The sequence below is a fragment of the Pituophis catenifer genome, unplaced genomic scaffold (assembly GCF_029215685.1).
Source record: "Pituophis catenifer annectens isolate HBS135680 unplaced genomic scaffold, rPitCat1.0.hap2 SCAF_2, whole genome shotgun sequence".
NCBI lineage: Eukaryota > Metazoa > Chordata > Lepidosauria > Squamata > Colubridae > Pituophis > Pituophis catenifer.
Window position 1 is genome coordinate 149,025,297 of NW_027256882.1, and position 71,613 is coordinate 149,096,909.

Genomic DNA, 71,613 nt, shown 5'->3' on the forward strand with positions numbered 1-71,613 from the left:
CTGTATTTTCATTGACTGGTTCTAGAATGATAACTGTACACACACATTCCCCCTAGAGGCATCTCTAACATGGGTTGGTTCAGTTATGAGACTATAGCTCTCCTGTTTCTTTCAGTGCAATGCTTTTTTGATGGAATTATGCATGATCAGGCACTGATGTTCTGAATGGGGTGAAATCCAGCAGGTTCTGACAGGTTCTAGAGAATCGGTAGCGGAAATTTTGAGTAGTTCAGAGAACTGGCAAATACCACCTCTGGCTGGTCCCAGAGTGGGGTGGGAATGGAGATTTTGCAATATCCTTCCCTTAGAGTGGGGTGGGAATGGAGATTTTGCAGTATCTTCCCCTGGAGTGGGGTGGGAATGGAGATTTTGCAATATCCTTCCCCTGGAGTGGGGTGGGAATGGAGATTTTGCAGTATCTTCCCCTGGAGTGGGGTGGGAATGGAGATTTTGCAATATCCTTCCCCTGGAGTGGGGTGGGAATGGAGATTTTGCAATATCCTTCCCCTGGTGTGGGGTGGGAATGGAGATTTTGTAGTATCCTTCCCTTGCCACGCCCACCAAGCCACATCATGCCCACCAAGCCACTCCCACAGAACCGGTAGTAAAAAAATTTGGATTTCACCATTGGACTGAACCCTTGCAAAATAGAGTGGCTCTGGGTTTTTGAGCCTTCTGGGTCTGGTATCATCTTTGACTTTTGCAAAGACAAGCTTGGTGTGCAATTTGAGGGTCCTCCTAACTTGTGGCTTCTGCTGAAGGAGCAGGTGGCAGCCGTGATGATGGGGACATTTGACAAGACTGTTGTGTACCAGTTGCACCCATTTCTGGACTGAGAGGCCTTATTCACTGTCACCCACATCCTAGTCACTTCCTGGTTAGATTACCACAATGTGCTGGTACATGAGGCTGCCCATGAAGACTCACCAGAAATTAACAGCTAGTCCAGAAATCAGATGCCCTAAGAGAGGAAAGATATTGATATTTTCTGCTCTGATTGTCATTGTGTAGGGTTGAATCTGACTTCTGGCCAATATGCAATTTCACTTCTCATATTCCGCCAGTGCTGCCTTGGGCGTTTCCTCTTGCTTCATCTTCAAGCAGATTCCCTAGACTGACAAACAGGGAGAAGCTACTCCAGAGCATACCCTTAAGGCCGCCTCTCCACGTTCCAGGAGATAACCAAGGACTCGGCAGCACTGCCGTTCTTGACCTCAAGCAAAATACTAAATGGATCCATTAGGCACCTGAAGCAGACTGACTGAACAGCTCCTTCTTCCCTGCAGAGGTTAATGGCCCTAGTCAACTCCAGAGACACAAAGGATAACGTTAACATTTCCCACCTCCAGATCGTACTCCATCTGCTCAGATCTAATATGTGGCTATCCACATGAGTCAGGCCCAAATGATGAAGGACAAGAGGAGGGACAGGGCTGCCGTGATGGCTATGAATTCCTCAGCCACCTTTTACTCTCCTTCCCAAATGTGGCAAGTTGAAGACCCCCCCCCCCACAGAACCAGAATTAAAATCACAAGAAAAGGAACTTGATGTGCAGCAATGAAAAGGCCTGTCCCTTCCCATGAGAGATTGAGCACAAAACCCTTCGTGCATAATCATTTCCATTCAGAATGTTCATTTTTCCTTATTAGTATTTTTTGGCAGGAATAACTTGATATAGGGCCAGTGGAGGGATTCAAAATGTTTTATTACCGGTTCTGTGGGTGTGGCTTGGTGGGCATGACATGGCTTGGTGGGCGTGGCAGGGGAAGAATACTGTAAAATCTCCATTCCCTCCCCACTCCAAGGGAAGGTTACTGCAAAATCCCCATTTCCTCCCGATCAGCTGGGACTCAGGAGGCAGAGAATGGATGGGGGAGGGACCAGTCAGAGGTGGTATTTACCGGTTCTCCGAACTACTCAAAATTTCCGCTACCGGTTCCGCTACGGCTATATTCAATATACCTGTTGAATACCACCTCTGGGCAGGACGCGGGTGAGCAGGAAAGCCAAAAAGAGATAAAGGAATTAGTGCATGAGTTAGAGTAATGCTGTAAAATTTGGCATAGTCTAGAAATGTTGGTCACAACTCTGTGAAAGCTGAGGAAGGTTGGAAACAGAACCAGTATTTGCTGACAAGGATCAGGGTATCATTTGAAGAGCCTGAGACAAATGGGGAATATCTCTGTGTCGGGGAAAGCCGCAGTACAAGCTGTGAAAAACCACTTGTTTAAGCTGTAACCTTAAGTGAATTGTCACAGGGAGCATGTTTTCTCCTTGCACCACCACTCAGCACGTTATTTTATGTCATCATCCATCCGATAATCTTCATAGTGCCATAAGGTCCTTCCATGTTGTGTATATAGGCAGAATGTATTGCTGATGGTTGTGTGCAAACTCACAAGAAAAAAAAGCAAACCAAAAGCAAAAAAAGCAAAATAAAGATTTTCTAGACTTTCTTGTATGTGGATGGAGAAAATTATTTTTAGATGGAAAAAGACATCAAAATGGGAGCTGCAAGGGATTTCTAAAATGCTGTCTAAATGCTTGGTGGATGATTTGTGTGTCAAGCACATTTTTCTTCAGCCTTTTCCCTTTCTTAACCTCATGGTCCTTTAGAACTATGGTATATTTTTAGCTATTAAAGCAAATGCCACTTTTTTTCCCACCACTGATAAAAAGTGATCATCTGAGTACGTGTGTTTGTGCCATTTAAATTCATTTTAGCCATGAAGTGAATTCAAAATAGAATGACATTTCTGCTGGCCAAATGCTAAACTTACTTACTTGGCAGTAAGAATGCTTTGTTGTAGAAAATGACTATAGTTAAGTGAACTGAATCGAACAGAACGAAGTGAAATATTTTCTGCCCAGCCATTCCTGATCTAGAAAGATGTTTTTAAAAATACAAAGGAAGAAAGCTGTGGGGAATAACACTGGCCAGGGCAGATCCCAGCATGCTTATGAAAACCATAAGCATTGGTTCTGGTAAACTTGGACTGCCCGTGAGAATTGGGAATTGAAGGACCATTTTACTCTTCTTTCCAAGTTGATGTTGGGGAAGATGTCAAGTCCTTGGGACTTCAATTTGGGATGCCCCAGGACTTGACCCTCTCTCCCATTTTATTGAGATCTAACATTAAAACTCTGGGAAAGACCCTCCACATCTTTGTGGAATCATGAATTGGTTGATAATACAGGTAGTCCTCAACTCATAACTGTAATGGATCCTGCCCATTATAAGTCATGACAGTTGTAAAGCAAGTCACCATGTGACTGGACCCATTTTTATGACCTTTTTGTGGCTGTGATTAAGTGAAGGTTGTTAAGCGAGCCATTTTTGTCCAAAACTGGAAGAAAATGCTTTGGGCAAAAATATTGTAAATCACATTTGTGTGACTGTGGGATGCTGCAAACCACCATAAATGCAGGCCAGCTGCTAAGCACCCGAAAAGCGGTCATGTGACTTGGCAGGGAGTAGCTATTAGAACTTTGGGGCCAGGTTGTAAATTTGACGGGTCATAGGTCAAGGACTACCTGTATCCAGCTTTACACATCAACATCAAAGTAAACAGGAGATATACAAAAGTCCTGAGGGTCTTCATCTGGAGGCTGAATCAGGAATCAGATAGGGGGGTATATTCTAGCAAATACAGAGTTGTTGGTGATTCAGAAATCTTTTGGTACCATAGATATTCCATCTATAATGATAGGATGGTGTGATGACACTTGAAGGAGCCAGAGGTTCTTCTGGATTCATAGCTTCTGTTGGAACAGCAGATGAAATATATGGCCAAGAGAGCCTTTGGCCAAAGTTGGGGGTGTATCTATGCACTATGCCCTGGACCAGAAGGCACCATAAACATATTTCTGCTAGATTGCTACACTTTGCTTTATGTGGAGCTGCTCTTGATGATGACTCAGAACCTGCAGCATTAGCTAGTTTAGCAGAATAACATTCTGCAGAAATTGCATGGGCTGTTGATGGGATTCCAGGCCCAATTCAAAGTGCTGCCAATTACTTATGAAGCCCTTATGTACTGGACCCCTGTTATGTTCGGTAGCATCTTCTTCACATACAACCCCCCACTCTACACAACAAAGTAAAGAGGATACTCCAGGTACTTGTCCTCAGAGTGCAAGGGAGCTGGGACCTGGACAACAATATTCTCTGCAGTAGAACCCTCTCTCTGGATCAGCTTGTCCCCACAAAGTCAGATATGTCCCTATTCATGGTGGTGTTTCTCATAACAGCAAAACAGTTTCTCTTCAGGAGAGCTTCAGATTTGCTGGATCATAGCAACAGTTTATGTTAACAGTATTTCCTAAGAAGATTTAGTGCTTTTAATAATTTGTTTTTATTACTATTTTATTGTGTTTGCTGGAAGATGCCCAGAATTATGAGCCTATCTCCTGAGAAGTAAACAAATAAATCGGTCCTGGGGTTTGGCTATAAGGCCCAGCCTCAGTTTCATCATCGCATCAAGGCTCCTGACAAGAAATGAGCAGCAATTGCACAGGGAGAGGAAAACAAGAACAAGTTCCCGTAGAAGAGAATATTTGCAGCTCAGGGGTTCTTCAGTGCTCTCTGAGCTTGCTTGTGTTCTTGTTGCCCCTTTTATATAAACAAAGAGCAACCCCGTTCCCTTCAAGCACTGATGATGTTACTTAATTGTATTTATTTGTCATATTTAAGAACCACCCAGCTCTTTCACAGAGAGTGTCTGAGCAATGTACAGTAAAACAATTGGGTAATGAAATGTCTGCAGAAAACAACTAGCCTCAGAGAGCACCAACGACCTCACACAAGAACAAGTATTTAAAGGTGTGGGATGATAGTATATCTAGCAATTATGTGTGTCCATCCATATCTATTTATACACAGAGATAGAAAAAAAATTATCTAGGTTGGGACAATGTGCCAAGTTCTCCATGTTTTTAACCATCTCAATTTTTTGCAATTTCTTTCCGCAGCCACCAGGGGGAGTAGAAAAGCTTTTAGACCTGATCTCTACATCAGTATCTTATGGTCTCCGGTAAAGTGGGTGTGTGCCGTAGAAGTTCAGTTGTCTGCATTGCCCATGACTTGCATCTTTTGTGCGCACCGAATGCATGTCCGGAGTTTCATGCAGTGCCGATGAGCAAACCCCTTTCTCAAAGCGACGGGGCCCAGCTTCTCTTCTGCACCTCTCCTGACTTGAGTGTGAATCCGTTTCTGCCATAACTCCTGGGAAGCTATTTGATGGCAGGCAGAAGGCAGAAAACACAATGTGCGAAGAAGATAAAATCACCATTGGCAAAAAGAAGCGGCCGTGAAAGACGGGATTTCTAATAATTTCTAATAATTTTATTTCTATACCGCCCTTCTCCCGAAGGACTCAGGGCGGTGTACAGCCAATTTAAAAACACAAGACACAACAATAATTAAAAATTAAAATAATTAAATAGATTTGGCCGATTTAAAACCCCCAAAATTAAAATACCCCAATTTAAAATTATTATACTGACAGCCCTGCCTGGTGGAACAACAGGGTCTTCAGTGGGCAGCGGAACACCCGGAGGATTGGTGGAGTCTTTCCTTGTTTCAAGGATTAGCCCAGCCTTTCACTCTCCGCTGTGCCTTTTCTGGAGCGTAATAGACTATTTTCCAGTCCCATATCAAAAAGGATACCATGCGGAATGATTATGGGCGATCCGAATGCTACCGATGACGCCTTTTCTTTTTAAAAGTAAACCCCAGCTTTAGGGATACATGAAAAGCTCCCCCGCCTGCGCTTCCCTGCTAAGATACAGGTTCATTAATATGAATGCGATCTTATTTCGGCCCTGCTCTTCTGCCTCAAACGCCGGTTTCATTCATTCAGCTGCTGCGTCTGGTTTCCAACTCCAGAACCGGGAAGAGAGGTCAGGTGCTCTCTTCCTCCTGCCACGGTTGGGGGCAAGAAGACCCTCACCCGCGCCCAATAACCGCATAACTCCCCCCCCCCCACTCACACACACTTCCCTTTTCCAGAAAAGAAAAAATCCCGTCCCGCGAATCGGAGGGGGTGTCCCAGAGGCAACCGAGCGGACACTTACTCACAAGTAAGCGCCGCGCCGTCGCGGACTTTTAGCACGGGGCGCTTCTGGCAGGCGGCACCGGGCACCCAGATGCCGTCCGGCCACAGGATGGGCGGGTCGCCTGGATGGGAGATGGAGCTGGGGTGATCGCCCTCCTCCTCCTCTTCTCCTCCTCCTCTTCCCCCGCCCGGAGCGAGCAGCCTTTGGCAGGACGCGGCGGCTGGGTGGCTCCCTCCCCCCCCCTCCAAGTCGACGGGCTGCAGTGCGGAGTTCTGGGCTGCATGCAAGGGAGAGGAGGAGCGGGGAGGAGCTTGCCGCTCTCCCCCTACCCCCACCCCCCCGCTCCCCAATCCCCGACCGATCGTTTATAAAGCAGCATCTCCGGACTCATCGCCTTTTGCTCCTAGCCACCCACCGCTCGGACCTGCTCGGAGCCCAGCCCAGATTACCAGCCATGAGCCATTCCGGCAGCATCCGCGCCACTTCCTACCGCCGCACTTTCGGGCCGTCGGCCATGCTGTCGCCGATGCCCTACTCCTCCTCGTCCCGTCTGGCCTCGGCTTCGTCCGCCACGCGGTTTCTGAGCACGCCTTCCGCCGGAGCCTCCCTGCGCTCCTACCGCGGGAGCGGCGGCGGGGGCAGCGCCCTGTTCCTGCGCACCGGCGCGCCGGGGATGGTGGCTGCGCCGCCGCACCGCTACGCCTACAGCTCCGAGAAGCTGGACTTCTCGGTGGCCGATGCCCTGAACCAGGAGTTCCTGGCCACCCGCAGCAACGAGAAGCAGGAGCTGCAGGAGCTCAACGACCGCTTCGCCAGCTTCATCGAGAAGGTGCGCTACTTGGAGACGCAGAACGCCGCCCTGCTGACCGAGCTGGGCCAGTCCCGCTCTAAGGAGCCCACCCGCGCCTCCGACCTCTTCCAGGACGAGCTCCGCGATCTGCGCCGGCAGGTGGACTCGCTGGGCAAGGACCGAGACCGCCTGCAAGTCGAGAGGGACAACCTGGCCGAGGACTTGGCCGCCCTCAAGCAGAGGTGAGTCCCCCAAAACTGGATAACTCGGGGGTGCGGTGGGGGGTCCCGCCCGGATCCGGGGAATGAAACGAAAGTTTGAGTTCCCTGTCCGGTTTTAGAACAGAGGTGGGGCAGATGGAGCGAATGGGTTAATTAAACGTATAGAAAATTCGCTCTCTTACATTGGAATAGTAAGGGGGCGTCCAATAGAGAGGGAACGTCGGCTTTTTAAATTGGGCTGAATCTGTCCAGTTTGCTTTAAAAAATCATGTCTCTGCAGCGCTAAAAGAGAATGCCTTAAACATATGCAGAGTGCTTTTCCTAGACCCAAATTCAGAAGACTCAGGTAACTCCCTGCCTTTGAAAAAAAAAAAAAGGAAGGGTTTCTTGCCAATGATGGGGTGGTTAGCTGAGGAGTTGGGATGGACTTCCAAAGAGAAGGGTAATTGATTACAGGAGAGATCAGCTGGCCCCAAGGAGGGCACAGGGGAAAATAAAAAGCGAACTGTAAAAACGGATGGCTCTCTGCACTTTGTAACGTGATGAATAAATTAGTAGGAGCCAAATAATGTATGACTGCTGAATAATGGATGTATAATAATGGATTCTTGTTCTTTGCTACCTACCGGTATATAGAAAGCAAAGGTGTATAGTTTGAATAAAAGAATAACTGCATAAGAGTCAGAAGACCGGTGTCTTTGCATTGTAGCCTTTTATCCTCTGTGATGATAAAGGAATTCTAATGATTTGGATCTCCTGGGTCAGGAATCCGGTTTATCTTCTGCCTTAAGAAAAAAAAAAGTTGGGCTGTGTTCCTTAGCAAGAGTAAGCTGCTCTGAACGCTGTAGTAGTGAGACTTTCCTCCTTTTTGGGCAGCTGTGTCCCAGACTCATTCTGGGTCTCTCAAAGTGTTGCATTTAGGAAGAAGCAGAAGAAGAGATAGCTGTCAGGCAGACCCTGTGTCACCATAATGAAGAGTTTTAGTATATCAGAGGTTGGAGGGGAAGGAAGCTGCTCAGCCTTGGACTGGGGTGCAGAAGAGAAGATGCAGATGGGGTGGGCGTGCTGTGCATAGAAAAGAGGTCCTTGAGATGAGCTTGTGGGGGGGGGAAGTGAAGGGGGAGAAGGGTGTGGTGGGGATGAGTCTGGCAGACATGACGTGATGGGGAGGAGGGAGGGGGAGGCTGTTGAAGGGCAGCAAGGCAAGAAAACCAGGCATTTGGAAAAGAGGAGGCTGGGCTAAATATGGGGTGGGGCAGGAGAAATGGGTGGGGAGTGGGAAGAGGGAGGAACCTTCTGGCCCAGATGGAACTCTACCACTTGTTTGGCTTGGTGGCAATCTCTTCTGTGACACCTGGGAAGCCCAGGGAAGGGATGTAACAGAGGACACCCTTAGGAGACCCTCTCTGGTTGGAGAGCTTTCTGAATGGCGGTCAGAGGACATGGAAGAATCAATGCAAATTGGCAAAGGAAAGAGCAATGGTTTGCAGCTAGGGTTGCAAACTCCAGGGACAAACGACAACGACGATGGGGACCCAGTGGCCTTGCAGGACCCTGCTTCTTTTCAGGAGAAATGTTTTTTTCTGCTTTTTCATTTATTTTTCATACATATTTATATTCAAGTGGAAGAGAAGTGTGACTGTGTTCCCTTGGGCATTGTGAAATGTGGTTGGTTCTCCTCCAAGCTGGCAGGGCTCCTGCTGTGGCAGATGGGGAGGTGGGAAGAAGGGAAGAAGAGATGAACATTAGATGCCAAATCTTGGAAGAGAGGCAGCTAGACTCATTTAGACATGCAAAATATTATGGAGCACCTTCTTTTCTAATATATTCTCCTCCTTCTTCCCCATCTTACATGTCCCCTTGGGACAGGGAAAAAAAAATAGAAGTTATCCTCCAATATCCACTTTTTTCAGATGCTTCGGTATTTACCCAAAATAGTCTTATAAATTATTAATTTTGCAAGAAGCATGGAATGAAAATGGTTTCTAAAAATCAATTTTCAAGCTACTTAACTTCATTCCAGCTGCATCTCTACTCTTTCCCATTTCTAGTGCTTTCTTCTTTTTACTTTAGAGGTCAGAGAAACTGTGAACAGGGATGTTACTTATTTATTTTTAATGGTGCCTACGGTACAGTGCAATTATTTTAGGTTGCAGAGAGGTTTATGTAATCTTTTAATATCACATGCATAGGTTAAGAATTAGGTGTGATCAATGTCTAGAAGCAAGAATAAGGCCTGAATCTTAACTCGTATAGCACATTTGCCAAGCTGTTCTGTTTTGCTTGGTTGCCTGAAAATAGAGGTGAAAAAGAGAAGAGATGGAATATTATTTCTGGTATCAACGCGTGTTTAATTATGTGGGCTAGGGCTGAGTTTGCTTAAAAGTTGTGGACCGCATCGGCGAGATGATAGCAACCAATTCTGTAGCATTCTCTCCCAATTTCTGCTTTGGGGCTGCTCTCTGCCCTCTACAGGATGGATGAGGAAATGCACAAGCGAGAAGATGCTGAAAACAACCTGGTTCTCTTTCGCAAGGTGAGCCAAGCCTCTTCTGGACGGGAGAGCACTAGAGGAGGGAATGGCATGCTTGGCTCCCACACCCCCTTATACGCCCCTCCCTGCACGGGTCCTTTCAGATTCATGATCACCCTGCCACGTGCAGACAGCCGTGCTTTTTTGTTTTCTTGTTTACATGGCAACGCATGCATGCGTCCATGTTTGTTTCTGTGGGTTCATATGCTTTAAGCTGCAAGCCTTGTTTTCGAAATCTCTGTTTGGCAGCTGCGTAAGCTTCTGATTGTGCTGGAAGCACGCTCTGTCCCTGGAATCCCAGGCCAGCAGCAGGCCACCCGATGAACCCTCTTCCCATTCTCTGCGCTGTCCATTTTACTCCTTAAATTAACATGAAAAGTGGTAGGCAACTTGCTGGGGTTCTGATCAGCCTTCCTTTCCCTCCCCCCAACCCCGCCCCCTCCTGTCCACCCCTGATAGGATGTGGACGATGCCACCCTTTCACGCCTGGAACTGGAGCGCAAGATCGAGTCCCTCATGGATGAAATTGAATTCCTCAAGAAACTGCACGAGGAGGTAAGGAGTAGTAATGGGCTGGCATCAGGGGTGAAATTCAGCAGGTTCTGGAGAAGCGGTAACAGAAATTTTGAGTAGTTCGGAGAACTGGCAAATACCAGCTCTGACTGGCCCCAGAGTGGGGTGGGAATGGAGATTTTGCAGTATCCTTCCCCTGCCACGCCCACTAAGCCACACCACGCCCACCAAGCCACACTCACAGAATCGGTAGTAAAACAAAATGGATTTCACCACTGGATGGTGTGCAACTGATGCCCCATTCACTGGCTAATAGATTTGGCTTTTTTGAACAACTGTAGATCTATGTGAAACAGGACCATTTGGGGGCTGCTGTAGGAAATCATCCTATCCCATACTAGTGTATCTTCCCAAAGGTAATGGTATCTCAGTCATGGAAGGAGGTAGGTGGTGCCACAATGAGCAGAGCAGATGCCTCAAGAAGGATGATGGGAGACTAATGTAGCCAGGATAGGAAATCCCATGGCTTCTAGATCCTCCAATCCCATCTATTACGCTTGAGAGTTAGAGATGCTGGGAGCTGGAAGTTCAACAGCATCTGGAAGGTGACAGGTTCCCTGCCCTTGGATTTGCAATTATTATTTTTTTAAGGCAACCCTGCAGCAAAGATGTTGCTTCTGGGCCATCTAGTGGTGTCTGGCAGGAAAACATCTGCATCTCCAGCCCCACCCTTGGATGCGTGGGCTGGATGACTGGTCTGCACTGTAGTTTTGCAGGGCAGATCTACTTGAGGAAGTAATACAAGTGGACGGTGGCTGCTTTTGCATTTTATGATCAGTGGGAATATATCTTTTGGGTGTCTCTCTTCCATGTGATGTTATTTCTGAGCAGTTCTCTGTCAAGATTGTCTTCTCTGTGCTGTGCTTTTCGCTACTGAATTATGGTCCCTAATCTCACCTACCTGTTTACGTAGTATGGTGGCGTATGTGATGCTTACCCTATAAGGATCTATCTTGGTGTGTCTGATAACCTCTTCCCACACCCCACACCCCACACCTGATGCATACAGGAGCTGAATGACATGCAAGTGAGCATACATAGCCAGCAGCAGGTGCAAGTGGAGGCGGAGCAGACTAAGCCGGATCTGACCGCCGCCCTGAGAGAGATCCGCACTCAGTATGAAAGCATTGCGGTCAAGAACCTGCAGGAGTCCGAGGAGTGGTACAAATCCAAGGTGCCTAAACTAGGGGGGGATAAGGAGGAGGCGGTGGGGTTACCGCGCGATTAACAGGATGCCTTTGCGAAACGTTGTAGAGAGTAAGGAAGATGACCTTAATGGGAATATGCAGGATGCATATTCCCGTTGAGGACTCAAACTATTGGGGGCAATATGCTGACTCTGTAAACCGCTTAGAGAGGGCTGTAAAAGGACTATGAAGCGGTATATAAGTCTAAGTGCTATTGCTATTGCTATTGCTATGCATTATTGATTTTATTAGATTTTTATGCCGCCCTATCTCACTGTCCCATGACAAAAGAGGCTGGAACGTTTTTTTAACTCCAGGACAAAGAGATTACATTTGGAAATGGCTCGAGTAGGCACTTCTGTAATTCATCGGAGCAGTGTTTTTCTCAAGCTTAACCATTCAAGATGAGTGGATTTCAACTCTCAGAACTCCCCAGCCAGTAGGGGGAGCCCTAACATGGAATAAATGCTGTCTTTTTTGATGCATCAAGAAAATAGCTGCTTAGTGGAAAAGGAATTTTTTTATTACCAAAAAACGTATTGATATAGCAAAATAATAAACCACTTAGGGTGCAGGTTGACTCCCTCCTACTTCTGGGTTTACTTGACATGTGGCACAACGCCTCTTTGTCGCTCTTTAGATGCATGCGCTGATGTAAGGCTTGGTTGGAGGAAATTATTGAACAAAAAATTCATATGAAGCCAGTGTTATTCCTTTTGGGTATAGTAGAAGGAAATATAAGTAAAGAAATTCAGTACATCATGCGCCATATAATCACTGCAGCCATAATTACATTCGCCCAAAATTGGAAGCAAAAAAACACTCCATCAAATGCAGTGACCATAAAAATGGTGCTAAAATGCGCAGAAATGGACAAATTAACGATGGAATTGAGGGACAGAGAGGAAACAGTGTATTATGAGACATGGAACAGATGGCATAATTGGCTTGAAAAGAAGTCTAAAATCAATGTATAGTGAATGTATAGGGAAGATAATAAAACGAAAAAATATATACAGTACAGTAGACATGTAAATATTGTATATATTATACAATTAAGTAACTATGAAATAAGAATGTATATGTATAAAACAATAGGCCTATGGATAAGTTGAAATTAAGAAAACATTCTGATAACGGAAAGCTGTAATAGTGTAATTGTGATTTTAAAGGTTAAAAATGTCGAATAAAAATATTAAAAACAACAACAAAGAAAGTAGAGGGAGAGCCATAAATCAGACTGATGATGCGTATCAGATTTTCCTCACTGAGGGAAATCCAACCACTGCTGTAGAATATTACAGGTAATCCTTGACTTCTATGACCAGTTGCTTAGCAACCGTTTGAAATTACGTCAGACCCTGAAAAAGCCATTCGTGACTCTGATTTAAAGTTCTGACATTTGCCCCTCTCCCACCATCACATGACTTACAGTTCTGGCGCTTGCAGCCAGCCGGCATTTATTATGGCCATTTGCAGCATCCCACAGTCACATGATTGTGATTTATGATGCATGTGTCAGAAACTGGATCTATTTTTGATTTCCAGCAAAACCAAGCATAGCGAACAATAGGTTTGCTTAACGACCACCATAAAAAAGGTCATAAAATTGGGTCCGGTCACATGGTGACATGCACCGGTCACATGCTTTACAATCATCATGACTTATGACTGCAATTGCGGGCTCAATTACGGTCGTAACTTGAGGATTACCTGTATAAAGAATGGGTCCAATGCTGTGGTCCCTGGCTATTCTGTGAAATTTCCACAGAGGGAAAAGAGGCTCGTGAGAAGAGTTCTATGTGGACCTTGGGCTTGTGTTATCAATTCCCCTCCAGCTAGATAATTGTGAATGAGTTCCAGTAGGGTCTCGTTAGGAGTTATTTTGGGGTTCCTTCTTTCCCTTCTCTTGATGTTCCCAAATTCTTGGGTAGTGACGCAGTGGTTAGAATGCAGTATTGCAGGTTAACTGTGCATTCCACTGCCAGGAGTTTAGTTCTCACTGTCTCAAGGTTGACTCAGCCTTCCATCCTTTTGAGGTTGGTAAAATGAGAACCCAGATTGTTGGGGGCAATATGTTGACTCTTTAAGCCAGTTAGAAAGGTCTGTAAACCACTGCAGAGCCGTATATAAGTCTAAGTGCTATTGCTATTGCTGTTCTTTGCAGTTTGCGGACCTGTCAGATGCAGCCAATCGGAATCACGAGGCCCTTCGCCAGGCCAAACAGGAGATGAATGAATCTCGCCGTCAGATCCAGAGCCTGACCTGTGAGGTGGATGGACTCAAAGGAACAGTGAGTAAAATACTCCTCCTGCTCTCAAGCTGGTTCAGTAGCAGATTGTGGCATAGGTCAAAGAACAAAAGAGAGGGAAAGTCACAGGTCAGCTGACAATGCTGTCTTAGCTTCCCTGTGTCCTGCTCTGCATGGTGAAATCCCAAAGGAAAGATTGATTACAGCAATCAAATTTCTGGCTATGACCAACAAAAATCCTGTATCATATAGGATCAAGGATTTTGAGAAGCCGTCTTCCTTCACCTGAGTCTGCTTGGGTTTTAAGACCTTCAGGTAGTAAGCACCTCGTTTCTGCTTTATCCTCACTGGAGCAAGTTTGACAGGAACACAAAAAGGGCCTTCTTGGTGATAGCTCCTCCCAGGCTCTAGAGCAGTGGTCCCCAACCCCCGGTCCGCGGACCGGTGCCAGGCCGTGGAGTACCTGGCACCGGGCCGCGCAGCGGCCGGGGGACATGAACGCTGCAGCGCAAAGGCTCCTGGGCCGTGCGCAAAAGCTCCTGGGCCGTGCGCAAAAGCTCCTGGGCCATGCGCAAAGGCTCCAGGGAAGAGAGCCCCACGCAGGTACGCACGTGTGGCCCAAAGCCCCCACCCCTGCGCGCGCTCAGCGGGCCACGGTAAAATTATCAAAGGCTGATTGGTCCACGGCGATAAAAAGGTTGGGGACCACTGCTCTAGAGAATCACTACATTGACTCTGTCTTCTTCAACTTCCTGGTAGTGGCAAAGACCTTGTTCAGGCAGTTTTGGGGCCATTAGGATGATTTGTCAGTAACTGAAACAGGTATGGGTAACTAGCTGTTGTTCATTCTTTAATTCAGTTGCATTTTAATCAGTTTTTAAAATTTGGTTGTCAGTAGCCTCAAGCACCATTTATGATGGAAAGGCAGACTGCAAATGAAATAAATACAATAAAATGAAGAGGAGAAGCTGCCTTGAGTGCTATCAAGCTATCGGCACTCAACTGTTTTTAAAGTCTGTTGAGGCCAGAAGTTAGCTCTGCACCCCCAGGATCACCTTAATTGCTTGTGAACGAGTGAGATTTTGGGGGTCAGCGTATCCATTTCATGGATGTCAGTCTTGGTGCGGCTTGCTCTTCCATCTTGCTAGAATGAAGCCCTGCTGAGACAGATGCGAGATCTTGAGGACCAATATGGAGCTGAGGTGGGCTCCTACCAAGAGACAGTGGGGCGGCTGGAGCAGGAGATCCAGCACATGAAGGAAGAGATGGCTCGGCACCTCCGGGAGTATCAGGACCTGCTGAATGTCAAGATGGCTCTTGACATTGAAATTGCCACCTACCGCAAGCTGTTGGAAGGAGAGGAAAGCAGGTAGGTCAACGGCGGTCAGATCCTGCCCTGATCATCTTTTAGGTTCATGGGCACATTTTGAATGTCATGGGTGCCACTGCTGAGTGGCTACTGCAGGCAGCATGGTAAGACACAAAACACCGGAAAATGTAAATTGGTTTTGGGCAGATAAGGACTTACCCAAGACACTGAGCATGAAGCAGACATGAAGGTTGAGCCACAAGAGCTACCGGTATTCATTGGGCTCCACCAATTTCTGCTCCAACAAAACATCCGTGTTGGTGGGTGCGGTCTCTTGCAAGGTCTTCCATCCAGCCTTCCCCCACACGTTGCCCTTCAGAAGCCTTGGGATTTGCAATTTTAAGAGTTCCTAATCAGCACAGACAGGAGCCACATACTGTGTGGGAGGCAGCTCTAACGCACCTAGAGAGCACCAGATTGCAGAAGGCTGACCATCTGAAAATTTCCTGTCCGCACCCAACCCGTTTTCTTTCCCTGAAACTTTAATTCAAACAAATGAGCCTTGCTCCTTGCTCCTAAAAGTCTCCAGTCTTTTCTTTTCCTAACCTTCCTGATAGGTAGAGGCACTTCCCTGTTTCCACCAAACTTGCTCTAATGCTCTTTCCTCCATCTCCTCTCAGCATTTTCATATCTAGGCATGTAACCATCAGACCAGGTGTATGTAGGAAAGTCTCTGGAATAATGTAAGCCAGTCTTGTTTTGTGGGATGCCTGGCATGTATTTTAGATAGTAGGAGGGGTGGGCATCAGAAGGTTTATCTACAGCTGTCTTGGGAAAGATACTCCTTGTTTTTACCTAGTTCTGAACAAAGTTTTATAGGAGTATGTGAGGAGGAAGGTGACCTTCTCCTTTCTAGGAGGGATGCCATTTAAAAGAAAAAGAACTTGGAAATGAACGTGTAGAAGTTTCCGTAATGCTCACTGTAATGGCCTGCTGTATATTCCCTGCAGGATTGCAGTGCCTGTCCAATCCATGGCATCTTTCAGCATCAGAACTGCAGGTGAGCCAATAGCCAGGATGGGTCCTCAATGCACCTGCATGCTTTGTGTTCTTTGACAAAGTTATGGGCTTCTGAAAGAGATGGTAGCAGTGGCATAGATGTCAGCAATATTCTGGTTGGACCCAAACATCCCTTTGGCCATATTCTGCACACGCTTTGTTTCTACTGAGCAATAACTTGAGGGGAGCATTTTGGCTCGATGGGAACAAGCCTGGTTTTTGGAGGTTCTCTTATCTCAAGTTGCACTGGCAATCATGCCTTAGCCTCAGTTGCTTTTTCTTGGAAAGAAACCCCAAGGCTCCTTCATTCCCCCCCATCCACTTTCCTTTCTTCCTAATTTCTCCCAGCTGGTAGCCAGAGGTCTTTCATGACGGGAGTTATGAGTGAAAGAAGATAACTGAGCTGCTGGGTGTTTGGGAGTTGTAGTTCTCAGTCCCCTGCATGACCCTGGATGGGGAAGAGTGAGGGGCCTTGAATGCTGAGCCTTTTCTCTCTCAAACCTCCTTCCTCCTTAGTTTCAGAGCCGGATCCAAGCGTAGAGAGCCATACCCGGAAGACGGTGCTGATCAAAACCATTGAAACCCAGGATGGAGAGGCAAGTCAATGATCTGTTCATACTGGACATTTGTGTGAAAGAAGAACACGGGGCAGAGGTGTGATTTTTAAGTTGTGGGGGTTGGACCTAATCCTAGGGCATAGCAAAAAAAAACAAAACAGAACTCCAGAGGCCTAATTAAAGTTTTGTTGTTATTTCAGTCAACCAAAAGAAATCTAATTTCATAAAATTCCCGAGGGGCGCCAGATTGGAGAAAGATTGCCCTGTGCTGCTCTCACCGCCTTTTCTCTCCCTGCAGGTGGTGACCGAATCAAGGAAGGAGCAGAGAGCCGAGATAGAGAAGTGAGGCTGGCCACGCTGGCAAGGTCCCCCGGGGCCACTGAGAGAGGCACTAAGCTCACCTCTTTGCAAAAGTCCCAGTCGCAGATCCCCTCTTCCCTCACTAAGCCACACTGGCCTTATTTACGATGGTGATGTTGATGATACCTCTTACCACTGGCAGCCTTCCCACATTGTTCCGGGCTTCCTGAGCCAGCCCTCTGCCCTTCGGACCATACCCTGTTCGAAGCCTGGTGGTAGTCCCAGCAATAACCACCAATGGTCTTGGGAGTGGAGATGGCTTCCCCCTGCTCTTTTCTTCCACCGCCTCCTACCTCTTCGTATCACATTCCTTCTCATCTCTCCCTGCAAAGAGCCCTTCTCCAACCAGTACCCCCAAAACCAAGCTGCCTTCCTGTAAAGTACCACTCACAAAGCCAGCCCACCCTAGGAACGAATTTGCCATGTATGTTTAGACTGAATCTAAAGGCTGTGGCCTTCCAGCTGTTGTGGAATTAAAACTCCCAGCCTCCTAAGTCATACAGAGTGTTGCTGGGACTTGTAGTTTAGCAGTAACCGGAAGGCCCCAGGGTTCCCTAACCACTGCCAAACACTTAGATGGCTGCAGATTGGCAAGCTCTGACAACTTGCAAGGCCCACTAAGCACACCAACTTGGAAGCACCAAAGAAGGCCAGGAGCTTGCTCACAATCTTGCTTTACTCTCTTGTTGAATCTAAACAGTCCTACGTGCTGGCCACAGACACCTCTCATGGCTTACAAAGTTTTCCAAGAGAATCATGATAGGAACTTGCTTTATCCCAGGTGTGATAGGCTTGGCTTCCCTATCAGTTCTCACTTCTGTGAACTTACTTTGAGAAGGTGCATAGTTAGCTTCAGGTCATCGGTACTGAAAGGGAGAATAGCACTGACCAACTTTATAGGGCTATTGTAAGGTTGACAAGGTAATGCAACTAAAGCATTTTAAACATTAAATGGTAACCAGTGTTAATTTCCTCAGTTGTCAAGCCCCAATCTGGTGGTCTCCAGATGTGTTGACTCCAATTCTCATAATTCCTAAGCAGCACGATGCTGGCTGGGGTTGTGAGAGTTAATTAAATGCATCAAAGGAGTGTAAGTGGAGAAATACTACTTCAGATCTTCTCAAACAAGCTCCCAAATTAAGTCATATAAAACAGGTGATTCATTGCCTGTTATTGTTTAAAGCAAATTTTGTAAGGGAATCTTAAAAAAACAAATCTCCAAAATAAGCCTTTTTGACAATTAGTGCGTTGTTTCCCACTACTGAAGGGTGCTAGTGGTAATTTTAAGAAACTGATCCAGTAGGTGTTTACTCAGAAGCCTCAAGCCTTTCTTAACTGTTTGACTTCCTTCCATTCAAATATGATGTTTACTTCACTTTTAAAAGTGATGTCAACTTTGCTTTCTAAGACAGAAGTGAAGCTAGAAAGCTACCTTGACGCTTGAAATTGTGAGTCATGGGGAAAAGAACATTTTCCTGTTCAGCTCTTCAATGCTCCTCTATCTGATAAGCAACTTTTTTCTGCTCCCTTTCTGGGAAAAAGGACCAGGACAGGTTGAGATCACCATGGAATTCCCCTTCATCTGCACGGCATATAATTAAGGTTTGTGCAGGCAAAGAAAGCAGATGAGCAGCTCTAGAAATCTGAAAAACATCAAACAATTGCCTTTAATTCACAGGGTCAAACAAACTGCAGAACAAAAAAAGTAAAAAAAAAAAGCCTACTTCCAGTGGTGCTGACTCATGGCCTTAATAAGCAGCGATCCCATCATGTGTGAAAGGCATCCAAGGCTCCCGTTTAGCAGAAGTGGTCACCAAGAACTCAATGCAGCTCCTGAATCCCTTGTCTATGGTCTTGAGAACCCCAGGGACTGTGTGAATGCAATCTCAGTTGGATTCCAAATGGCCAAAATGGGAGTGGTATATCTTCCATTTGATTTAATATAATCCCAAATGACAAAAACACCTTAAAAGGCTATAGTCCTACTTTACCTTCTGATCCTATTGTCATAGGATCAGAAAAAAGACTGGACAGTATCTCTTCTTAAGAAGAACCTGGACAGTCACTTTTCTGAAATAGCATAGGATCTCCTGTTTGATCAGGGGGCTGGACTAGAAGACCTCCAAGGTCCCTTCCAGCTCTGTTCTGATTCTGATTCTGATTCTGATCACATCATGTCCTTGTCTACTTATTGCTCTCAGACTACTGCCTATCTTTCCTTCATGGCATCTGTGGCTTCTCATAAGACAGGGGTGTCCCAACCTTTTCTATATCCCGCACCCCTAGAATGCTTCTGATATATTCTCGCACCCTTTACAAAAATAAATAATTATATGCATATAATTATGCATATACACTATAATTTTGAAACTTCTAAACCCAAATTTTCGCACCCCCTGGGATATCATCTCATGCACCCCACCCTGGTTGGGAACCCTTGTCATAAGAGGTAGCACCAAATCCATCTTTCTTTTCTCAAATCGACATCTTCTTTCACACGTTGTCTTTTCTTTCCAACAATCTGAGGGCTCATCTTTTCTTTCCTTTTATCCTGCCTTGATATTCCAGATGTCATCTTTTCCGATAAGAGTATGGTAACCATTGCATTTCTGCTACTAACTCCATTCTTGTTGTCCCTGAAGGTAGGCCAGGGCAGGAAGCAGAGCCCACCAAGACTACAGGAATTACTGTTGAAGTTATATTAATAGATTCTTGAAAGACTGACAGATTTTTTAACTCTGCTTCTCTTGTCCCAAAGAGAATCTACATGGGCCTAGATTTTTCCCCCTCACCTTTCATCTTTAAGTAAACAAGTTGATCTTTACTCAACTATTTTTGCTTTTCTTTTTCAAATTTTATTTTCATATTTCTGTACATTCTGTATCTTACTGGAAGAAAAAAAGCTACCATGGAGGCTTTCTACCTTAAGGTACAGTCAGGAGTCATCTTGATAAGGAAGAAGTCTTTGTCTTCTCATTTCTCCAGATTTATTCCAGAAAGAAGGAAACTTCAGGGAAATGCTTCTCTGTGGACATTTGGTTCATCCCTCCAGTTCTCTCAGACCAAGAACCAGCCAACTTTTTAATAGGTGGGGCTGATACTTATTTTTATTTTAACTAAAGAACACAGAATGGAGGGCAATTATAGAATAGAGGAAGCTAATTTTTGAAGGCGTTCTTTTGAAGTGCCATCTTTGCTTGTTTTGAATTGCTACGGTACCAAATCATTCGGTACTGAGGGAGTCATAAAATGGTACTTGAGCTCCTTATAATCTACACATGGACCGTAGGATGGAGTGATTATATTTGTCTTTGGAGATAGGAATTTCTGAAACCGAAAGTCTCACTTAACCTTGATGACTTCTTCAGTGAGTTAGCAGCTGAAGTAGTCTCTATGATTATACTTTCTCCTGTGATTCCCCCCTCTCCCATCACTGTTATTTATTCTTGATTTCTTAAACCTCATTAATGGTCCAGTAGGGATGTTAATTCTTTCCTTGAAAATCAGTAAATGCTAGAGCTACGGAAATTCTTGAAATCTGGCTCTATTAGAAGTTACTTTAATATCAGCTTTAATTGCTTAGTTGAGGTTAGGTAACCTCTTCCACATAGAAGCATTTCAGATCATGATTGCTTACAGTGGACAGCCCAGTTTCCCACCATTTTGTTATATAAAAAGACCAGGAAAATTATCAGAATAGGCATATTGGGGAAAGAAAAAAAAAGAATCCTCCCCTTTGCACCCATGATACAAAGGAGCATTGAGTGCTGCCCCTTGGTGGCCAAAGGCGTAACTCACTTCTGATAAGAACTAATTTATCTGATTCAAGACAGATTTGAAACGCAGAGGAGTAGCACTATCAGTATTTAAGCTATTTTCCACTTCTATCTATTGTCTTTGCTTGTGGTCCATGTGCCTTGGTCTATGTGTAGCTCTATATTCTGGGTAAAGAACTCTTTACACCTGGTTGCAGGTGCTATTTTGCATGTCAATATCTTGACTGGTTATTCCAGATTACTTCAGACCAGATCCCAATCCACACCGCCTCCTCCTCTATTTTCCCTTTCAACCAGAGCCAAAAGGTGACTCTTATACTAGATCAGCTGGGCATCCTTTCCCTGTTGCTTGTTGAGTTCTTTTGTTTTGCTGCTTCCTTCGGTGTCTTGATATCTTTGGAGTTGCCAGATTTCCTTACAGATGAATATACTGGTTTCTTAAAATATTGCTAAAACAACTGGGACCTGGCCCTCTTAAGGAGGGGAACAAGCAGAAGGTCAGAGCAGGGGAACACTTGCCTGGAATCTCTTCTCTACTAGCTTTTTGAACCCTTGAATGAGTTCTCAGTACTTATGCACACGATGAAAGCAGAATACATTATGTTAAATGGAAGTCAATATGGTACGAATAAGGTTTTCAAATACAACATTTCTCATCTCTTAAATCATACTTCCGAATCCACACAGTAATTCTTACAATAATTCATATGAAAGATAATTTGCAAAAGGACTTGGAGCTTGTTAGAGAGAGTGTTGTATAGCAGACCAAGTACCAAAAACTTAAATGAGGACATCAGTAATGTAAGGTGGCCCAGAAGAGACATTGTGAGGAAATCCATTTCCAGTTAGTTTCTTCTATAAACTTGAACATAGAAGTTCATCTAAAGAAAGAGATGCTTGTAGTTTTCAGTTGAGGTTCCTTAACCTGTGGCTCATACATACTATGAGTGACATTAGCCCAAAGGATGTTTGTTAATGCATTTAAGGTTGTAGCTTTCCTATTAATTTCACCATGACTGAGGCATCAAATGGATAGTGATAGCTCCATCTTAGGGTTGCTAACTTCTATTGATCTTCAGTGGGTGCTTCTTACTATTGTTTAATATGCAAAAATTAAACTGCAGAAAGCTTAACTGGCAGCAGCTATGTCTTAGAGTCAGCCAATCATATTGAATCAGACAACCTTAATTTAATTGCAAAAAATACTGAGATAGGTTATTCACAATTGAAAGGGGAAGCAAGCAGCTGGGAATTAAGCATCTTTCTTCCTGAAAAGAATGTCCAGTTGAGCACCAAAATTGTACATATGGAAATAAGATCATAGCTTTTATCCTCAGTCCGGTGATTCCAATTTTAATACCTCTATTATTGTCTCATTTTGTTTACATTGCTTTGGGAACTTTTTCTGGCACAATAATCTCATTATTATTTATAACTTGATTAGAATATTGTGATAGTACTTTAAACCATTTTACTTCATCTTATCCTGTCCTTTCTATCACCCCAAATCATGGCTAATCCTCTTATAAACATCTATATTATTGATGGTAATTATATGTATTTTCATACATCTTGCTCCTCCTCATTTTTGAGCTACAGGCAATAAAGTATGTAGCTTTGTAAAAACAGAAGCTCACAAGTCTTCAAAATATTTGCCCAGTAATAGGCTATCGAGATAGCTTTTCCTGTCTTCCTCTGTATTACTCAAAAGGCTTTTATTTCCAGTCTTTAAGATCTTTTGTAACTTTTTTCTCTCTCAGAAGGACAAAGAAAATTTGTAATTTCTCTGTCCTTCTGTTGTTAAAATCAGAAATTGAACTGACACCCTATTACGGTATTATTCAAGTTTACTTGTACGAATTAAAGGAAACTTTCAAGATTGTTTCCCTGATACCATTTTGCAACAAGTTCAGTAACAGCTTGCTTCAAATATGCTACCTGCTGCACCTTCAGGATCAGTAATTTCTAGCTGACTTAAGGCACAGACGTCTCTGGTCATAGATCTGCCCACTGCCAAATCCAGTTTAATGATTCTGCGGGAAACTAGGACACTGCCTTTCTGGCTATTTTATCTTTTTACTTATATTTCTCCTTCCCTGTTGAGGAACAGTTTTAAAGTCTCAGTAGCTACATTACTTCAAAGCAGGAAAAGAACAAGTTGATGACACAGGAAGTACACAATGTCATGCTATCTAATGGACCCTTCCACCACCACCACAAGTCTGGATCATCAGCCTATGTCCAGGCAGAACCTCTCTTTCATTTCGCCCTTCCAACTTTTGCTTCTTGGTGTTTTATTTTTTGTGAGTATGTAATTGAAACAACTTTATTATATGCTATCTACACGAAATTAAATTTTAGACCATTATTGAAGTTGGCTTTCGTTGTAAAATACAAGAAATTTTTCCCCATGAGGACCACAGCATTTCCCCCTTTTCCTAGCCAAACCAATCTTACAAATTAACTAAGAAAATAAAGCATCATTTGATAGTAAGCAAGATGGCTTAAAACATTGAGAAAACAGCAGCATTGTTTCCGTGCACAGATGCATAAATCTTGCCAGCTTTAAAACACTTAAGCTTGAAAGTGGCTATTCCATGGCTCAGGATGGATTCCAAGCCTGAGATTTCTGGCAAGGCAGGAATGGCATTGAAACAGCTTCAACACACTTTGATGTTGCCATGTTTTACACAGCTTTACTTCTTGGCCTCCCAGTGTGCATTTCCTTGTAGAGAGCAGCATACAATACTCATTTCGGTACAGGGTGTAGGGGCCTAAATAATATTTCCTGTGATCGGTTCCTTATAAATGGCTCTGGCACATTACAGAACTCCAGTTTGGATTCTAATAACTTTGCACCTTCTCCCCTTTATCCCAAAAATAAATGATAGGTTTTTGAAAAACTCCGGGCTTATCCTTTATGGGCTTTGGTACCGATTTCCTGCTTTTGATAGCTGTCAATTTCCATGTTCCTTGCAGAGCTAGACAGTAGAGATTCCTGGTGCTAACTCTTCCCATGCCAATGGATCTCTGCACCGCTCCTGCTATGCTATGCTATGCTAATCCAGTCGATCCCAGTTCCTGCCCTTGGATATCCACATCAACTGGCTCTCCAGCACACCTTTCCTTGCAATTAGGCTTGCTTTATTAAATATCTAGCTTGGGGAAAGATGATGTAGTTTGCCCAGGTAACAACTCAACCCATTACAGTACATATTCTGGTGAAGAAGCAGGATACATGGAGAAGCAGGATACATGGAGGGGTGGCAGTCATTCTGTTCCTGGTGCTTCCTGATCTCTCCTGAATAATGTTGGCTTTGTGATGCCCATGGTCAGTGTGTGGAATAGGCCACGTATGCTTTGAACCAGCCAATAAATTTAATGTGAAGAGTGCCTTGCTGCCTGTTTTTTTGGGTGGGTGTATGTGTGTTTTCAATGTCAACAGACTCTTCCCCGCAGAACTCCAAGCACTGGTGCTGTTTGATTTTGTTAAAGCCAAGAGGATGCTGAAAACCTCTAAGAACTTTGCCTAGATTTGTCAAGCAACCCAAAAAGGACATTAATTTTCTCTACCATTTAAAAACTTTTCTGTGATCTGATTCATGCATTGCACTACGCCCCAGCTTCTAATGGTTGCACATGTGAACCCAACCTACTGAATATTAGGTAATAAACCATAATTAAAAAACCATGGCTTGACATAATAGTGAAGAACTGTCTCTTTCAGTTGAATAGTTCAAAAGTTGCACAGAAAAGACCTTGAGCAGCACATATGGTCCCAAAGCAGCCAATCCAATAAGTTGGCTTAACCCCATGATTAAATACTAGCTAAACTATTTTCTGTAAATACTGACTTAACAAAAGATGTATGTGGCTTATAAAGCTCCAAAAGCATTAAAAGTGTAACGGTTAAAAATCAAACATATGAATTATGCAAAAACAGTGAAGGTATAAAAGCTTTGGCTTTATGCTGTGCTTTAGAGAAGATACCAGAATGTCATCCTCATCTAATGGGCAATCTGAAAAAAAGGTCAACATGCATCTGATTCAAAGCCTGCAGAGAAATTGAAGCACACCTGAAAAAAATGTGATGTCATTTTAAAAACAGTTTAGCATGAAGCAAGGGTTGGGTTCAGTGGTCCAGCTGCTTGGATTATAGGCTATTGTTACTTTTGCTTGGCAAAAACTTTTAAAAACACATTTGATAAGCAGCCAAAACCTAATGAAAAGTGATCATTAGTATGATTTGGTCTTCAGGTATAACCTCTTGGAAGCCCTGGTTTTATTCTCACTTATTAACAATAAGGTGCATCTGAAAGAAAATGTTCTGATTCAAGTCACATGCACAGCAATAGGTGTAAGTGGAGTATGTCTATTGCACAACTCTACTTGTTATAGCAATATCCCCCAAAATCACCCAGGTCACAAACTCCCCTCCCAAGCAGTTTAGTGAGTAAATCCAAGCACACACACAGGAAATTAAAGCAATAAGTTGTCAGGCAAATGCCACCCTCTCCAAAGAAAACTCCCTGAGGCAAGGCCAAATCTAGATGCACATCCAAGTCCCCCAAAAAAGCTAACAAGATAAACACAAGGATCACAGCACAAAATTAGGATACAGGAGTCAAAGAAAACACTCAGGAAAAACAAATGATTGTCTTCATCAACCACTCCTTCCTGCATGCTACTAATCATCTCAGCTCTGCGGATTGGCAGGATCCGATGGAGGGGGGGGCAGCAACTGTTGATGATGACCCTCACTCTGTCAAGGATCTTGGAGTACTCATATCTAATGATCTAAGTGCCAAAGCCCATTGTAACAACATCGCCAAAAAGGCATTAAGAGTTGTAAACCTAATTTTGCGTAGCTTCTTCTCCGGTAATATCACACTACTAACCAGAGCATACAAAACATTTGCTAGACCAATTCTTGAATACAGCTCATCTGTCTGGAACCCGCACTGCATATCGGACATTAATACAATTGAATGTGTCCAGAAATATTTCACAAGAAGAGTCCTCCACTCCTCTGCTCACAACAAAATACCTTATGCCACCAGACTTGAAATTCTGGGCTTAGAAAATTTAGAACTACGCCGCCTTCGGTATGACCTAAGTGTAGCTCATAAAATCATCTGCTACAATGTCCTACCTGTCAATGACTACTTCAGCTTCAACCACAACAATACACGAGCACACAATAGATACAAACTTATGGTAAACCGCACCAAACTCAATTGCAGAAAATACGACTTCAGCAACAGAGTGGTCAATGCCTGGAATGCACTACCTGACTCTGTGGTTTCATCCCAACCCCCCAAAAATTTTAACCTAAGACTGTCTACTGTTGACCTCACCCCATTCCTAAGAGGTCTGTAAGGGGTGAGCATAAGAGCACCAGTGTGCCTACCGTCCCTGTCCTAATGTTTCCTCTATTTGTATCTATTTTATGTATCCAATCCATGCTTATACTTATTACCAAATATGTTCTTGACAAAAATAAATAAATAAATGATGAGAGTCCGCCTGTTACAGCCATATGGCAGCCATGCCTCTTCTTCCTCTCCAGCGTGTAGCTGTCCCCAGTGGTGGGATTCAGCCAGTTCGCACCACTTCGGGAGAACCGGTTGTTAACTTTCTGAGCAGTTTGGCACACTGGTTGTTGGAAGAAATCATTAGGGTAGAGAACTGGTTGTTATTTGAATCCCACCACTGGCTGTCCCATCCTATTGATCATGCACCCTCCCTCCGCCTCATGCCTGATGGATCTTAGAGCAGGGGGTCTCCAACCTTGGCAACTTTAAACCTGGAGGACTTCAACTCCCAGAATTCCCCAGCAAAGCAAAGCTGACTGGAGAATTCTGGGAGTTGAAGTCCTCCAGGCTTAAAGCGGCCAAGGTTGGAGACCCCTGTCTTAAGAGTGCATCCTCCTCCACCCCCCCCCCAGGCTCTCTGAGTTGCTTCTGGGTGGGAGGGGGGAAAAGCAACTTTGGCCTCAACTCCAGTACTCGCGAGCATCGCCCCACCCCCTTTTTCCCGTGGCTTAATTCTACGCCATTCAACGCCTCCCTTTGTCCTCTTCCGGTCTTGGCCCGCTCCCCCCTCCCCCCGCCACTAGAACTCCCCTCAGCATTCTAGCCTCGCCTCCTGGCAGACCACGTGATCTCCCAGAAAGACCAATCGGCGCCTTCTGCTTCTTTATGAACTGAGCCGGCGGCTGCGCCGCTCTCGCTTTGCTAGCAGAGGGGATGATTCGGAGCAGGTGAGAGCAACGGGAAAGAAGGGTGACACCCCCCCCCACCACTCTGGCCGGGGTGATAGAGAAGCATAAGCAGAGTTTACTTGAGAAGCCCCCCCTCCTCCCCCCCCTCTCTCTCTCGGGAAAGAGGGTAGAGCAGACGGCGGGGCTGTAGCGAGACCGTTACGCCGTTGTCAGACTTTACGCTGACACCTTTCGCTGCAAACTTCTGTTTCCCCCTCGTTGCTAGGGGGGAAATGGGGCGAGAAGGTGCATTTATTTGTCGGGGTAACTAGGATGATGACTTGTCATATATAAACTCCACAAGGCGGGTTTTGTGGGTTATTCCCACCAAGCATTAACTGAGTTAACCCAGTTCCTCCTTATTCTCGAAGTTATTAAGTTATTAAGTTCTCCTTATTCTCGAAGTTACTGTAACATGGAGCTCTAAGCCAGGGGTTTCCAACCGTGGCAACTTTTAAGCCTGGCGGATTTCAACTCCCAGAATTCCTCAGCCAGCTTTGCTTTGCTGGCTTTGCTGGCTGGGGAATTCTGGAAGTTGAAGTCCGCCAGGCTTAAAAGTCCACCAGGCTTAAAAACTGCCAAGGTTAGAGACCCCTGCTCTAAGCAAATCAGGATCTTTTAGTATATTAGTCTGTTCTACGGACTTGGCATAAAACTGCTGGGATTAGGGGAGGTGTACTTGACTGTCAAGTGCTAATGACAGTGGATGTAAACCAAAATGCACAGCGAATAAACGAGAAACTACAAGGGGGGGTGGGGAGGCATATTGGACTACTCGCATTGTATTCCACCTTGGTAATTGCTGCAGTGCTTGCTTGCTTGCTTGCTTTTGATGTAGGTGCAAACCCAGGCAGACAGGATCCTAAATGGCTCCAGTAGGAAAGGAAAACCAACAAGTGTTGTTGCCCTTTCCGAAGACCCCTGACAAACCAAGTTGGAAGGAAAACACTTTGCTGGCTGCAGGCACTTTGAGCAGCAGCAAGATCCCGCTGCTTTCCAAAAGCAGACATCCTCCAGAGTGGAGACAATCCCAGCCACAGGTGTGAACATGATGGACTCGCTTTTGATTTAGGCTTGTGTGGTTTTAAGTTTCTGCTTCTGTTTGTTTTGGTACTTAGCTGTATGTTTCCTTATGAATCAATTCTACAAGGCTGCCCTGTTCAAAATAGTTCTGGTAAGTGTATGTACTATAAACTGGCCCAGTCCAAAAAACCCAAAAAGTGATAACCAAAAACTAATATACAATAAAGGAGAATATTTGTAACTCAGGGTTGAAATGAAGAATTCTTGATGCTCACTGAGCTTGAAAGTTTTCTTGTGGACATTTCATTACCCAAACCATTAGCTTCATACATGCTTCCCTTTGGGGAGCCACATTGAAAGCTCAGTTGAAGGAAGGCACCTCTTCATAGCTTCACATCAATTCTGACAGGGAGATAATATGCTGGGAATCTGGGTCAGGCTATTCATAGGGAAGGTTGAGCCGTTGTTTGAAACCAATCCTGCCTGGACCCAGAATTCAAATTGGTAGATAATGAAGGGATTGGATTGCTTCTATTTGACCTCTCATGGGGCTCCCTGGACTTCTAAGAAGCTCCAGGGAATGAAATGGCAAGATGCACCTAGAGAACCACTGAAGAAAGATGAAGTAAAAACATGGGTAGGAGCCCATATTAGGACTCCATGCAAACTAATTAAGGCACCATTCTGTCCTGTTACCTGGGATGTTTCACCCAGAAATTAACAGGATTTTTAAGACTGTTAACTCATCTACCTGGCATTTAGGTCAATGCCTCTCCTGGTAGTTAAGGGTGTCTGGAAGGTGGTGTGTGCAATCAGATCTATGATATAGTCAATGAACCTTTGAGTGAGATGGTAATTACACTGCTAGTTCCTCAAGAAGCCATCTCTGACTCAATGATGGTAGACGTGTGTCCAAATCTGTTTCTAGAGAAGGCTGTTGGGAAGGCAGATTGCTATTTCCAAGTGCCATTTGAGGTCGTCCATGCAGAGTGCTTTTCTTTCAATGTCATGGTGCTGTTTCTGTCCAACATTTGGAGCAGGGTGATTGTATTAAGTAAAAATGCTGCTTTGTACATCTTTAGCCATTATTAATAACAGTGTTACTGTACATTGCTAATTGTGGATATGATTTTTTTTCCAGATGAGAAATTTATACAAAATAATAATTTAATTTGTGTGTGTATAGATACATATAAACACACATTTGCTCTATAGTTATAGATGAATGAGAGTCTGCTGGGAATGGGGTGGGCTATCAATGTAATTAAATAAATGGTGCTTGGGACACTCCTTTTGGGGTTTTGTTTCAGGCCTCAGTTGTTCACTGAAGGATACTGTGCTTGGAGTAGAAGGGCCACCTATATGGGAGCGGGGAACCTGGCTTCACACTGATTCTGCTCTTCTCTAACTAGGTTACCACTAGGGAATGTTTTTGTAGGAAGACAGTAGCAGCCTGAGTTTAATCCTCTTGTTTTCTCTGCAGCCATGTTCTTCCAAAGCAAGGACTTGCGAACTGGCTCATTCCAATCCAGTCCTGGAATTGGCAGCTGGGTTACCTCCCAAGACCCCAACAAGAGAACCCTTATCAGACATGCAGTTAACCACCTCTGGTTGTAGGAATAAAGGTGATGTGTCTCATGGCAAAGGTATAAAGATTATTGTTCTGCACTCATCCTCCTGAGCTTCCATAAGGGGCTAAAGGCCTGGCTCTGCCAGTTGGCCTGAGCCCCAATGGGAGCGCATCACACTGGAGGTGGCTAATGGATTAAGACAAGATTCCGCCTCACTGTCGTGTGCATCCTGCTCCCTTCCTCCCCATCTTTTAATTGTAAATTATCACTGTACTATTTATTGCTGCAATGTTTTATTGGCTTTAATGTTTGTAAGCCAATTAGAGTTGGCTCTAGATGAGATGGGTGGCAAGCAAGTCTATTTATTTATTGAGATGGATCAGTTTTTGTACATCATTTTTTAACTTGATTGAATGAGCCATCACTTGATAGAATTTTGGCTCTGCTTAGGCATTGTAGGCAGCTAACTTTGGATGTGATGGACTAGTAACTTTAAGTTAGGGAATGGTATTGTTAAATTTCAACTCCCACTGACACAGGCACAGGGAATTATGGAAGTTATATCTTCAGCAAAGTTTTGTGAGTCACAAACGTCCTTTTGCAGTGCCAAATGATACCTGCATATTTCAAGAAGAGCCTGGCCTCAGGATCTGTGTTCCTGTACTTGATAATCCATGGCTTGTTGGGCTGTGTGGAATTGTGGTTAATCATAACAATGATTGGTGATAGTAGTTTGAAACAACAGCATATAATGCAGTACTAGGATATTTTTTTAAAAATGAGGACTGGTTTGTAACTAACACTAAGTGATAATGGTAGCTTCACATATGGCTTGGTGTTATGGATGAATCCATAGGTGGGATTCAATTTTTTTTACTACCAGTTCTGTGGGTGTGTGGCTTGGTAGGCATGGCAGGGGAAGGATACTGCAAAATCCCCATTTCCTCCTGATCAGCTGGGACTCAGGAGGCAGAGAATAGATGGGGGCGGGGCCAGTCAGAGGTGGTATTTACCTGTTCTCCGAACTACTCAAAATTTCCACTACCGGTTCTCCAGAATTGGTCAGAACCTGCTAAATACCACCTCCGAATCCACTGCTGCTGTGTGTCAACTGCTTTAAATTATCCAGATCAGTCTTGAAATTAGATTTTTTGCATGGATAAATTATCTCACTTTCTGCTGCTCTTTAACCATAATAGATTTGATTTGATCCCCTTCGGTTTTCAATTGGAGATGAAAGATTTTTTAAAAACCTAGTTCTAACCCTGTGTTTGAGTCCAGCTTGGGAAAAATGGTGCAGATTTTAGGGACTCTTTTCTTGGTATTTGGTATAATTAATTGCTTGAGGCCTTTTCCTCCCGAACACAATTATTTAACTGTGTGGCTAATGCAAATCCCCATTTTTTTTTTGCAGAAGTGAACTCAGACGAGTTTGTGTCTGACCCAGAAGCTCTTGCCAGCATACTATCTAACACGGGGCTGACTCACCAGATGGTGAGTGTAGCTCACAAGCCCAGCCTAGCCCAGCGAGTTCCTCTGAAAGGGAAGAGAGCATGCTTAACCAGCGCTGGGGTAAGTCTCCATCATGGGCAAGAATTCTGCTGGGCTCACTTGTTTTGCGTGTTCTGGTTTACTGAGTTAAAATGGGGCAGTGCAGATATCCAGTCAGGCACTTATTTCTTTATGCAGTAGTTCAAAACTAATGATGACCCTTAATTGTTGTTATGGTTCAACAGAGAAAATATGATAATCATCATCTGGAGATGTCTATGGAGATTCTCAGTCATCCAGGTCATGGTTGTCCCAAAGGTGCTTTTTCAAAAGGCAACTGGACCTTGTTTTTCAATGAAGACATTTCACTTCACATTCAAGAAGCTTCTTCAGTTCTGACTTCAGAAGACTTCAGAACTGAAGAAACTTCTTGGATGAGAAGCAAAACGTCTTCAAGGAAAAACAAAAGTTCAGTTGCATTTTGAAAAAGCACCTTTGGGATGATCATCTGGTGATATATTACCTTAACCTTACCCTTTTTCTCCCCTTTGGGTATGGGATGTTTGTAAAAGTTCTAGTTCCAGCACAATATCATTTGGGAATGATGTACAAATGCAATAATTCCTAATTTGGTTCATACATTGTCATGATTATTGATTAACCATCAGCTTGGTTTTCATAACATGTAATGCTAAAGCCAAACAATTTTTCTTTTAATATAGCATGATGTGTGAACCCAGTTATAGTGTGCATGCATAATTCTAGAATTAGCACACACACACACACACACACACACACTTATATTTTTCCACCCTGGATTGCACAAGTGAAGCTGTTGATGTTCTGCCTGGAGGTTGTTTGGCTCTGGATGGAGAATTGACTTTAGCTCAATTCTGAAAAAGATAGAATGGCTGTGACTCATACCTAACACTCTTTCCTCATCCTATTTTCCCCACAATAACCCTGTGAGGTGGGTTCAGCTGGTCACCCAGCAGGCTTTACTTGCTTAATGCGGAACTAGAATTCATTGTCTCCTGGTTTCTAGCTCAGTATGTTCACCAATACAGTAGCTTTGCTCGTTTTAGGATTGAACTATTCCAGTGAATTCTGCTCAGGGCTATTCTTCAAGACCATCTTTGCTGGTTCAAAATGCAACGATATGAGCAGTAACAGTCTTTTCACTATGCTTGGTAATTGACTTTTAGGAGCAATTCAAGGCATTGTTTATTACCTATAAAGCCCTTCATGGCATCAGGCCTGGCTATCTGAGGGACTGCCTATCTCCAATTGTCTGTCTGGTATTTTGCCTGCCTAGTATTTTTCACACAGAGTGGGTACACTTCAAGTCCCCTTTATTAAACATTGTCTCTTTATGGGACCAAAGAAATATGCCTTCTCTGCCGCAGCCCCTGCCCTCTGGAACAACATCCCACAGTGATGTGAATGGAGCCACTCTACCAGGCTTCCGGATGGCCTTTAAAACCTGGCTTTGTTCCCAGGCTGGTTTTATTTTCATTTTATTTATTAAATTGATTTATGTAGCTGCCCATCTCACAAAATGCTATTATGTTTGTGGGGGCCTTGTCAGATTTCTATTGTATTGCTTTTAGTCTGGGCTGTCTTGTTTTATGTTTTTGATGCTTTTAAATATTTCAGCTGTGTAATTGGATTTAGTAAGCCTCCCAGAGTCTACTGGAGTGAGTGGACATAACAAATGAAATTAATAGATAAGTATTCTGTTTACTGGGAAAGGATTCAGCCCATCCAAACTGCATGCATGTTTTGTTTTCTTTGTGGATTCTGCTTTCCGTTTTCATAAACCTAGAAAAAAAATATCTTTGTGGCTGGAACAGGGGAAAAGGTAGGCTTAGCTACATAAAGAAAGTCCTCAGTCCTCAGAACCATGGCCTTTTCAGAGGTGGCTCCCTTCCTGTGAAATATTCCCTGGAGATAAGTTTGGCCCCCTCCTTTTATTTTTCCAAAAGAGCCTGAACATGAGATTATTCAGGACCCCATGTTGACATGGAGCCAATCAAGTGGCTGATTTGATTGTGTTTGTTGCCACTGTGAGGGAGTGTGTTAATGGGTTTCTGTACTATGGACTTTTAATTTTGTAAGCTTTTCAGAGTCACCTTGTTTATAAAGGCAATCTTTTCCTTATGATCACAGTTGAGACCAGGGTTAAGCAAGCAAGGTGGTTAAGTGAGTCACATCCAATTTTGCTATCTTCTTTTTCCCAGGGTTGTTAAATGAGCCATGGCAGCTGTTAAGTGAATCACGCAGTTGTTAAGTGAGTCTGGCTTTCCCCATTGACTTTGCTTGTCAAAAGCCATCTGGGAAAGTTGCAAATGGCAATCACATAATCCCGGGATGCCGCATCTGTCCTAAACACATGCTGATTGCCAAGTGCCCAAATTTTGATCATATGACCTTGCAATGGTTGTAAGTGTGAGGACTGGTTGCAAGTCAATGTTTTCAGTGTTGTAACTTTGAACGGTCACTAAATGAATCGTTGTACATTGAGAACTATCTGTATAAATTTGTTTAATAAATAAATACTAGAAGTACCCAGCATCCAAGCATTGTATTTTAAAAATTGAATGTGGATATGTGTTCTCTCTCTGTAGAATGCCTATAGCTCCCTGGGTACAGAGACTCCTACGATGAACCCTTTTCGCATGTCCCATATCTCTACGTCTGCTTCAACAGGTATGACTTAATCTGGATTTCCCTTTTTGGGAAAACAGGCTTCAGTCACTGTCTTAAGATTTATTCACAACGTTCTCATGATACAATTAACTGGGGTTTTGAAATATTTGAAGACCATGCTTTACGGGTGTTGGAAAATTGTTCTGAAACCACTGGTGCTGTATCATCCATTTGATTTTTTTTTCTTGTCCCTTCCCAGATATGGACCGCCCACAGTCTTTGAGCCTTGGCTTAAATACTCAACAACTTAAAACATTGTCAACCACACTCAAGAATTGGAAGCCCGGGGTAGGTAGTTGATTTTCTTTTGCATGTGGAAACACCAGCAAAAAAACACCAAAAAACCACCACCCTTTAAAGTAAGGATGTTGAATGGTCAGCATCAGGCTCTGTAGTACAACTAACAGAGCTTTCATTTAGTAAGAGTAAACGAAAATCCCAGTCAGTGTTAGGACACAGTATTATAAAGTTCTTTACTTTCTCTGCACCTGTAAATCTCTGGCCCTTGATATCAGAAATGGGCCAGTTCAGGCAGTTTTCAAAAACAGTATTACCATAATTTAGTTGCAAACTCTGGAGAAACCGAGGTATAATCAGAGGTAAGCCTTTCCATTAAGAAGAATGAAAAATGGTGTATAGGTAGTCCTTGACTTATTATCACAACTGAGCTCAGAACTTTGGTTGTAAGGCATTGTGACCAGACTTGTGATTGGGTGACGGATTTCTATTTCATGACTGCTTTTATGAGGGTCATTAAGCAAGTTGCTATAGTTGTTACGTGACTAATTTGGTTGTTAAGCAAATCAAGTAATTCTGAATCCAGCTTAGGCATTTTTTTTTTTTTTTTTGAAAAACAAAAAAATTCACAAAACTTGAACACATGATTGTGGGTTGTTGCAAAGGATTGTAAATGCAAGCCGGTTACCAAGTGCCCAAAATACAATCACATGACTGTGGAGGTGGTATCGCATCTCGTAATTTCAAGGATGGGCCGTAAGTAACTTTTTTTTGAGGTCTGTTGTAACTTTGAAGAGTCATTAAGAGACTGGTCATAAGTCAAGGACTATCTGTAGAAGCCTTAATTTGGTTTTAAAGTGTTACTTACAATTTTGTTTTGGTTTTTTTTTAATTTTTTAATTTATTTTTTATTTTATTATTTAATTTAATTTAATTTAATTTAATAATTTAATTTAATTTAATTTAATTTAATTTAATTTAATTTAATTTAATTTAATTTAATTTAATTTAATTTAATTTAATTTAATTTAATTTAATTTAATTTAATTTAATTTAATTTAATTTAATTTAATTATTTTAGTTGCCCACTCCCTCTCAGCAACTCTGGCCAGCTTACAAACTAAAAGCTTTCTATATAACTTCCTCCCAGCTCTTCAAACTTCAGTGATGCCATAGTGTCCCTCTATAGGGAATGCTTGGGAACTATGTGTATGTGTATATATATCTATCCATCTGTACGTATACATGTACACACATAACCTATATATACAGTATATGTTAAGGATATTCTTGGCTCGTAACTGATGTTATTGAGCAGAGTACCCCTTGAGTATGCACATGAAAGTGGCTGAGAGTGAATAACCACAGTTAATATACTGACACACTGAGTTGTGGTAGTCTTTTACTTTTAGAAAAAAGTAAAGCAAAGTCCAGTAACAATCCAAGTCATACACAGATAAGGCGATAGTTAAAAATACCAATTCAGGGATATTCCAAGTACAAAGTCTTCTTACCAGTTGTTGTCATTTCACAATAAAACAGTTCTTCTTGAGTTTCAAACAGGAACAAGTTCAGTATTAAAACATTCAATAAATAGTAGAAAGCAACAAGTAGCAATGATCAAACAGTGATCATGCAGAGAGAACAGGTAGAGAGTAACAGCAAATAAGCAGATAAAATGGTGTAGTGTTCACAAGCCCTGATTCAGGCTTCCCCTTAAGTACATTGGCTACAGAGCTTAGCCAATCAGGATACAGGATGATGCAATACAGTCTTAAAGCAATTTAATACCTTTTGACAAACATGTATTGATAGTTTATATATTGCCTGACCAACTAGTTAGACAATAGCCATCTCCTAACAGTATATATATCCTATATACCCACTGTCCTTTAGGTTTCAGCCTCGGGCTGAAATGACCAGTTTTGTTTTCAGGCAACAGAGCTAGCAATGTAGCCAGGAATGTCAAAAGAGGCAAAGCCTTGCCTTGCAAAGCGTGTTTTCAAAGAGGAACATACAGAAGAGCTGCCCAAAGTTGGTCCAAGGTTGAAGAGCTGGCTGAAGGTTGTCAGCCAGCCCAGGAGTCTATAAAGTTCAAGCATTAAATTCATACACAAGGGACCACACACCAGCCAGACATTGTTTCCAGCAAAGAGAACATAGGTGACCGAGTCTCTGCAGCCAACTATTGCTAATCAGAATGTTTACCCTGTTGCCTGGCAAATAACCTCACAGATTTCCTCTGCCGTGATCTCCTTTCTGCTCACCTGGTGCACTTATGGCATCCTCTGGTAAAGCCAGCTGTTCAGAAGGTATTTCTGGTTGAGCTGCCTCTGATGATACTTGGCTTTGTTAAGGGAGGCATCACATGACTGCACCCAGTTTTACGACCTTTTTCTGCCACAGTTAAGCAGGCCACCCACAATTGCTAAGCCAGACATCATGCGACTGAATTGCAACCTCCTACCGGCTTCCCCAGTGGCTTTGCTACCCGAACCAGCTGGAAGATCGCAAATAGGGATAACATGACTGGCAAGCCAACTACCAAATGCCCAGATCGCAATCACAAAATGGTGGGGAAGCTGCATTGGTCATAAATGTGAGGACTACTTATAAGTCACTTTTTTCGCAGAGCTGTCGTGATTTCAAAAGTTCACTAAACAAATAGTCCTTAAGCAAGGACTACCTGTATGTATGCACCATCACATGCACATATTCCTATTCATACTTTGTATGTGTTTGTGTCAACCCTGTGTTGCCACACACAAATATGCTACCTGTTTGTTCTGGACATTATTATGGGGACTGCCATTTTTATATCTAGGGTTTCTTTTTCCTTAGTCCTGTCTGTCTGCCATGTGTGGTCTTGATCTACTTGTCCCAAAAGTGCTTTTTTTCCCAAGAAGCAACTGGACTTTCTGGTTTTTCTTTGAAGACGTTTCGCTTCTCATCCAAGAAGCTTCTAGAAGCGAAACGTCTTCAAAGAAAAACCAGAAAGTCCAGTTGCTTCTTGGGAAAAAAAGCACCTTTGGGATAACCATGACCTGGATGACTGAGAATGTTCATAAACATCACAATCTACTTACTTATTTACTTACTTACTTACTTACTTACTTACTTACTTACTTACTTACTTACTTATTTATTTATTGGACTTATAAGCTGCCCTTTCTCCACAAGGACTCAGGGCGGCTCACAGCAATAAGCAACAAGTCCAAATTAAAATTCAAACAATAAAAGAATCTAAAATTCCCATTAAAACACCTTCAGTCCAGGCCAACCTGGTGAAACAACCATGTTTTAAGGTCACGGCGGAAAGAGCGAAGGTCAGGGGCCACCTGGAGCTCCAAGGGGAGCTGATTCCAGAGGGTAGGTGCGCCTACAGAGAAGGCTCACTCTCTGGGGGCCGTCAGCCGACATTGCTTGGCCGACGGAACCCCAAGTAGGCCCTCTCTGTGTGAGTGCACCGGGCAATGGGGAGCTGTTGCTGGCTGCAGGTGATCCGCCAGATACCCCGGGCCTAAGCCATGTAGGGCTTTATAGGTAATCATCTTCATTTTCTTCCCTACCTTGGGTTTCCTGCTGCCTAATGGAGTTGCGCTGAGGAGTTGCTGCCCTGTGGCTCTAGCATTTGTCATTTGTGTCAGGTGGAGATGGCAAAGGCCAACCAGCCCACGGGGACCGTGGAAGAGGACAGTTCAGCGTCCAGTCTGGAGGCAAAACAGCCGAGCAACGTTGCTGGGGGCAAGCTGTCAACACAAAGGTGAGAAAATGGCCAAATTTTCCCTTGTGATTTGTTCGGGTTTGGGTGGGTGGATTATGATTTGTAGTAAATAAAAGCCTTGGTGGCTCCGTTTGCTACAGGTAGTCCTCAACTTATGACCGTTCGCTTAATAACCATTTGCAGTTACTGTGGCCTCAGCCATTGTACTTTACAGCTTGCAAAACACTTCTGGCCATCTTAAAATGACACGCTGCGTAACCCTCCCACAGTCACATGACCCTATTTCGAGTACTTGGCAACCAGCTTACATTCTGGAGCGGTTGTAATGTCCAGTGGTCATGTGATCACAACTTGTGATATTTTTTGCCAGTTTCCAGCAAAAAAAAAATAATACCCATTTTGGAGAATGGATTCAGACTTACTGAGTGATCCGTTTAACAGTTGCTATAAAAATAGTTGTAAAATCAGGTCTGGTCATGTGCATGCCTTGACTTATTACTGTCTAGTCCCAATTGTGATCGCAAATCGAGGACTACCTGTATGGTTTTTTGGTGACTGAGTTACCACACTGGGCTCAGCGTGGCTTAATCTAATTATGAATGTTGAGTAATTTATTCTGAATTACATAGTTTTTCATTGCAGGTTTTTAAATGAGTGTTTTTTGCACCTCAGAGAGGAGGAAGGTATTTTCACCTTTTCAGTAATAAGGAAAAAAGAGTTTTTAAACTCCCATCTTTGCCCTCCCTTTCCTTGCATTAGGAATTGCCACATAAATCCACACTAGTTCTGATGATTGTTAACTTTCTGTTGCTTTTGCTCCTGAACAGCTCAGTTGGCAGGAAGGAAATCACAGGAACCTCTGGGAAAGGTGAGCGACTGCTTTCTTCTCTATGATTGAGTCTAGAGCAGCCTTGTCAAACTGGCGGCCCACGGGCCGGATACGGCCTGCACAGGCCACGCCCATCCCAGCTCCTCAAAGGCAAAAAACATTGCGATATGTCACGATATGGCCCACAATGCAAGCATGGTTGACACAGTGATGAAATCCCGCCCCCCTGGTTCTATCCAGTTTGCCGAACTGGTAGCACCAGTGGCGGGAGGCTCAGCCCACCCGCCGGGACGTCACTACATCCCTTTTTTTATCATCTGTGCATGTGCAGAAGAGGCATGCGCGTACATAGCAGGCACACATTCCTGCACGCTCCTGTTCCCGAACTGGTAGTGAAGGTAAGTAGATTTCATCGCTGGTTTGACACCCCTGATCTAGAGCCATGTGGAAGATTCTATTCTCTTTTTTTATTTTGTAGTATAGCTAAACTTGCCCTCCTTATGTCTATCAATATTGGTGAGAGAGAGCAAATCAATCAGATAGTGTAGATCAGGGGTGTCAAACTCAATTTCATTGAGGGCCGCATCCAGGTTGTATTTGACCTTGGGGGCGTGGGCAGGGGGCATGGCCAGCTTGACGTCACTCATATTGGTGATGGCCCAAGAACTCTTCCAGAAAAAATGGGCTCCCAAACTCCGTTTTCAGCTGTGATGGCCCCCTGCAACCCTCTGCCAGCAAAAACGGAGTGGCCTCCTGAGCTCCATTTTTGGTGGCAAAGGCACTGTGGGCTGGTCCTTTGCTGTTTCCAGGGCGGCCCCGCGGGCCAGATCTAAACATCTTGCAGGCCAGATGTGGCCCACAGGCCTTGAGTTTGACACCCCTGGTGTAGGTCAAACAGTATAGTTTGTTTATCTTTCAGTAACATTTCAACCCAGTTCTTGCCTTCATCGGACACTTGTTTTGTAGCCCATTTTGTCACCATATAAAAAAACCTGACCTGCTCAGCACCTAGAGCATTCATATGGAATAACATTCCTCAAAATTATCTCAAGATGGTATAGCATAGTTCATTTAGTGACCATTCGAAGTTACAATGGCACTGAGAAAAGTAACGTATGACGGTTTTTCACACTTACCACCTTGCAGCGTCCCATGGTCATGTGATCAAAATTCAGACACCTGGCAACGGATTCATATTTATGACGGTTGCAGTGTCCCATGGTCATGTGATCACCTTTTGCGACCTTCTGACAAGCAAAGTCAGTGAGGAAGTCGGATTCAGTTAACTCCTGGGGGAAGGATATTGCAAAATCTCTATTCCCACCCTCCTCTGGGGTCAGCCAGAGGTGGTATTTGCCGGTTCTCTGAACTACTCAAAATTTCCACTACCGGTTCTCCAGAACCTGTCAGAACCTGCTGAATGGCACCCCTGAGCCACATGCTGTTTTACTTAATGGCCATTTTGCTTAGAAAGTGGTACAAATTAGGTCACTCGGAGGCTCCAACTGGTGCAGAGTGCGGCCGCGCGGGTAGTTATGGGAGCAACGTGGAGCTCCCATGTAACACCTCTCCTGCGCGAGCTGCACTGGCTCCCGGTGGTCTTCCGAGTGCGCTTCAAGGTTCTGGTTACCACCTTTAAAGCGCTCCATGGCTTAGGACCTGATTAGCTACGGGACCACCTGCTACCACCAATAGCCTCCCACCGGCCAGTACGCTTCCATAGAGAGGGACTCCTCCGGGTGCCGTCGGCCAAACAATGTCGACTGGCGGCCCCTAGGGGGAGAGCCTTCTCTGTGGGGGCACCTACGATCTGGAACGAGCTCCCCCCGGAGATACAGAGGATCCCGGATCTGCGCACCTTCCGTCGCACGCTTAAAACGTTTTTATTTCATCAAGCTGGCCTGGCCTAAATCTTCTCCTTTTTAAAATTTTAAAATTTGAATTTTAAATATTAATTTTAATTTGTTTAATCATGGGATATTTTAAAATTTAGCCAAATTGTTTAATCTGTTTTAATCTATTTTAAATTTTGTATTTCTGTGTTTTATTTTTTGGCTGTTCACCGCCCTGAGTCCTTCGGGAGAAGGGCGGTATAGAAATTTAATAAAAATAAAATAAAATAAATAAAATAACCCAAGGATTATCTGCAGTTCAATTCAAGATGATTTAGTGGCACTCCTTATCTTTTATCCTTACAGAGGAAGAGTTCACGCCAGACCCAGCAGCAAAAGCAAGCATCCTTTTGAACATAGGCTTGAGTCACTCCGACTTTGGAGCCACAGGCAAAGTGAGCCTGGCCCAGCGGGTACCGCTGAAAGATGCTCGGAAACAGTCAGTAAAGTGCGACCAAATGCAGGTGAGGAACATCAGATCTCTTGGTTTCCCTCGGTAATCCGAGATGAAGGAGGACACCTGTCTTGCATATGCACACCTTGTGCCTTCTCCTAACCCTGCTGTCTACAGGTAAGTCCTCGACTTACAACAGTTCGTTTGGTGACCATTCAAAAGTTACAATGGCACTGAAAAAAAGTGACTAATGAGCACTTTTCGCACTTATACCATTGCAGCATCCCCTAGGGTCATGTGATCAAAATTCAGAAGCCTGGCAACTGGCTTATATTTATGGCGGCTGCCGTGTCCCGGGGTCACACGATTCCCTTCTGACAAGCAAAGTCAACGGGGGAAGCCAGATTCACTTAATAACTGTAGCGATTGACTTAACTGCTGTGGCAAGAAAGATCGTAAAATGGGACAAAACCCACTTAACAAATGTCTCGCTTAACAATGGAAATTTGGGGCTCGATTGTGGTCATAAGTCGAGGACTACCTGCAGTTGTCGATGGGTTGCTAAGTAGGTTCCAACCTATGAGGAGGAGCTTTTGCCTGCGGTGGCTGTTGTGCACTGACTTTGTTTCCTGTCCGTAGGGAGAAGGTCCCTCTCTGTCCCAGCCCCGCATGACTATGTCAGCAGGGAAGTATGGTCGTGTGCCCTGCCGTACCACTCCAGGCCCTAAAGGTACCATTTACAGAGCAGTTGGAACTTCATTTCAATTTTGGAGCTTCTTCATGTCTGCATCTCTCTGATTTTTTAACTTCTGCCTTGCCTGTTTTGCAGGTCTAGAGAAGTTGGAAGCTTCTGGAGTCCAGCGAACAAATACCCCATTTGGAAGGTGTTCCAATGCTGAATGCTCACCTTATGGACTAGCCAGAAGAGTTCCTATTACTAACTCTCAATCCTTGGTTCGTACTTGAGGCCATGTACTTGAGAATGTCTGAACTGTATCCCTAACATCTAGCTAGTTCTTGATAATAACTTGATGGTTGATAAACCTGGATATGTTTAGCACTGCTGGGTTCTTGGAGACAAAAATATCCTTTAGTACTTTGGCCCATATGTAAGATGTGCATGTCCACTCCGGGCTCATATTAATAATGTTTGCTAGTTTCTGGTTTGTTCAGGCATAATTCAACATTGATGGCTTTTAATCCATAAAGCCCTCTTTCTCTTGAAACCAAACGTGTCTCCTTGCTTCTCTATTGTGGGCGGGAACTTGTGGCCCATCGGAGCTTCCTGAACTGTAAGTCTCACCATCCCTCACCGCTTATTACACTGAGTGAGACTGCTGGGATTTGTAATTCACAATTTGTATGCATTGCCCCTAGAATGCATATAGACGTATCTGTAGAATTATTATTTTTTTTTTTTAATAAAAAAGTTTTTATTTTCTGATCAAACAAGTATACAGTATAAACAATCATTCAAACTATCATCAGAAAAAAAGAAAAAAAATCAATTTGGTAAACTCAATCTTCAACCCCTCCTCACCACCCCCCACCCCCGACTTCCCAGAACAAAAACAGGGCATAGATTTCACCAAACATTCGCTAAAATAAACTAGCTAACTGCAAGATTTAATAACTCCCAAGACCCCTTAACTCCCCTTTTACAATTTCATCAACCTCCCTTTTTATAGACACAAAATAACATGTAATCCAATAACTCTAAGAATTTTAAAACCATTAACAAATATTAAACATTCAAACCTAAAAACATTTTTCCCCCTCCTACTTTTCTCAAAGTTCAGATATTTTAAAATCTCATAACAAAAAATAAACCTTAGATATTCACTAATTAAATTTCTACATTTTTATAATTAACCATTAGTACATTAACTAGAAAACCAAAAAAGATTAATCAACCATTAATACATCATATTTAAAAATCAATATTCAACTTTATACTTTTTCCCCCTCAGTAGTTATAACACCTAAAACATAATCATTTTTAACCATGAGTAAAACAACTGCAAAGCCAAAAGAAAAAATTAATCTTCCATTCTTGCTTTCTTATTTTGAAATCTCATAACAAAAAATAAACCTTAGATATTCACTAATTAAATTTCTACATTTTTTAAGTTTCTAAATTTCCCCCTTCATTATTCCTCCCTCCAACTTTTAAAATTTGAAAGATGATCATCAACATAATTAACCATTAATACATAAACTAGAAAACCAAAAAGGATTAATCAACCATTAATACATCATATTTAAGAATCAATATTTAACTTTATACTTTTTCCCCCTCAGCAGTTATAACACCTAAAACATAATCATTTTTAACCATGAATAGAACAACTACAAAGCCAAAAGAAAAGGTTAATCTTCCATTCTTGCTTTCTTTTTATATTTTTTCCAGTCTTTCTGCATCCCTCCTACTTCTATTTTGAGGAGGTTTTTCATTTTAATTTGAGGTTGATATAACTGCAAAGATTGTCCCCTTTTTAAGAAAGTTTCCTCTGATTTAGAGCCCCCAAATCGCCTCTTCATGCTTATATAAATCAGTTCATTCCTTCGTCTGTAAAACCAAAGTTTATCAAGAGTTTGTGAAAAAAAGTTCAGTTGTTTCTTTTCTATTAAATGTATAGATGCCACTGACAAATCTCCTTCATCTTCTGAAACTTCGAAAACCTGGTCATTTACTACTTTTTTCCAAACCAAGTCATAATTTTGAAAGATTCTATCAATTTTTCCGAAAAGAGCAGAGAGTAAGCTCGAAAATTCTTGAGAAGATTCTTCCACCCTCTCTGCTGCAATATCTCCTGAATTGTCATCATGCTCCGTAGTTGTTTTTGTTTCCTCAGTCATTTCTGTTGTTATCCCTTTAAGAATTGCTATTTGGTTACTTATAGCTGCAGTATGATTATTCATGGCTTCTTTTATAAATTCTGTAAGTTCTGCATCAAAATCCTTATAACTCTGTAAATCAGACAACTGTTTCGTTTCTGACACCTCCAAATAGCATCCAGCACTTTCAAGATCTCCTTTCTTAGAAGCCATTTTATTTTAAAGAAATTTTCTTTCTTCCCACAACCATAAAATCATAAAGTCAGAGCCATCCTTTTGAGCAGCTTTCAGCAATACCAAACGAAATAATCTTTTCCCAAACAGCTCTTCAAAATCTATTCCAGCAACTTAAAGCCAGTCTCTGAGCACGAGTCTATTAGCAAAGACTTTCCTTTCTAACTTTCAGTTTTAAAATCGCAACAAAGAAACGCCATCTTAACTTCCAGCTCAGAAAATCCAATTAGAAACATTGTATCCCCGGAGTTAAGTATTATACTTGCAAAAAACTTGTCCTCCTGCTTCTGTTCCGCCTGCTTTTTTGAAATCATTTAATCTTCTGTTCGACAGCAGAAATTGGACGCAACGCCTAGCTCTGTAAAAAAAAACAGAGTCCCCCCGGATCCGGAGCTTCAGTAGGCTGAAAGGGGAGCTCTCACCCTCCTAACCCCTGGAATTAATCCAGGGGTTTTCGGGGAGCTCTACCCTCACCCACCTGCTCTCCTCCCCTTCTTTTCCCGAAGGGGAGATTTTCAAGCCGTTTGACAGCTGATTAACGCTGTCAGAACGGCTCAACGGAATCACGGGGGCGGCGGTCTAAAAAGACCGTCAATGGCGCTGCGGAGCCAACCCGGAAGTCCTAGAATTATTATCTTTACGTTCTTTTTTACTTACACTCACCTTTAAAAGGTTTGTAGGTATCAGCAGGTGGAAGATGGTGACATTTTAGTGATGTCACTTGCTCAATGATACCAGATTAGCCTTGTTGCTTTTAGTGACAGGCCCAAATATTTTAGTTTCTTCATGGGAAAAGTCTTATTATATTTTCAATTAGTTGTGTACAGTTAATCCTGATTTATGACCATCCAATTAACTATGGTTCAAAGTTTCAATGGAAAAAGTGACTTACAACCTTTACTCACATCATTCCCACGATCATGTGATCCCACAAGCTCATATTTACGACTGGTTGCAGTGTCCTGTGGTCCTTAGACCATGATTTGTAACATTTATATATATATTTTTGCCAATTTTTAGCAAAAAAAAAAAAGCCCTTTGGAGAAGCTGGGTTTGCTTAATGATTGCTGGATTTGGTTCACAACCACATGATTAGCTTCCACAGCGGTCATGAAAATTTCATAAAATTAGACCTGACTCGACTTGCAACAGAAATTCCTGTGGTTGTAGGTCAAGGATTACCTGTATATCAAATGGAAAGTGATATGCCTCATCTTTTACTGTTGAAGCTATCATCTCTAAAGGGGAAGGCAAAAGACAGTAAAAGATTTTAAGATGTCCTAAGATGGTCGCTCTTACTCAGAACTGTTTCCTCTGACTAGCAGCATTTCTGCAGTGCCATAATTGGATGCATGCTAAATGTGCCATTATCATTGAATAATGAGCCCCCCCCCCGGTTAGATCTGCCCCTTTTGAAGTATTGTCTTGCAGTTCTCTGTGATTCCATTCAATCATTCTCTGAATACTTTTCTCTTATATTGGATCAGCGTCGCACGACCTGGACACGTCACCGAATACCTCGTACTGCCTGTACCACGGACAAAAGGGTAGGTACCCATCACTTTAAAAAGGCATAGCAGCGGAAAACTAGGCAACTGTCTAATTCTGCTTCTTATAGCCAGGGAGAGTCTGGCTCACAAGCTGGTCCAGCTTCCTCTATTCCACATGTTAGAGAGGAGGCAAACCTAGATTAATCTTGATGTCACAAGAACGCAATTTAGCATTTTTTCTAAACTTGGGTGTCTATTACAAGCCACAGTATCAAAATGGAGATGCATCATGACATCATCATACGGATTTTGCCATTACCAGCTGGCATCATAATATTTGATGCAAGTATATAAGCCACATCACTTTTCTGATGGGTGTCAGATGCATGTTCATTTGGACCCTGGCAGATACCCATGGATGGATGCTCAGGTATTGGTATGTATGATCTTGTGGCAGTGTACATATCAGCTGGTACATGTTTCTGTAAGAAGAATTAGTTTTCTTTGGGGAAGTAGTATTTTTTATTACTTTATTTATAATTAAATTTGTATGCCATCCTATTTCCCATGACTCTGGTTGTTTCACAAGTTAAAAAAACATTTATCAAATAATAATTATCTGTCTCTATATATCTTCCACATCAAATAATTGATTCCCATAATTTGATTCTCATTATGGTTGCTTGGGTTCAGAGTTAGTAGATGCAGAGTGATTTTATCATTTGGACGCTTCACCTTTTGGCAAATGTAAGCATTCTGGCTGTGGATGTATTCTCAAAATTTTGGTTTTAAAGAAATTTGAGTAAGTTGCCATGTCTTACTAAGAACTGGTAGATAAAGAGCCATTCATTTCTGTCCTGTAATTGTTCTTCTCAGGTCAAACTGTTAGACAGAGTCACTGGACAGATGGGAGCTATTGACTCCAAGGAGGAAGACGCACCTGTGCCCTGGGTAAGTGTTCCTATGGCAAACAATGGTATTGCACAGGTAAGACAATATATCTATAATGAGGACTTGTGTCCCTCAGGTCACAGGGCATTCAGTCCTTCTAACGCATGGCCCGAAGTTCCTTGAACAGTTCAGCAATTTTTCTTATTTGTATCTGCCACAAGTACAGGTAGTCCTCGACTTACAACAGTTTGTTTAGTGACCGTTCAAAGTTACAACGGCATTGAAATTGTGACCATTTTTCACAGTTGCGACCTTTGCAGCATCCCTATGATTGTAAGTTGAGGACTATCTCTAAAGCTTTATTATTATAAAATATGTCACAGATACCAGATACATAGATGTTCCTTTAAGTTTTTCTGGAAGCCTGACCAGATAATTCTTGATTAGAATTAGTTAGTTCATTTTACTTAGAGATAATCATGTTACTGTATACTATATTAGTGTATATATAGGAGGCTGATAGAGCATAGCTTGCATTTTAGGGTGTATCATTTCTTGTTTACTCTTTTAACTTTGTTGTTGCAAATTATAAAATTCTTCATAAACATCATTTCTGATCGAAAACTAAACTTGTTAAATATAGCATTTTAATCTCAGTGTGTACATTTTTATAAGCTAAATGTGGTCTACAATAATTTATTATGAAGGCCTTTCTGGCTTAAAAAAAAAGGATTGTTCCTAAAAACTGCATTTTTGTAAAACCAGAAATAATAATAAATGGAACCAAGTTAATTTGGCAGGCCTGATGAAAATACAGCAGCCATGCTAGGATGCTTGCTGGGGCCAGGAAATCATTGCCCAGCCAAAAATGGACCAGGGAGAAAATCTTCCTCATGTTTCTTCTGCCTGTTCTTGACAGACTTTTGGTAGGATGTGTTTCAGAGGAAGTGATATGTGACTTTTCCCTATCCACACACACACACAGGGGAAAATAGCTGTGCGTCTTTTTGATGAGGAAATGGCAGCATCGGTGAAGAAAGTGCCAGCCGCTCCTGCGATTAGCAAAGAAATGGGAAAGCTTCAGGTAGGCAAGGGAGTCTTGGGAGTGGGAGTCAAATTGTGGTGGGTTTGTTTGTTTGATTTTTTGCAGAAATGAGTCTTAAATGGGGAACGTGCCATGTGTTGATTGCAAGTCTGAGATTACAGAAGTGGGGTTTATTGGGGGGTGGCTGTAAACCTGTGGTCTTTCCCCCACAGGCTTGGCCCAGACCCCCAGAATAGCTCCCAAAAGTGATGCGTGGTGGTTATGTTAAACTTGTAGAAGAGGGTGGTTATGAAAGAGACAAGAAACAAGCAATGGCCGCCTCAGCTGATGGTAGAAATCTTGACACAGGGATGGACCTTGTCAGGAGCTGCCTAATACCTACAGGGCTCCAAGGGCTGCAGGTTGCAGATGTGGAAGTTGAGCAAATTTCCCAGGAGAAGGCGTCAACAAACACTTCTGTGTGGTTTCCACAAAGACTCCATGGGTTCACACCTGCTGAGTCACCAGTAGTTGGCTCTCTGAAAGCAATAGGCAGTGCGGTGGCAGGGATGGTACAGGGTGGTTGGGGCTGCTATATTGTATAGTAGCAAGCTCCGTAGGTCCTCTGCGGGGAACAGCAGCTCGTCTGCCTCTGATACGGAGAAACAAGTCGAGTGCAGATGAGGTGGAGCCATGTCATAGTTCAGATGAACTATGTTTCCTGTGGATTCTGGCTTGGGACACCTTTTTTCCTCACAGTTCTTTGCATTCTTCTCCCTCCAGCGTATTGAGTTCCTCGCCAAGCTCTTGCAGGAGGAGATGGACGGTGACATTGATTATGAGGAAGCCCCCTCACTTAAGAAATTGCACAAGCGCTTGACGGTTCACAGCTTACCAACTCCGGAGGCTTCTGAGCCTGAACTATCTTCTACACCACCCCAGGATCCTAAGCCAAGCTTGTGTGAACAGGCTACAGACTTGAATAATGTGGCTGTTACCCCTGCACCTTGCACCACCCTCACCACTTCCAGCCAGCTGCACGTCTGCCCCAGACGCTCCCCGCAAGAAGTCATCTGCCCTTCATCCAGTGCGATGAGTACAGGTGAGGCAGGAAAGACAGCTTGAAGAAAAGGTCTTTAGTAGTGGTGGATAGGCATTTTTAAGGAAGTGAGATATTTTGGTGGCTCTGGACTTCCATCTGCAACAACAACAAGCTCTAGAGCAGTGGTTCTCAACCTTCCTAATGCCGCGACCCTTTAATATAGTTCCTCATGTTGTGGTGACCCCCAACCAGGGGTGGGTTCTAAATTTTTTTACTACCAGTTCTGTGGGCGTGGCTTATTTTGTGGGCGTGGCTTGGAGATCATGTGACTGGATGGGCGTGGCTAGCTGGTCATGTGACCGGGTGGCCATGGCTATGTGTATAGGGACTACTCAGAGGGCTGAAAAAAGTCATTTCTGACAGGTCCTCGCACTTTTGACTGGTCCTCACACTTATGACCATCCTCACATTTATGCCCATGCAGCATTCTTAACAACTATGTCACTCATTTCACAACTGCTTCTTTTCACCATGATGAACGTAAAATGTGAGGATAGTCGTAAATTCGAGATCTGGTCAAAAGTGCGAGGACCAGTCAAAAATAACTTTTTCAGCCCTCTGAGTAGTCCATATGCATAAAAGGATACAGCAATAGAGAGGGATGAAGGAAGGGAAGGGAAATTAGAGTAGGAGAGAGAGGGAGGAAGAGAGGAGGAGAAGGGGAAAGGAAGAGGAAGTAGAGAGGAGAAGAAGAGGGGGAGGAAGAGAAAGTAAGAAGGAAAGAAAAGAGAGAGGTGGTAGGTTTGAGGAGAAAGATTGCTGTACAATAAAAAAGATGAAAGGGAAGAAAGCCAACCCCAAACAAATTAAAGATATTAAGATAAAGAATGAATTGTTAAACTTTAAAGAATAAAAGAGAACAAATATGAATAAATAGCAATAATTAAAAACACACAGAGCAGAGAGTGAGGGTGAGTGAAGGCGTGGGGGGGGTGAGAGAGGGCTTTGGCGACCCCCAGGTTGAGAACCGCTGCTCTAGAGCATGGGACTCCAAAATGGCTGGCTGAGGAATTCTGGGAGTTGAAATCCACAAGTCTTAACGTTGTCAAATTTGGAGGCTCCTGCTCTAGAGCTTCTTGTTGAAAGTCAGCTCATAGCACTTTTCAGTATCTGAGACTTGCTATTTAAGAAGTGTCCTGACTTGATCATAGTCCATGGACAGCAAAACCTCTGCAGATAGGTCATAGGTCTTCAGTTTATATCTTAAGGTCTACTTTTAGAACAACTGAAGTTGGCCAGAGATTGTTAGAGCTAGTTCCATAGGATAAAAACAAAGTTTTAACTAAAGATTAAAGATTGCCAACCAAATACCCCCTTTCCACGGATGACTGGAGAAACCCGCCGAGAATACTGAAGCAGTACCGGCTGGACAATCTGTCAAGAGCAGGCTGTCTTCTGAGGCATACATTGGCAGTGTGACAGAAGGACTCCCTATAGCCTTTAAGTCTACTGACAGGTATCCTTTCTCCACTGTTTCCTGTGAGAACAAATCATAAGGCCAGAAGGATCCTTGAAAGCACCTCAAGGGACTCTGAAGTGTTGTGAAGAAATTGAGGGCACAAAAGGTATTTTCTCAAAAGACCTGGCCCAGGAAAATGGGAGAAAATTCTGGAAGTGAACAACTAGTTATGCATGCAATGACAACAGAAATGCTTGAAAATGGGATGCTAAATAAGCAAAATCATTACAATTCAACATAAAACTCAATAAAAAAAAGAAAGAAAGAAAATGGGATGCTTTTCTGAAATGAGGGATTCCTGGCAAGATATATTTTGTTCCTATGAGAACGAAGAAGAATGCATTGGGAAAGTGTCTTACAAATCTAATATGGGGGCTTTAAATGGATCTCCATAAGAGAGAGATGATAGACCAGAAAGTAGCCAGAAGAACAGTAACCCAGGAACCTGCAATTCACCAGGAGTGTAGCAGAGTCAGGAAGTACCAAAAAACTGTCTATAATCAGCCTGTGTCCATGCCTTCTTCTGTTTGCCCCCGTAGGTCTCGCAAAACAACGGTTGGATCATCTCCGCACTGCCCCCCTTCGTTTCCACGAAGCCTGCCTAAATGATGAATGTGCCTTCTACACTTCTCGCCTTGCCTCCCTGGCTCAGCCCTCAGCACATCGGTGCCAAGAGCCGGTAGCAAAAATGCTGAACACTCACGATACCATGGTAAGATGGACTTAGCTTGCCGATGTGTTGGGTGAGCAGCAAGTCAAGGTTACATAAGCCAAAAGCAACTCCTGATGTTTACAGAAAATATTTAGTTGAAAGAATGATACATGTTGTTCTTTGAAAGTATGCTGTAGCTCAAGGGATGCCAATCGTTTCCCCTCATGCATTTATGTATGATGGGCTATGCTGCCATTTTCCCACATGAAAAAAAAATGTTCTACTCTGTATTAATTTAATTTAATTTAATTAATTAAATTTATATGCCGCCCCTCTCTGAAGACTCAGGGCGTATGGTTTGCAAGGGTGAATCTATTTGCTTGTTTGCCCAAATTCAGTGGCTAAATTCAGAGGATCTGCAGCGGGATGCATATATAAAGCGGGCTGAACTTTTTATGCATGTTCCCACAATTTTGAACTGAATGTGCTGCCTAACATGAGGTATTTTACACATGAGATGCAATTCCCCCCCCCCCCCCCCCCGTTTCTTGGCCTACTGTGAGAGGTCAAAACCTGGCTCTGCCTGATGGGAATGTTCCATGTTGGAGGTGATCATTAGGTTAGGACAGGGGGTCGGCAACCTTAAACACTCAGAGAGCCATTTGGACCCATTTCCCATAGAAAAGAAAACACCGGGAGCCACAAAACTCTTCCCGTGCCTGAATATTTCCTGAGCAGCCACAAAACTAGCATATATAGTTGAATTAAAGATTCTGTTTTCTTCTGAAACTTTTCTTTTCTTGGATTTATCCATGGTTGGCCTTCTGTGGGTCGAAAAGCTTAATAAATTGTGCATCGCTGGGTGTCACATATTGGCAGTTGTGTTGCATATTTTGAGCGACAGGGAGCCGCAGCAGTCGGATGAAAGAGCCACATGCGGCTCCAGAGCCACAGGTTGCTGACCCCTGGGTTAGGAAGAAGATCCCTGCTGCACCCTGTAGCATTTTGTTTTTTAAAAAAATATTTAATCTCTATGGATTTAAAATTTGTTTTATTGTTTTGTACCTTTGTTTTTTATTAGAATTGTAAGCCGTCCAGAGTCGCTTAACAGTGTCATATAAATTTAATAAAATACAATAAAATAATTTTTAGGTTTAAAAGGATTTATTTCTGAGAAAAAGTGAGATGCCAGAAGTACGTCTCTCTTGTAGAATTAGGGGCTCCAAAATGTGCAGGTCTGCTGAGGGCAGAGCAGGGGCATACCAGAACATTCTTATCATAGGGAAGGCATGTTCTAAGCTGCTTTCTGTGGCAACCAATAGCTTTATATTAACCTTTATTTCAAGACAGGCTCATTCTTCAAACAAAAGGGTATATGCTTGCACTTTTCTACTTAGACCGGATTGCCATTAAACTGCTGACATTTTAATTGCTGTGTTTGCCTGGACTGAAATGGTGGCCACTGGCATTGTAGTTCAGCTTGTTGTTGGTCAAGATTGTTCATCTTTTTCTTGTCTGTATTCCCTTTACTTGAAGCTTATCAAGGCATTCATGTAGTTTGTGTGTAAATTACTAAAATCTGTAGCTGATTTGGTGCCGTGTCTTATATATCCAGAATTAGTCTTTTTTTTTTTTGGACAGCGGGGCAAGCAAGAGAACCAGTTTGGGCCCCAGGTACCAGGCAAGAAAGCAAGGGACCATGAGTTCAAGTCCTGCTTTAGACATAAAAGCTGGCTGGGGGACCTTGAGCCAGTCACTCTTTCTCAGGCCAATTAACTTCACAAGGTTGTTGTTGTGGGGAAAATATAAGAAGGAGCTATGTTGGATATGTTCGCCGCTTTGAGTAATAATAATAAAGGGTTGAATTTTCTAACAGTTTTTTTTTCTTCGTGAGACACATTTGTGGATTTTTCCTTTTATAATTTTTAGAAATACTTTTCTATCCCATAGTAATTACCACTTTGGTAATGTAGCACTTTCAAAAAGTTATCTGGAACTGCTTTTCTTCTGCGGCTAAGGAATAAGCTTAGTCCTTAGAGATGTAGCAGTTGTCATCCCACTTCAGGAGACGTTCTTGATCAGATATTGTTAGAAGCTTGATAATGGCCAATGAATATATATCTTTGCTAAAACGTTTGCTCTCTCTCTCTCTCTCTAATCAGCACTTTACACCCATCTTGGCATCTGCACCTCTTTCCCCACCTTCAGAGGAAGAAAGGACCCCACTTTCCTGAAAAAAGGAGCCGTGCCTCTGTTTTGGGGTTGGCCAATGGGAGACAGAAGTGTTTGGCAATAGTTGAAAGGGAAGGAGAAAAAGCTGCAAAAGCCATTGTGACATGGAATTACAAGACGGTGCTGCATTTTCCAGGATACAATAACATTAATTGTAAACAATTTTTTTTAAAAAAATAAAGTAACTGTAAAAGAGTTGCTCTGGGTTTTTTTTTTCTAAAAAATAAATGATATGACTTTAGAAGATATTTTAATAAAGTCATCCTGTGAAATAGCCTTGCCTTGACAGATTTTGTTACTTTCTACACATCTCACTGTGTTTGTTAGGGGAGGTAGGGGTCTGATCATAGGTAACTACTGTATGAAAGGAATAAAACTTTGGTTTACACATTTTGTGGGCTAATAACAGTACCTGTACTGAAATAGAAAAATAGAAAAATAAAGACCAATAGCCAATCTTTTCTACCTCCATTTCTTCTTCTACATTGGTTGTAAAGTTATTTTTTTCAGCACTGTCATACCGTTGAACAGCCACTGAATGAAACGGTAAGTGAGGACTACCTGAAGTTAAATTACATAGTGACAAAGCACAATATTATTGTTGCAAAATCCTTCTCAGGTAGCTGTCATCCAACAGCCAAAGCTGGGGAATGGTTTCCAGCTGCTCATCCAGCCCTGGCTGTAAATGCATGAGGAGATCCTCAAGTCATGGACCTGGTCCCTCATGGGAGCCAAATCAAGAAACCACATTCGACAAATGGCAACTTCATCATTCATCAGTTTGTCCCATCCAAGCTCCAAGTGCTCAACAAGATGATGGCATTTTATGTGGCTAGGATAGTGATGTACGGTTGCGTATCATCAACATATTGATGATATCATAGTCTGACATGGTAGATGACTTCTCCCAGCAGTTTTGAGGTAAATATTAAGTACAAATGGTACATAACAGCTCTGAAAAGAAAAGATCCATAGGGAGGGAGGTCTTGTGCTGACATCAATGCTTCCTCCCACCAATTGGAACCATCCACTAAAGGAGGTATGGAAGCACTGTCTCTCCAATTCCCAATTCCTACAAATGTCCAGGAAGATAATGTGATGATATAAAAGACTGCTGGAAAATCTAACATGAGTAGGTGTGACCTATGTTTGAAAATAATCCAGATGAACCTTTCTTCTAGGGTGCGCCTAGCGATGTCAGCTCTATAAAGTAGACCAGGTGTGATGACCTGGGGCATGGCACAGAGGCAACAGTCAGTTGACAGTTCAAACCACCCTTTTATTGCTCAAAATGTTCTCCAAACGCTCCCATGTTTCTGGCAAGTTCCAGAGCAAAGTGATGACACACACACAGAGAGACACCTTGCAGCCGCCTCTGGCTGCAAGTAGTCCAGCACAACACTGTGAGCACAACAGCTGTAAACAAGAAATCCAGCAGGGCAAGGGAATAAGTCAATTAATCCAGGAAGCAAAGGAACAAAGCAAGAAGTCCAGGAAACGGCAAAGGCACACAAGACTCCATGAATTCAGTGTTTGTTCCCGACAAATGCCCCTTCCCACAGTGTCTCCTTAAGTGTCAGTCTCCAGGTGTGCCTTCTGGAGAGGGTGGGGTGCTCTCCTCCCAAGTAGTTGGGTCAGCCTGCGCTGTTCCCATCTTCTCAACTCTCTGTGCTTGAGGATCAGGAGGGGGTGGTCCTTGCTCATCGCCTGAGCTCTGTCTCATGTTCATTGCTTAGCCTCTCTTGGTCATCCTGCCCTCATTCCTCCCTGCCTATAAGCTGTCCCAATCCTGAAAGGCCCTGGCTTAAATCGGCCTGCTCCTCCCCATATTCCTCCGAAGCCAATGAAGCCGCCCCCTTGATCTCGGTTCCGACTTGTCTTCCTCCGCAGATTCAGGCTCTGACGGAGGCATGACACCAGGTTAAGAAACTGATGCCATATTCAAGGTTGACTCAGCCTTCCATCCTTCCAGTAAAATGAGGACCCAGATTGTTGAGGGCAATATGCTGACTATGTAAACTACTTAAAGAGGGCTGTAAAGCACTGTGAAGTGGTATATAAGTCTAAATGCTATTTCTGTATAGGTCAAGAACTACTTTTATTGCAACAGCCATAGTAACAGAATCTTATAAGTCTGAATGTGCTTCTCCTTTGTCTCACTTTATCTCTGTACGAATTAGGGAGGGACTGTCAGAGATGTTTACTCAAATTAGTTTCTTGGAAAGGGCTCAAGCAGTGTTTTCTGGTTGTTAAATCTTGGTAGCAGCTCTTACTCCATATCTTCAAGGCCATTCCCTATGCTTTCTACAAAAGAGGGCTAGACACTAGACAATAGTTGTCACAAACAGCTGGTTCCAGGAATGATCGGTTCAGGTCAGCATATACAGGTAGTCCTTGATTTACAACAGTTCGTTTAGTGACAGTTTGAAGTTACCAGTACATCACTGAAAAAAGTGACTTATGACTGTTTTTCACACTTACAACTGTTGCAGCATCCCTATGGTCACTTGAGTGCTTGACCTATATTTATGATGGTGGCAATGTCCCAGGATCATGTGATTACTTTTTGTGACCTTTTGACAAGCAAAGTCAATGGGGAATCCAGATTCACTTAACAGCTGTTATAACTTAACAGTCCCTGGTGACAGTTCAAGGGGTCTCAAAAGATCAGTATCACTACTCTTCCCTATCCTTAGTTTCTAGGCTACTGAAAAACCCAAATCCCTGGAGGACAAATCCCTGAGAATATTGCAATCCTTAAAGGACTCAGCAACACATTCTAGATCCATACTTGTTGATTACCGAACAATGAACTGGCATTTACTGTCAGCAGCTTGGCACCAAATCCCCAGTAGCCTGCCCAACAAAGACCCAGTGTGGAGGGCAATTGGCCTGGTTGTGGAGAACGCCAAAATGTTGATCTTCCTGTCCTCATAAACTTATTTTGCTGCCTCTTGCATCTCTCCCTTGACTCAACACTACTAGGATACATCTATCTACACCACTTTATTTAAATAAAGGAAATCATCAGTAATTACATGTTCCCTCACTCAAACTACTGGTAAGCACACCAGATGGAAGAGCCTGTAGTACAGTGGACTAAAGCACTGTTATTAACAGATTAACATCTGCTGCTTGCAAAACTCAAATCTCACCAGGCTCAAGGTTGACTCAGCCTTCCATCCTTTCAAAGGTAGGTGAAATGAGGACCCAGATTGTGGGGGCAGTAAGCTGACTTTGTATAAATATACAAAAGTGTGAAGGCTATTGCTTAACGCATTGTAAGCTGCCCTGAGTCTCCGGAGAAGGGGGGCATATAAATTAAAGAAAAAAAAAAGATGGAAGCAAGATAGCAGAGCCACTGGTATTCATGCTTTTTCTAGTCTTACAAAATAATACTATCTGCTGTCTAATTTACAGCTGGACTTCATCCAAAGCAATTTAGTCACCAGTCAAGTCCAGGTGGCCCAGTTCAGAATCCACAGCACGCACATTCACCATTTCAAGTTTCTCAGATGTTCATCCAAACCCACACATTTTAACAATCTTCTGGATGGTCTCCTGGAAAATGCAGCCACAATCACAGCCACATTGCTGTTTTGAACATCTTGAAGGTCTTTGAGATAGTTCAGGGGGAGAATATAATTTCAGCAGCCTCATCAGGCATGACTAATACCAGGAGCTGTAGGTTCCGATTATTATGGCTCCTGGTATTAGCCATGCCTGATGGGGCTGCTGGAATTATATTTAGTTCTTCCTCTGAAGCCACAAATTTTCCACACATAAGGTTATCAAATGATTAGGTCACTTTTGGTTTATTTAAACCATAGTTTAAATAGTTTCTTTTTGATAGATTCTATACGTGGCTAGAAAATAGAAATCAAAACAAGAAATAAGAATGTAAATCGAAATTTGACCAATTGGAATCTAAGAGTATTGAATACTGGTAAGGATAAAATATTGACTATGTTAATAAATAGGATGTAAGTATATATAACAATTTAGTTCATAAGAATGTTCAATATGGTTATACAAGAATAAGAGAATGATTAAGATGATTGAATTTAAAAGTAAAGATAATTGTCGATGCAGAAAGTTGTAATATATTATATAATGTTGTTATTTATGTTTTGTATTTTACCGTTTGGTGTATGTGTATATTTTTTTTTCCTTTTTTTTTCTTCTCATTTTTTTTTTCTATTATGTTTTTGGTTTTAAAAATGTAAAATATTGAATAAAAACTATTTTCTTAAAAAAAATAGTTTCTTTTTGAAAATCCCAAATTTTGACTCATTGTGATGCATGAACTCAAGCAAACCCTCAGATGGCTTCATACAGTGTGTGAACACAAACTACAGTATCTGTTTTAAGGTGGTGGTGAGGAAGGCTGTAGAATCTCGATTACTGCTTTTGTGTGGGGAGACTGCTGAAGTGACCTTAAGGGTAAGTTGCAAAAAATAATAATAATAATAAAAAAAAATGGTTGAACTAGGGAAAAGCCTTGTTCTTTTCAGGCAGAAAAGGTTAATTTTTCACCAAGCCCAGCTGCACCTAGGCTCTAGGTAAAGTAGTTTTTATCTGATTCATTTCTATTGCCCCTGTCATGCCTTATGGGCAGTGATGGATGACCCAGCAACCTCTGCTTCATTCAACTACTCCCATCCTATTTCATCTGAGGTAAATGAGAACAAATGATGTACTTGCTCTTTCCTGTAGGCCTAAAGATATCAAGCTTAAACCACAGCCTTCCCAGGCAGGCTTTCAGCTCGCTGGTGTAGCAGGGGAAACATTTCTCTTTTCCCTGACAAGGGCAAGATGGCCATCTGAGGAGGGCTCAATGCACAGGGGCAGCTGCTTTAGGAAATAAGGGCACAATTTAAGGATTGGGCAATGTGGACAGACCACTGCAGGAGAATATACTATGCCAGGAAGCCTAGAATTAAACCAAAAGCAAGTTTGCCGGGAGAAAAGACTGAGCAGAAAATACCAGATTACTTCATCAAGTGCTTTGCTGTTTAAACAGCTCTTTGCATGAAGGAGAACATGTAGTATTTTACCCCTCAGAAAGTTTTTAACCTGAAAATAATCTTTCTTTGTTCACCAAATAATCTGTGTTGGCCAGTATTTAAAGCTGTAACCTGCAACATGGAGATAGAACTTATATTGTGCAGGGAGGGGGAAAATGAACATAGATGAGATTTTTTTGTACCTCTTTCCCTGCCACAGCAGATGGCAGCTTCTGACTGACCTTGGTTAAGATTAAGAAGCTAAATAGAGTCAGACCTGGTTAATATTTGGATGGGAAACCACCAGAAAATCCAGAGCTCATAGCTATCCTAGTTGAAAAACTTCTTGAATAATTTCTGTATTGTTTTCTTGGAAAGAGAAATGGCTTCCCACTGAGGTCCAGAAGAACCAGTGGTGAAATCCAATTTTTTTTGCTACCTGTTCTGTGGGCGTGGCTTGGTGGGCATGGTGTGGCTTGGTGGGCGTGGCAGGAGAAGGATACTGCAAAATCTCCATTCCCACCCCACTCCAGGGGAAGGATATTGCAAAATCTCCATTCCTACCCCACTCTGGGGTCAGCCAGAGGTGGTATTTGCCGGTTCTCCAGACTATTCAAAATTTCCGCTACCAGTTCTCCAAACTGCTCAAAATTTCCGCTACCAGTTCTTCAGAACCTGTCAGAACCTGCTGGATTTCACCCCTGAGAATAACCAAATAAAGACATTAATAATTTGGACTTCAGGAAGGTAGATACTAAGGCCCTGAGGGCGAGCGGCACATCAAGACTCAAAATCCTAAAAGACAAGCTCAATTCATATGAGAAAGCCTAAAAAATACGGCATGATCCTGAAATCATAGGTACAAACTGTCATGATAAATGCCTAACTACTACATCTCCCTGACCACCCGGACCTTCAAGGGTTAACTAACCACATATCCCATAATCCCTGTAACCACTCCTTACCTCTTAGCCCCTCCTCCTGGGTACAAAAGGTCCAACCACATGTTCCACAGTTGATTCCAGATGTATACCTGAAAGAGAAAGGTACAAGGTCAGTGACCTCCAGTACCAACAGATCAACAATAAAACTACTGAAAAGAATTGGGCTATGTCTTTGAGTTATTGGGCTAGATCCAGCTTCTAACAAAATGGTAGCAGAGGATGGTTGCCCATAACTCCAGACAATGACTGAACCCAACACCTACCCTGAAGAAGCAAACAGAGCACAGACCAGAGCTCTTACCAAGAAGATGGCTGAGAAGCTTGCAACCAAAGCCACAGCCATGGAGGAGACAGAAGCTGGAAGCGAACAGGACTCCAGCCTGGACTCACAATCAGATGAAGAGGGGCCACCCAAGGAAATCACCGCCCCGGAAGAAGAAACAGCACAGAAAATGAAAAAATTCAAACTCTCCATCCTGAAACTGATGGAGGGAAACAGCGACAAAGAAAACCTCATCGCGGACCTTCAAAGCCTCTTCGAGCAACAAGAAGCAGCGATCGAGGCCCCAAAGACCACCGAGAAAGAAAAGCCAGCAAAAAAGGGTAAGCCACCCCAACCCGATGACCCTGAGCCGGCAGAATCCATTTCCGCGCCCCCTTCCCGGCGGCCATCTTGGGACGAGCACCAGCCAATGGGAAGCCAGGATTTGAATCCCTTGGCGCGAAAATGCCCGAACCCCGAAACAGACGAGGGGGGCTCAGAAAGCGACTACGAAGAGCCCAGCTCTGAAAGCGACCACGAAGAGATCGCAATAACAAAAAGAAAAACGCCTACCGATCTCGAATTGCAAAAGGCAATCGAGACCATCACCGCTGCCCTAGGCTCTGCTTTCGAGCCCCCTGCGACACTCAATAAATCAAAGAAAAATCCTGGAGGGCACAAGAAGGCCAGGACAACCAACAGAGACCAGGCAACCGAGTCACAGCCTACAAAAAACTCCACGCGCACCAACAACCGGCACAAAAGACCGCCCACCTGCAGGAAAAATCAACCGCAGGACTCGAACTCACCACCCGCTACACCGGCAACGCGAGGCCCGAGGCAGAAGAGAAGAACCGGCTACTCACCAACGCCACGACGCCCATCAGGCCAGTCCATGCGACCAGGGACCAGCGACCACGAGGGAGGATCAGCCGCCGCCGCCGCCATTACCGCCGAGCCGCTGGGTGCAGGGAATCCTCAACCTACGACCTCCGCTGCTGCCGCGCCGCCGATCCGCGAAAGTCCTCGACTTGCGACCGCGTCGCCCCCTCACCTTCTGCCCTTCTTCGCCGGGGATCCGGCCATCCAGCAGTGGTGTCCACCTCAGGGAGGGATCTTCGGACCCACCGGGGGCGGGTCCAGCCTCCCACCGACAGGCCTAGGCCTAGGCCTGGGAGCTCCAGCAACAGGAACCTCACCCGATGGACTCCAGCGCGGAATGAGCTTCGCGCATGCCCAGTACCTGCCTGTAATGAGAGAAGCAAGTTACATAGATCCAAGCAAGTACAGAATGGCCACAGACATCCCAAAGCCTTATTGTGAGTTTAATCACAACTTGGACCATGGACAGCTCCCCCCAGTAAGTAACCTTACTAACATTTCTGGGGCAAATTATGCCAATTTGCCAAAACTGCAGTTAGATGGGGGTAATATTATAGAATGGAGCCAACAATTAAGAGTTGCTCTCATGAGAGAGAATGCACTGTTCCTAGCTAACAAACCTCCCCAAAAGCCCTGGTCACTGGAAATTGACTGCATTCATCACAGGGCATTTTGCATCATGTTAACCTCCATTCCATCTGCTATGTATCCATCTATTGAGGACAATCTAACTGTTTATGATGTTATGCAAAAACTATGTAACCTGTTTTATAGCCAAAGCAGAGCCACCACCACTAGACTATCTAGGGAGTTCCACTCCACCAAGCATAAGGCAGGGGTCCCCATGAGTGAGCACATCTTAAAGATGAATGCTGCAAGGACAGAACTCATGCAGAGGGGGGAAATCATCACTGAAGAGAGCATGATAAGCATAATCATAAACTCTCTTGATAGCAGCTGGGACATCTTCATGACCCAACTAAATAGCCTCAGCTTGCAATACCTCACACTAGGCTCACTGACCAGTCAGCTCGTTGCAGAGGACACTCTGAGGAGGGAACGCCAACTAGCCAAAGGGGACCCTAGACCCACAAAGAGGGTGGATTTCCAGGATAGGGCCAGGGATACCTCAGAATGTTATTCTTGTGGATCGAGGAACCACTTAAAGAAGGATTGCCCCAGGAACCATAGGGATAGGGGACAGCATGACAGTAGAGGGGGAAGGTCACCTGAACGCAGGTACCCAAAGGAAAGGGGGCGAGGGTGGTCACCCAACCCCAGGAAGCACCACGAGCGCAGAGACCACTCCAGGGAGAGTAGTTCTGGCTCCATGTACGGGATCAGGCACGATGACCCAAATGACAAACATAAGATAGAGAGAAACTCATGGCTTCTAGATTCAGGGGCCACAAGTCACACTACCTGTAACCCAGAGCTGCTAGACTCACTCACAGAAATAGACTCAGAAATAAAGGTGGCAAACCAAAGCAAGGTCAGAGTAGTGGGGAAAGGAAACGTACACATCACACAGGTAGGGGACTTAAAAGAAGTACTGTACATACCAGAGATTCCCCACAATGTGCTAGCCATCACAAGGCTAACACGAGACACAAATATAGAAATAAAATTTAAAGATGGAAAGGCACACTTGATCAAGCAAGGGAAAGAGATAGGAAAGGTAACCATACACGAGGGACTTCCCTACTTCACACCCAACGCAAGGGAGGAAGAAGGCATAGATACCAGCACAAACCACAGGGTAGATAAGTATCCAGAAACAGAGGGGGTGCAGCAGGAGGCAGGAAGTAGCCATGAGAAGACCAACAAGTCTGTATCTATCGGCAAACCATTACATGATAACTGCGCCCACCTCCTCCACAGGAGACTGGGACACATAAGCTTCCCCATTGTAAAGAAAATGACGGAATGTACCGAGGGTCTCAAAGTAAAGAACTGCGAAAACTACTTGGAGTGTTCAGTTTGTAAGCGTTCTAAGATCAAGGTTAAGGCCATCCCCAGGGGATCCAAACGAACCACGGAATACCCCTTCCAATTGGTGCATATGGACTTGGTAGGGCCAATGAAACCCTCTGTAGGACATAGGAAGCGATTCTTCCTCACGATTGTAGATGACTACACCAGATACGGGTATGTCTACTCCCTCAGACACAAAAATGAAGTATTCCAAAGGTTTAAAGAATTCCACAGGAGAGTAGATATGCAACACAACATGAGAATAAGGCAGATAATGACTGATAGGGGCTCAGAGTTCATGGCCAAAGAATTCACAAGGTGGCTGAGGGAGCAGGGCATAGCGCATTACACCTCTTCACCTTTCTCCCCCTTCCAAAATGGAGTCTCAGAGAGAAAAAACGGGGTGTTGCAAACCATGATGAGATGCGCCCTGGAGGATGCTGGGATGGGGCAGCATTTCTGGTCAGAGGCATTACACTACGCCAATTACACCCTGAATAGACTGTGGTCAAGCTCTATCAATAAGACGCCATACGAGATGCTATACAACAGAAAGCCCAACATTGCTCACTTACACATATTCGGCGCCCCAGCTGATGTCCACATTCCCAGGCAGCTAAGAAGAAAGGGGGAGAAATTATCAAAAAGGTTAAGGTTCGTGGGTTACGAACCGGGCACAAAGGGCTACAGATTTGTCGACAACAATAACCGTTTTGTGGTTTCCAGATCAGCCAGTTTCCACGAAAATGCAAACTGGTCGAGGGTACACTCCAATGACATCCCAACCAATAGGGTCACGTTCGAGCATGACCAAGGGGAAAGGGAGGTCAGAGAGGTCACAGGGCACAAAACCAACCATCGCAAGGCAAGCGTCAAAGGTTGGAAAGAAGGGCACCCTTCACTGAAGATAGATGACCTGACGGACAATGAGGCAGACAACATGCAGGAAACCGAGCCAACCCCCAGCAGGCCAATCAGAGAAACCAGAAACAAGCTACCAAAGAAGTTAGAGGACTACGTTATGACCATCTACAACACCCATTTCACGCCCAGCTCATATGAAGACATCCTCGGGCTCCCCCAGGAAGAAAAAGAAAAATGGATGTCTGCCATGGAGAAGGAGATGGAAAGCCTAAGGAACCTCCAGGTATACTCACCTGCCCAAGTTCCAGAGGACAAAAAACCAATAGGAACCAAATGGGTGTTCAGGGTTAAGACATTAGAGGACAACAAGGTCCTATACAAGGCAAGACTAGTCGCGCAGGGTTTCGCCCAAAGATACCCCGAAGACTATACAGACACCTACTCGCCAACCGTCAGGGCGGAAAGCGTCAAAAGCGCCCTGGTGGTGGCCACCATCCTGGGCTTGGAGGTCTTCCAGTTCGACGTACAAACAGCGTACTTGCACGCCGAGCTGGATAAAGAAATATACGTCAAAGCGCCGCCTGGGTACAACGAGGGCGAGAACCAAACCTGGCTGCTGAACAAAAGCCTGTACGGGCTCAAGCAGTCAGGCAAAAGGTGGTATGACTGCCTGGCCAAGGCACTCAGATCCATGGGCTTCGAGGCCACCTCAGCCGACAAATGTTTCTTTACGAGGAGAGAAAACAACACATTCGAGGGTGTGCTCGTTTACGTGGACGACATCTTGTACATCAGCAAACACAAGGACAGATGTGACAAGTTCGCCACTGACCTGGGTAGCCACTTCTCCCTAAAGTCACTTGGAAAGATTGACAGATACCTAGGGGTCCAAGTGATAAAAACCAACAAGGGCTTCCGCCTCTCCCAGAGAGAAAAGATCATCGAGCTGCTGTCCAAATGCAACATGTCCGAAGCAAAACCCAGCGAGACCCCCATGCAGCCTGAGTTCCTGAAGACCATGTATGAGGAATCTGAACCTTTCACAGACAACAAATTGTATAGATCAACGATAGGGTCACTGCTGTACATATCCAACTGGACCAGGCCCGACATCGCCTTAGCCGTCAATCTACTGTCCAGGCATGTAAGCAAGCCCACGTTAACACACTGGAACGCCATCAAAAGATTACTCAGATACTTAAAATTCAGTGCGGATGCCCTACTCTGCCTAGAACCAGAAACATCCGAGAAACCAAAGCTAACCTGCTATGCTGACGCTGACTGGGCTGGGGACATAGGATGCAGAAAAAGCACCTCTGGCTACGTGCTACTACTCAACAATTGCCCCATCCATTGGTACACTGGAAAGCAAAAACTGGTGGCCACATCAACTACGGAAGCAGAATTTGTTTGCCTATCAAAGGCCGCAAACAATTTAGTATGGTTCGATGACCTGCTCTGCGACATCTGGGCTGAACCCTCATATCCAATAGTTATCCACGAAGACAACAAAGCAGCAATAGAGATCTCTAGGGCCGATGCCATAGGTCAGCGTTCTAGGCACATTGACATTAAATACAAACACGTCAGGCAATTTTCAGAGATAGGCTTCATTAGAGCAGTACACTGTGACACAGAGGAGCAAACAGCAGATATTCTCACTAAACCCCTACCACATAAACAACATGCTTACCTAATGTCAAAAATGCGTGTTTGCCTGTAATTCATGTCTGTACTTGTGTATTTCCTGTATGTATGCAAACATTGCCCCAGGTACCCAGTTAGGCATTTAGAGGGGGTTTTGTCATGATAAATGCCTAACTACTACATCTCCCTGACCACCGGACCTTCAAGGGTTAACTAACCACATATCCCATAATCCCTGTAACCACTCCTTACCTCTTAGCCCCTCCTCCTGGGTACAAAAGGTCCAACCACATGTTCCACAGTTGATTCCAGATGTATACCTGAAAGAGAAAGGTACAAGGTCAGTGACCTCCAGTACCAACAGATCAACAATAAAACTACTGAAAAGAATTGGGCTATGTCTTTGAGTTATTGGGCTAGATCCAGCTTCTAACACAAACAATCCCAGTAAGACAGAAAAATGAGGGGGAAATTTTTTTACGAGAGTCTGTGAATAAAAATGCTTAGCAAATTGAGAAAGAAGCTGAGTGGAGACAGTAGCTAAGGAGGGGTCTAAATTGCAGTGGGGATGGAGTCATGGAAGCCCCAGCTCAGAAGAAGATGACGCTGGTGAGGAGGGCAAAATATAGTTAGTATAGTATAGTTTACTTTATTGTCATTGCACATGGTACAATGAAATTAAATGCCGTTTTAGGTTTTTGGGGAGGTTGCCCACTGTAAAAGAAGAGAGAGGGGAGCCCTTTTGTCTCTTGCCCTGGAAAGGAGAGTCAGGAATACAGGCAGTCCTCAGATTATGTCCATTTGTTTAGCGACCATTGAAAGTTACGGCAGCACTGAAAAATATTGATGTACAACCGGCCCTCAAACTTCCAGTCATTGCAGCATTCCCCACAGTCATGTGATTGTGAGTCAGCCATTCAGGGGCCTGAGTTGCAGTTATGACCTCACAAGGAGGTGTGCTCACATCTTTACCATTTAGGACTTTCACTGCCAACTTTCCACAAACAAAGTCAATGGGGAAGCCAGCAGGGAAGGTTGCAAGTTGCTTTGGTAAGTTGCTCCTGCAGCTTCTTCTCCTCTTTAGATCTACACTGCTCCCCCACTCCCCAACAGCTCTCCTGCACTCTGTAACTCCTCGACTTACAACCACAGTTGAGCCCAAAATTTCCGTTATGACGCTCTCTCTATTTTTTTTTTTTTTTTAATTTGATTTATATGCCGCCCTTCTCCGGAGACTCAGGGCGGCTTACAGTGCATTAAGCAATAGCCTTCATACTTTTGTATATTTATACAAAGTCAGCTTATTGCCCCCACAAACTGGGTCCTCATTTAACCTACCTTAGAAAGGATGGAAGGCTGAGTCAACCTTGAGCCTTGGAGAGATTCGAACCAGCAGTAAATTGCAGGCAGCTGATTTCCCACTCATTCATTCCCTAGATCAGGGGTTGGCTATTATGGCCCATAAGGCCCCATTATGACCATGCTTGGCTCAGGAATTCTGGCAGATGAAGTCCACAGTTCATAAAGAGGCCATATCCCAAAGGTGCTTTTTCAGGAGGAAACTGGATTTTCTTGTTTTTTCTTTTGAAGACGTTTCGCTTCTCATCCAAGAAGCTTCTTCAGCGCTGACTGGATGGTGGGAAATGGAAGGATTTATACTCCTTGTAGACAGCTGGTAATCTGCATCCTTTTAGGGTCCTTGACGCTCTTGGAGGTATCTGTGTCCCCAGGGTTACCTGAGCAGAGCTCCTGGTTCCTATAGTCTGCGATTTTTCTTCTGGAAATCCATTCCTACTCCCACACCATTCAAAGGGTGTTCATCCCGAACCTTTGGGACAACCATGACTTGGACGACAGAGAATCTCTACAGACTTAAAGGGGCCATAGTTGCCCACCTGTGATCTAGGTGATAAAGGAGCTTAGGACTGGAGGAACCTACACCCTAAACATCTCCCTTCTCCCTTCTTTTTTTGCAGGAAAATCTGATGGCTGCACCTTGCCTTCAAAAATTGTTCCTCATCTCTTCCTAGATTTCTTCTTTTAATGCTAACTGCAACTTAGCTGGGCCCTCCTGGTGGTTTAACATGGTATTTTAATTAATTTTGCCTCGAATTACATTTTAGATTAGGTTTTATGGAATGGCGAGACATGAATTGTGAGATATGAATACATAATCTTTTCTCTGAAATTAGCTCCTGTCTAAAAAAGATGACTCTTCAATTCTGAAAGAACAAAGAAGTGATCATATTAGTGTTCGGCCATTAGATGGCAGCCACGTCCCAACTATCACTTTGGTAATTGCATTTTGTATCTATCCCATTTTCAAAAAATGGTCACTGTGAGTACTTTTTTCACATTCTGTCTGGAGTGCATCTGCTGTGGAGAAGAGCAGGGACACCCGTCTAAAAAAATAACTAGGAGTAAATAAAAGGCATATTAGCCAGGAAGAGGCTAAGAACTGGGATAAGTTGTGCTGATCCTGAATCTCTTACCTGAACTCTCTGAGAACATCTAGTCTTTTTTCATCTACCTGGAAGGAAACAATGCAAATGAGTGATGCACATTATGATTTTTATATATTTATCAATTAATCATTATATGCTTCTAAAAGTCTATCTGATTTTGGCTTGGACTAAAGATATTTAATACAATGAACTTTTTAAAGTCGGGAAGTAGGGAAGGAAAAACAATCACCTCACTAACCTCTTACATATAGTTCTCAACTTACAACCACAACTGAGCCCAAAATTTCTGTTGCTAAGTGAGACAGCTGTTAAGTGGGTTTTGGCCCATTTTATGACCTTTCTTGCCCCAATTTTTAAGTGAATCACTGCAGTTATTAAGTTAATAGCACATTTTTTTAATTAAAAGTTTTTTATTAATAGGACAAAATTAAAAAACATTGGACATAGATATGACATCACTGGTTCCAAACATCTTCTGTCACTTTGCAATAATATTAATATTCATATAAACATACAGTTCTTAAACTTTGTTCATTATTTAAACATGATATAATATTAATAATGTTTCCCTTATTTTTATATATTTATTCATCTCTAAACATACATTTATCTATAATAACATCTATATTTTTATTCTAACACTGTACATTTGTCTTGGCTACCCTCTTGTTATCTATCCAATCATAAAATTGTTCCCAGATTTTGTAGTACTTAGTTTTGCTTTTATCAATAGCACATTTGTTAAGTGAATGTAGCTTCTCCATTGACTTTGTTTGTCAGAAGGTCACAAAAAGGGATCACATGACTCTGGGACACTGCAACCGTCATAAATATGAGCCAGCTGCCAAGTGTGTGAATTTGGCATGGAGATGGTGCAACGGCCGTAAGTGTGAAAAACGGTCATAAGTCACTTTTCTCAGTGCCTTTGTAACTCTGGTCAATAAATGAACGTTTGTAAATCGAGAACTACCCGTATTCTACTACTGCTGCTCTCATTCTCTTCTCATTCTGGCTTTTGGAAGAATGCGTCTCGAAGATGAGATAGCATTGGCAATGGAGGATCTCCTGTGACAATGGCAACCATCCTAGAATTACCCACAAGGGAGAAGAATCCGGCAATCTGCTTCTGTACCTTGTCATGAAAATCTGATGGATAGTCATAACAAAACAAAACGTGATACAGTGCTGAAGAAGAAGGCCCTCAAGAAGCCACTGGAAAGCAGCAATGGTTACTCATCAGAGTAAACCTGGCATTTATAATGCAGTTGGAGCTACGTCCCCTCTGGTTTCCCGACTGCTGTTGTAGCTGTGCATGAAATAAAGATCAGAAACTGTTAGGTTAGAATGCCCTACATGTAATCCAAGGCAAAGCTTCTAACTGGTAACATCAATAATTTCATCCCTGCCAGAGAAGAAATAAAAATAGTTGACAATTTCAATTTGTTTGGATCAATAATCCGTAATGAAACTACAAGCAGCCCAGAAATCAAGCTACTAACCGTCCGTATAAAAACAGCTACGCAGGACCGAGATAAAACCAGAGTGCAAAGATGTTTCTGTGGGTATAAAGATCTAAGTTATTGAGCTGTGATATTTTCAGAAAGTCGGGCAATGAAGAAACAAGGTTTGTGCAAGAAAATAGGTGTTTTTGAATTATGGCCTCTGGCAAAGGATACTCCAGATACTGTGGATTGTCCAATGAATAAATCAATCTATAGTGGAAGAAATCAAGCCAGAGTATTTCTTAGAAGCTCAGGTGACAAGACTAGGGCTTTCATATTTTGACACACCGTATGAAGAGGGAGAGATATCTTTGAAGATCATACAGCCTGTTGCAAGAAAAACCAGGTCTGGTTCCAAGCCAAGAGAAAGAGGCTGGAAATAAAATGGAGGCAGGCTGCAGGACAGGAAGTCTCTGTTTATTTGGTAGCCAGAAACTAGTGACAGCAGAATGTTTCTGGGGTGGCTGACAAAATGGGGTTCAGAGTAGGTGGGCTTTTATACAGGGGTGAAATGCTACCAGTTCGGGCCGGTTTGCCCGAACCAATAGTAAAAAATGCTACTGGTTTGCCGAACCATTAGTAAAAATGTAAAAAAACCTGTTCCGATGATCAGCTGACCAACGCGATCGTTGAAACTTTTTTTTAAACTTTTTTAGCATTTTTTTATTACTGGTTCTCTGGAACCGATAGTTAAAAATGTTTTAAAAATTAAAAAAAAAAGTTCCGACGATCGCGCATTGCTCAGCTGATCGTTGGAACTTTTTAAAAAACTTTTTAGGCATTTTTTTACTACCGGCTTGGGCAAATAGGTAGTAAAAAAATGCTTTAAAAAAGAAAAAAAGGCTCCAACGATCACAGCTGTGCCATGGCACATCCGAGGCACAGCTGTGATCATCAGAGCCTTTTTAAAAACTTTTTTAAAGCATTTTTTACTACCTATTTGCCCAAGCCAGTAGTAAAAAAAAAATGCTTTAAAAAAGTAAAAAAAAAGGCTCCGACGATCACGCAGCACAACTTGATTGTCAGAGCCTTTTTTTTACCTTTTAAATCCATTTTTTTACTGCCGCTCAGACAAATAGATAGTAAAAAAATGCTTTAAAAAAGTAAAAAAAAAAGGCTCCAATGATCACAGTTGTGCCATGCGATTGTTGGAGCCTTTTTTAAAAACTTTTTTAAAGCATTTTTTTACTACCTATTCACCTGAGCTGGTAGTAAAAAATGCTTTAAAAAAGTTTTTAAATGGTTCCCACAATTGCGCACCACAGCTGATCACCCCCCCATGCTGTTCTACTTACCTTCCAACCCTCCTTTTGGCGCGGACTGAACATGTGTGCGCGCAGCTCCTGTTTGCTGCGTAATGCTCATGTGCGGCCAGCAAACCGGTAGTAAACTGGTTCAGATTTCACCACTACTTTTATACATTCTTTGGGACTTTGTGATTGAGATGCCTGTTCCTGTGTAAGAATGTGTCCTTTAATATTTTAATGGCTGTTGCCAGATTACTATCTGTAGTAATGTCATGTAGAGGTCATGTAGTGGTCATGGCTGGCTCTACAGGCAAGAGAGGAAATGCAAATCCTAGGTGTTTTGTTTGAGCTAATCTTGGATGCTTTCCCTTGCCTAATTGTGTTGGTTATTTGGAATCTCTTTACTTATCAACAGATTGGCCCAGTCTTTTTAAATGGATACAAAATTTCAATTCCTAAAGATTAGCCTCTTTAAACTTCTGCTTGAGGCTGTTTTCCTATGGCAGGAAGCAGGGGTGAAATCTAAAATTTGTTACTACCGGTCTGTGGGCGTGGCTTGGTGTGTGTGGGGGTAATGTGACAGTGGGTGTGGCCAACTTTTTTTTTTTTTTACTTTTAAAAGCATTTTTTCTACAGCCTCTTCGGCCGAAGAGGTTGCAGAAAAAAAATGCTTTCAGGAGCCTCTGACGATCAGGCAACTCAGCTGGGATCACCAGAGGCTTTTAAAGGCATTTTTTTTTCTACAACCTCTTCAGCCGAAGAGGTTGCAGAAAAAAAATGCTTTCAGAAGCTTCTGACGATTCCAGCTGAGCCGTGCGATCATCAGAGGTTTTGTTTTTTTTACTTTTAAAAGCATTTTTTCGGCTGAAGAGGTTGTAGAAAAATGGTTTTAAAAGTACAAAAAACAGTCTCTGATGATCGCGCAGTTCAGTTGGGCATGGGGGCGGGGCACAGGGATTTTTGCTACTGGTTCTCCGAACCACCCGCCACCATCGCTATTGGATCGGGCAATCCGGTCCGAACTGGGAGCATTTCACCCCTGGCAGGAAGACTGGGGCTGTTTTCTGCCTTTGTTAAGATTTTTCCCCTCTTCTCCTTTCGGGGAAATATTCCATCCTGCCTCTTTTAATATCCTGTAGAATATTTTTATTCTGGGGAGGGGGAGCCTTCCCACAAGCCAACCACACACAGGGTTGACATTAATTGATGTAGATTTCTGTCTGATCACTAGATGGCAGCTAATGGTTAATATTTTCTGTACCTTGGTGATATCTAGAGGTTTTCTCCCAAATTAGCAGCTCAAAACTAGTAGCTCTACTGGATGTTTTCAGGGCATTCTACTGGTGCATCTGGTATGGGGGCAGAGTACAGATAATCCTCAATTTACGACCATAATTGAGTCCAGTGCTAAGTGAGAAATTTGTTAAGTGAGTTGTGTCCCATTTTACGATTTTTCTTGCCACATTTGTTAAGTGAATCCCTGCAGTTGTTAAATTACTAACACGGTTGTTAAGTGAATCTGGCTTCCCCATTGAATTTGCTTGTCAGAAGGTCTCAAAAGATGGTCACATGACCCTGGGACAATTGTCATAAATATAAACCAGTTGTCAGGCATCTGAATGTAAATCACGTGACCATGGGAATGCTGCAAGGGTCATAAATCCTGACCTCCGTTCTTTCCGCAAAGACCTGAAGACATGGCTTTTTAAACAAATTGTCTGATCTGTTTGGGAGTTTTTAATTAATTGTGGGATTTTAACTGTATTTTTTAACTTTATTTATTGTTATTGTTATTGTTTTTACTTTACTTGATGGTTGTGAGCCGCCCCGAGTCCTCCGGGAGAAGGGCGGCATATAAATTTTAATAATAAATAAGTGTGAAAAATGGTTGTAAATCACTTTTTTCGGTGCCATGTGTAACTTCGAACGGTCACTAAACAAACTGTTGTAAGTTGAGGAATACCTGTAATTGGTATTGCTCTGGATTGGTCAGTCTTCAATATGACTAATATACAGTTACGTGTATATTGTATAATGTACAATGTATAGCTATAACTAATAACTAATAACTATAACTGTAATACTTTGTATA

At 43.2% G+C, this 71,613-nt stretch overlaps 2 protein-coding genes across 2 annotated transcripts; both read left to right on the forward strand.

Annotated features, from left to right (window-relative positions):
* Positions 1-6,512: 6,512 nt before the first annotated feature.
* On the forward strand, positions 6,513-16,589 carry PRPH (peripherin). Its single transcript, XM_070934780.1, has 8 exons — positions 6,513-7,090; positions 9,545-9,605; positions 10,062-10,157; positions 11,185-11,349; positions 13,530-13,655; positions 14,762-14,982; positions 15,933-15,982; positions 16,498-16,589. The coding sequence occupies exons 1-8, from the start codon at positions 6,513-6,515 to the stop codon at positions 16,587-16,589; spliced, it is 1,389 nt and encodes a 462-aa protein (XP_070790881.1).
* Positions 16,590-27,802: 11,213 nt separating this feature from the next.
* TROAP (trophinin associated protein) lies at positions 27,803-52,857 on the forward strand. Its single transcript, XM_070934781.1, has 16 exons — positions 27,803-27,976; positions 29,443-29,605; positions 30,945-31,102; positions 33,649-33,730; positions 33,930-34,018; positions 37,615-37,730; positions 38,519-38,559; positions 40,719-40,876; positions 41,446-41,536; positions 41,636-41,760; positions 45,366-45,425; positions 46,245-46,319; positions 47,245-47,343; positions 48,067-48,385; positions 50,384-50,556; positions 52,659-52,857. The coding sequence occupies exons 1-16, from the start codon at positions 27,803-27,805 to the stop codon at positions 52,728-52,730; spliced, it is 1,995 nt and encodes a 664-aa protein (XP_070790882.1). The 3' UTR covers positions 52,731-52,857.
* Positions 52,858-71,613: the final 18,756 nt, after the last annotated feature.

What these genes read in the sequence shown, in the direction of transcription:
- PRPH (XM_070934780.1), top strand. Translation starts at nt 6,513, where the DNA reads ATGAGCCATTCCGGCAGCATCCGCGCCACTTCCTACCGCCGCACTTTC. An exon ending in TCAAGAAACTGCACGAGGAG is followed by an intron (nt 10,158 to 11,184) that starts GTAAGGAGTAGT and finishes TGATGCATACAG; the next exon opens with GAGCTGAATGACATGCAAGT. An exon ending in AGGAGTGGTACAAATCCAAG is followed by an intron (nt 11,350 to 13,529) that starts GTGCCTAAACTA and finishes TGTTCTTTGCAG; the next exon opens with TTTGCGGACCTGTCAGATGC.
- TROAP (XM_070934781.1), top strand. Translation starts at nt 27,803, where the DNA reads ATGGCTCCAGTAGGAAAGGAAAACCAACAAGTGTTGTTGCCCTTTCCG. An exon ending in TACCACTCCAGGCCCTAAAG is followed by an intron (nt 41,537 to 41,635) that starts GTACCATTTACA and finishes CCTGTTTTGCAG; the next exon opens with GTCTAGAGAAGTTGGAAGCT. An exon ending in ATCCAGTGCGATGAGTACAG is followed by an intron (nt 48,386 to 50,383) that starts GTGAGGCAGGAA and finishes TTGCCCCCGTAG; the next exon opens with GTCTCGCAAAACAACGGTTG.